General features: G+C 53.9%; 2 protein-coding genes and 1 pseudogene across 4 annotated transcripts in view; 2 read left to right on the plus strand and 1 right to left on the minus strand.

The window, feature by feature from the left end:
- Positions 1-8,799: 8,799 nt before the first annotated feature.
- On the plus strand, positions 8,800-9,281 carry LOC308560553 (large ribosomal subunit protein uL23 pseudogene; annotated as a pseudogene). Its single transcript has one exon. The product of its transcript is annotated as a large ribosomal subunit protein uL23 pseudogene (transcript).
- Positions 9,282-44,635: 35,354 nt separating this feature from the next.
- On the plus strand, positions 44,636-47,480 carry FOXC1 (forkhead box C1). The gene has a single exon (XM_081144036.1). The coding sequence runs from the start codon at positions 44,651-44,653 to the stop codon at positions 46,259-46,261; it is 1,611 nt and encodes a 536-aa protein (XP_081000162.1). The 5' UTR covers positions 44,636-44,650; the 3' UTR covers positions 46,262-47,480.
- A 9,708-nt stretch (positions 47,481-57,188) lies between these two features.
- Positions 57,189-70,243, minus strand: part of GMDS (GDP-mannose 4,6-dehydratase) — a 572,762-nt gene continuing 559,707 nt past the window's right edge. For both annotated transcript variants that reach the window (XM_081144604.1, XM_081144605.1), the window contains 2 exons: positions 57,783-57,851; positions 57,189-57,576 (listed from right to left, as the gene is read on the minus strand). In XM_081144604.1, coding sequence (XP_081000730.1) covers positions 57,514-57,576; positions 57,783-57,851 — 132 coding nt within the window. In that variant the 3' untranslated portion in view covers positions 57,189-57,513. The remainder of the gene's footprint in view (positions 57,577-57,782; positions 57,852-70,243) is intronic.

Consider the following 70,243-nt stretch of genomic DNA (forward strand, 5'->3'; position numbering starts at 1 on the left):
AACAATTCAAAGGGAAGAATATTCAAGAATTATGTATAAAAAGGTAAAGGAAATGAATGATTAAATTACTTTCATTCAATACTAATCTGTAATGGAATATGTTATTTTTCTTTTTAAATAAATAACAACAATAAAAAATTTCAAAGCTAGGTCATAGGACTATGCAGATTCTGCTTTTGTTCACTAATGACTTACTTTATGAGTCCTAAGTCATTTTGTAAGGAATTTGATCATCCCAAGGCTGCCATGCTGTGAGGAAGCCCAAGCTACAAGGAGAGACACTGAGACCAGCCATCAAGTCATCTCAGTCCAGATGCCAGCCCCAAACACTCAAGTCATCCCCAGATCTTCAAGTCTTCCCAGCTGAGACACTAGACATTGTGCAATAAATACAAGCTGTCTCTGGTATGCTCTGTCCAAAGTTGAACCCACAGAATTGGTCAGCATAATAAAACAGCTGTTTTACACCACTAATTTTGGAGTGGTGTAAAACACAGCAATAAACAGAAGAAGAAAACATTCAAGACGTGCTCCAATAACAGTTCTCTACTCAGATTTGTTTCCTTTTCTTCTGCATTGTGGTCAGTGGGTAAAGATTAACATGAGCACCGTGAGGTGTAAGGAAGGTCCAGGACCACTTGCCATCATGCTGGGGAATCTCCCAGCCTGGTGGGCTCGCACATGTTAGAACAGTTCTTTCAAGTGGCCTTGGGCTGGGCCTCTCAGATCCCTGAACAGTTGTAGACACTGAGAAGAAGGGTAACAATGGGGTGGGGTGGAGGGGCAAGACAGCTGCAGCATAACAGGCGGTTGTGTGCCCTTGCTCCCAGCCATGGACTGGGTTTACAGCTAAAATGCTGTGCAGTCAGCTTGAAAAAAACAATATTTTGTCTAGATAGCACCAAAGAAGCAACATAGAGAATGTTAAGAGAGGGGGAGTCGTGGAAAGGAGGAGCCCGCCTTGGAGCTGGTGTGTGGCTGAGAGGCTGAGTGATATGGCTTGCAAAGTTCCCTCCCCTTGGGAGTATGGGCTCACATCCCACGCACGGATCCCAAACCCAGAGCAGCAGAGACTGGAAGGAGAGCCCATGTAACATTAGGCAGAGGGATCCAGGGGAACTCTGCCTGTACCTTCCCAGTGAAAGAGTGGGTCTACTGACCACAGCCCCTACAGGAGAGGTTCACCCTGGGGTTGACTGCCGGAAAGGCTGTGCTATAGTGTTTGGCTCCAAAAAAGGAGGGGGGACTGAGGGCTGCACTCAGCAGTGACTTTGGGGGACCCTCTGTTTTCCTGAAAGGCATTGTGTGGCATGGGGAGGGGAGAGGATTCTCCCACTTGGAGTGTAGGGTTGGAACCTCTCCCCCTACCGGTGGAGCTGCATGGACTGTTCCATCCTATGGAGTTGGCAGCAGGGAAGATCAAAGATTTTTGATCCATACCAAGGAGAGTTGAGAGAGTGAGCAGAGCTGGGATTCTTGGCCCCAGCCTTACTGAGACCAGCCATGCAGAGATACCGGAGTCTTGCACAAGGCTGATTTTGTAACCACTTCTGCTTGGACATGTGGCACAAGGGCACCGGGTCCTCATATACCAGGATTTTATTTTTTTTTACGGCATCCCCCAGGAATGCCGTCTTGGAAGACAGACCAGCAAGAGCTGGGCTTCATGACTGCATTGTGGGGAGGCTGATCCGAGCCCCCTGTAAGTTCAGCCAACCAGTCCTAGGAAGGAAAGGTAGAAGATGCCTCCCGCCCCTGCAGGCTGGGAACACCACCCCCAACATGAAAGGGTTTGGATCAGCTCCCTGAAGCCCCACATACCCCCAGTTCTGTGGAGGTTGGGAGAACAGCTCAGAGCAGAACGTTCCAAGAGTAAGACCCTTAGAAGCTATTGTCTGGAACACAGAGGAAATGCTTACCTCCCTCTTGTGGGCTGGGCAGGCAACGTTCTCAATCAGAGTCCCTTTTGATCAATCACACTGAGCCCAGGGCACCTAAAAGTTCTCCTGCAGAAAAGGGGGTAGGCTGTATCCAACCTGAACCTGCACCAAGCCTCCTTACGGGGAATTAGAGTTGGAGGATATTATAGAGACTAAGGAGTTTGGCTTTGAAACAGAGAATAATTTCCCCTCACTGACTGCCTGATGGCTTAATCTCTAAGCAAGGAGCCCACTAGCCCTAGCTACGCTAGCTTAGCTCCACCCTAAAGACTCTCTTCAGAAGACACTAGAAGTTGACAACCTCGGGGGGAGGAGGCAAAATAGCTGACATGTGGAGGCAGTCTGCAGAGAGCCTCAGACCCACCACAGCAACAACAGGATACCGAGAGTCAAACTTGGACAGCTCCTGACAGTGGCTGACAAAAGTGCCTCCCAGAAGGCCTGAAATGAGCATTAAAAACAGTGAGCCTCAGACATCATAATCTACCTGGGCAAACTTCACCTGGCTGGCTTTATTTTTTTCAATATCTTTGTTATTTTTCTTCTTTATTGCTTTGGTATTATTATTATTATTATTATTATTATTATTATTATTATTGCTCTTTTCTCTCTTGTTCCTTTCATATCTTTTATTGGTCTCCTTCTTTTTCTTATTCTATCCTTTTTTTTCTTTTCTATTTTTCTTTCACTTTATATTTCCCTCTCCTCTTTTTACCTTTGCATAACTTTTTTTCTTTCTTTTTTTTTTTTACCACTTTCCTCTTCTTATTCTCTACTCATATTTTGTTCTCACTTTTTTTCCTTTCAAAATCCTTTTTCTGCCTTTTTTCTCTTCCTGTATTCTTTTTACTTTTTATTTTACTGTTTGTAATATTATCTTTTTCTCTTTGTGGTTTATATTTCTTGTTCTCTTTTCTTTTTTTCAAATTCACTTTTATTTTGTGGTTGTTTTTGCCATTGTTGTTGGGATCTTTTGTAAGTTCCTGTTTGCTTCCTGCTTGTTGGTTTTGTTTTGTTTTGCCCTGTCAGCATCTGTACAACAGCTCACACAACATGTTTGTGGCTGAGCCCTACAGTAAGCCAGCCTGAGCTCAAAGCCCACCCACAAATAGGACAACAAAAATAAAGCTGCGAATAAAACATAAGAGCCCAAATAACCCACAAAAAGGTCACTACTAGATCATACAGCTCAGGAGTTCAAGCAGACTACCATATTGGGTCCCACAGGATATTTACTACAAAAGCCCATCCCATGAAGACTGGGAGTCATAGCAAGTATATCTACTTCATAGATACAAACACAAAGAGACAACTAAAATGGGGAGACAAATAAACAACCCCCAAATTAAAGAAAATGAGGAATCACCAGAAAAAAAGACTTAAGCGAGATGGAGGTAAGCAAGTTATCAGACATAGAGTTAGAGTAATGGTTATAAAGGATGCTCAAGGAACTTAGTAGGAACTACAAGAAATTCAAGAGACTACAAGCAACTTAGTGGGAACTATGAGGAACTTAGTGGTAACTACATCAGCATGAAAAAAGGCATAGAAATTATGAATAAGAACTAGGCAGAAATGAAGAAAACTATATCTGATATCAAGAATATTCTGGAAGGAATTAAAAGCAGGTTCAATGAAGCAGAGGATAGAATAAGTGAATTAGAAGACAAGATAGAAAAAAACAACAACAATCAGAGCAGCAAAAAGAAAAAATACTTAAAAAATATGAAGACAGTTTAATGGAACTTTGGGACAACATGAAACAGAATAATGTCTGCATTATAGGGGTACCAGCAGGATAAGAAAGTGAGCAAGGGTTAGAGAACCTGTTTGAAGAAATAATGACAGAAAATTTTCCTAACCTGGTGAAGGAACAAGCCACACGAGTTCAGGAAGCACAGAGGGTACCAATCCAGATGAACCCAAAGGGATTCACTCCAAGACACATCATAATTAAATGGCAAACGCTAAAGACAAAGATAGAATCTTAAGGATGCAAAGAGAGAGAGTCAGTGACCTACAAGGGAGCTCCCATAAGGCTGTCAGCTGATTTCTCAACAAAACACTACAGGCCAGAAAGGAATGACATGAAGTATTTAAAGTAATGAAAGGGATCTAAAACCAAGACTACTCTGTCCAGCAAGGCTATCACTGAAAATTGAGGATGAAATAAAGAGCTTCCCAGACAAAAAAAAAAAAAAAGGATAAAGGAGTTAATTGCCACCAAACCTGCAATGCAAAAAATGTTAAAGGGACTGCTGTAAGAAAACAAAGAATAGAGAGGAACAGAGGCATAAAGATTAAAAATGGCAATAAATAAGTACCTACCAATAATAACCTTAAATATAAATGGATTAGATGCTTCAAACAAAAGATGAAGGGTAGCTGAATGGATAAGAAAACATGACCCACATAGATGCTGTCTGCAAGAGACCCACTTCAGAAGAAAAGACACCCACAGGATGAAAGTGAAGGGATGGAAATTTTTTTCCATGCAAATGGGGGAAAAAAAAAAAAAGCTTGGGGAGAAATACTATATCAGACAGAATAGACTTCAAAGGCCATAAAACAGACAAAAGAGGCCACTACATAATACTAAAGGGACTGATCCACAAAAGGATATAACCCTGGTAAACATATATGCACCCAATATAGGAGCACCTAAATATATGAAAAAGCTCTTGAAGACTTTACGGGAGAGATCAACAGCAACACAGTCATAGTAGGGGACTTTAACACCTGACTGACTTCACTGGGTAGATCTTACAGACAAAAAAATCAACAAGGAAACAGTGGCCTTAAATGACACACTAAGTCAGATGGATTTAAATGACATCTACAGAATATTTCACCCCAAAGCTGCAGAATATACATTCTTATCAAGTACACATGGAGCATTCTCAAAAATTGACCACATGTCAGGACACAAACTAAATCTTTACAAGTTTCAGAAGATTGAAATCATATCAAGAATTTTCTTGAATTACAATAGCATGAAACTAGAAATCAACTACAATAAAAAAAACTCAAAAACATTCAAACACATGGAGGCTAAATAACATGTTATTAAACAATGAATCTGTTAGCAAAGCAATCAAAAACTCCCCATAAACAAACAAAAATGAACATACAGTAACCCAAAATCTATAGGACATAGTGAAGGCAGTCCTGAGACAGAAGTTCATAGCATTACAGGTCTTCTTCAAGGAACAAAAAAATGTCTAATAAACTAACTAACCATACAACTAAAAGAATTAGAAAGAGAACAGCAAGAAAAGCCCAGAGTAAGTAGAAGGAAGGAAATAATAAAGATTAGAATGAAAATACATGATCTAGAAGAAAAAAATAATACAAAAGATCAATAAAACCAAGAGCTGATTCAGTGAAAAGATACACAAGATCGATAAACCTTTAGCCAGACTCATCAAGAAACAAAGAGGAAGGATCCAAATAAATACAGTCAAAATGAAAGATATGAAGTAATAACTGGAACCACAGAAATACAAAGGATTGTAAGAAAATACTATGAACAACTATATGCCAACTAACCGGACAACCTGGACAAAATGGACACATTCCTAGAAGTATACAATTTTCCAAAACTCAGTCAGGAAGAACCAGGAAGCCTGAATAGACTAATAACAACTAATAAAATTGAAGCAGTAACGAAAACAACAAAAACAAACTCCCAGCAAGCAAAAGTCCTGGACCAGATGGCTTCACAGAAGAGCTTTCCCATACATTCAAAGATGAACTAACATCTATCCTCCTCAACCTATTCCAAAAAATTCAAGAGGAAGGAATGCTTCCAAATCTCTTTATGAGGCCAGCATTAGCCTAATTCCAAAACCAGATAAAGACACTACAAAGAAAGAGAATTACAGGCCAATGTCCCTGATGAACACAGATGCTAAAATCCTCAACAAAACATTAGCAAATTGGATCCAGCAATATATTAAAAAGATCATACACTATGACCAAGTGAGATTTATTCTGGGGACGCAAGGCTGGTACAATATTCCCAAATCAATAAATCTGATACATCACATAAAAAAATTGAAGGATAAAAATCACATGATCATATCAATAGACGCAGAAAAAACATTCCATAAAATACAGCAAAGTGGGAATAATGGGATCATACATCATAATAATAAAAGCCATAGATGACAAACCTACAGCCAACATCATACTCAGTGGGCAAAAACTAAAACCATTTCCCTTAAAAACAGGAACAAGACAGGGATGCCCGCTTTCATCACTCTTATTCAACATAGTACTGGAAGTGTTTGCAACAGCCATCAGACAGGAAGAAAATATAAAAGGCACCCAAATTGGAAAGGAGGAAGTAAAACTGTCATTATTGGCAAATGACTTGATATTGGGTATAGAAAACCCTAAACTCCACTAAATAACTACAAGATTTAATAAATGAATTTGGCAAGGTAGCAGGATACAAAATTAACACCCAGAAATAGATGGCATTTTTATATACCAATAATGAACTCTCAGAAAGAGAAGCTAAAAAAATCCCATTTACCATTGCAACAAAAGAATTAAGATACTTAGGAATACACTTAACCAAGGAGGTAAAAGACCTGTACTCAGAAAACTACAGGACGTTGAAAAAGAGATAGAGGAAGATACAAACAAGTGGAAGAATATACTGTGCTCATGGATTGGAAGAATCAACATCATTAAAATGTCCATACTCCCCAAAGCAATCTATAGACTCAGTGCAATCCCTATTAAAATACCAACAGCATATTTCACAGATCTGGAACAAATACTCCAAAAATTTATATGGAACCAATAAGGACCCCAAATAGCCACGGCAATCTTGAGAAAGAAAAACAAAGTTGGAGGGATCACAATACCAGATATAAAGTTATACTACAAAGCCAGCGTCATCAAAATAGCCTGATACTGGCACAATAACAGGCATATAGATCAATGGAACTTAACAGAAAACACCCAAATTGTCCCATGCCATTATGGTCAATTAAAATTTGAAAAAGGCAAGAGCGTACAATGGAGAAAGACACTCTGAGAGTCTTCAATAAATGGGGTTGGGAAAATTGAACAAGTACATGCAAAAAAATGAAACTAGATCACCAATTTACACCATACACAAGAATAAGCTCAAAATGGATAAAAAACTTAAATGTAAGTGGTAAAACCATAAAAATCTTAGAAGAAATCATAGGCAGCAAAATATCAGACATCTCATGTAGCAGAATTTCCACCAACACATCTCTTAAGGAAAGAGAAACAAAGGAAAAAATAAAGAAATGGAATTGCATCAAAATAAAAAGCTTCTGCACAGCATAAGAAACCATCCTCAAAATGAAAAGGGAGCCCACTGTATGGGAGAACATATTTGACAAAGACACATCAAATAAGGGGTTAATTTCCAAAATATATAAAGAACTCGTACAACTCAACAAAAGGAAGACAAACAACCCAATTAAAAAATGGGCAAAGGACCTAAAAAGACACTTCTCCAAAGAGGACACACAAAAGGCCAAGAGACATGAAAAAATGCTCAGTGTCACTAATCACCAGAGAGATGCAAATTAAAACCACAATGAGGTATCACCTCACACCTGTCAGATTGGTCAACAAATCAACAAACAAGTGCTGGCGAGGGTGTTGAGAAAGGGGAACCTAGTACACTGCTGGTGGGAATGCAGACTGGTGCAGCCACTGTGGAAAACTGTAGAGTTTCCTCAAAAAATTAAAAATAGAGCTGCCATTTGACCCAGTGACCTCACTTCTAAGAATATTTCCAAAGAATCCTGAAACACCAATCAGGAAGAATATATGCATCCCTATGTTCATAGCAGTATTATTTACAATAGCTAAGATCTGGAAACAGCCCAAGTGCCCATCAGTAGGTGAGTGGATAAAAAGCTGTGGAACATTCACACCATGGAATACTATGCAGCTGTAAAAAAGAAAGAGCTCTTACCCTTTGAGACAGCATGGAGGAACCTGGAGAGGATTATGCTAAGAGAAATAAGCCAGGCAGAGACAGACAAGTATCACATGATCTCACTTATATGAGGAATCTAATGAACAAAGTAAATGGTCTGACAAAATAGGACCACAAGTGTGGAAGCATGGAACAGACTGACAGATCTCAGAAGGAAGGGTAAAGGGGAGGCAGGCAGAGAATAACCTAAGAGCTTATAGGTGTATGTGCATAACCCATGGACACAGACAAGTGTGGTGAAGGCCTGGGGTGGGGTGGGAACTGGGTGGAGGGGGACGATGGGGGAAAATGGGGGGCATCTGTAATACTCTCAATAATAAATATAAATTTTTTTTAGAACGAGGTAGGGGGGCTGAGGAATTCAGCAAAGTAACACTGAGCTGGCTGAGTTCACCATAGTGTACAGATCTGGTGCTCATCTCTGTGGATTCACAGGCCTGACTGGTCAGCACTCACCAAGCCCACAACAGATAAACGACCAAAAGGCAATTCATTGATTTACAATGAGAAACAGCACCATATGCCTTCTCTCACTCTAGGTGCTGTGGTATTGGAGCTGAATCAGAAGTTTGTTTGGTGACCAAAGGATCAAAGCAAGGGGTTTTATATAATAATGCAGTAGTTGACAGGCTCCAGCTCCACACAGAGGTCAAGGGGGCAGAGCAGGGACAGGTATGCTACATGCGGCCCCCTCTCTGGCTGACACACAATCTTGAGATGTGGTAGTGCCTTCCTTAGGTAGCAGGGCCTCTCACCACCCCTTGCTGTGAGGGATGCAGGCACCACATCACCAGATGGTCTGCCCTTTGGAAGAGATCCTAGAAATCCAGGTTATTATTTTTAAATTCCTGATTTTTAAAAATAATGACTCTTTTTACGAAGATGGCACTGAAAGCAAAGAAGGAAGCCCCTGCCCCTCCCAAGGCCGAAGCCAAAGCAAAGGCTTTGAAGGCAAAGAAAGCAGTGCTGAAAGGTGTCCACAGCCACAAAAAAAAGAAGATCCGCACGTCACCCACCTTCCGACGGCCAAAGACACCGAGGCTCCGAAGGCAGCCTAAATATCCTCGGAAGAGCGGCCCCAGGAGAAACAAGCTTGACCACTGTGCCATCAAATCCCCCCGGCTACCGAGTCAGCCATGAAGAAGACAGAAGACAATACACTCGTGTTCACTGTGGATGTCGAGGCCAGCAAGCACCAGATCAAACAGGCTGTGGAGAAGCTCCACGACACCGACGTGGCCAAGGTCAACACCCTGAGCAGGCCTGATGGAGAGAAGAAGGCGTATGTTCGACTGGCTCCTGACTATGATGCTTTGGATGTTGCCAACAAAATTGGGATCACCTAAACTGAGTCCAGCTGGCTAATTCTAAATACAAAAATCTTACACTGAAAATAAATAAATAAAAATAATGACTTAGAATGTTTGGTAGCATCATGTGGGTCCAGCAAGACGTCCTCAGCATGGACTCCAGGCTGCTGGCTGCCAGGTTGCAACCCTGGGTGAGAAGTCAGGTCTCCTGGTGGCTGTGGTCAGGGCCAGGCCTGCTCCCAGCCCCTGCAGATTTCAGAGGCAAGCTCCCCGCCCAGCACTGGCACACAGAGACCCAGTGCCCTCGTGCCAGCCTCAGGGGACGTGGCTCAAGGGAGCTTAAGTTTTGCCTTCTAGGGCAGTATCTGCTGTTTCTGGTGCAGACCATGCTGGAGATACGCCAGGCAGTAGGCACGCAGTTCCGCGGTCCTCCCGATGGCCAGAGGACCCGAGCCACGGAGCCTGCCAGGGCTGAACGCGGGCTGCGAGGTGCTCGGGCCGGGAGAGCCCTCATTTATATTCTTTTCACTGCTTTTTCCCACTTCGAGAGCAAACCAGAGTAAAGCAACCTTACATTAACTAAGTCCTGTGGCCAGTTCCTGCCCATCCCCAAACCTGAGCACGATTTTACAACCTGGACCCCAGAAGATGACCCTGAATAACCCTCACACAGTGTCTCTCCTGTCAAAGGTCTATCCGGGCCTGTGGCCCTCAGGGACGCACCCCAAGCTGCGCTTACTGGGGGCCCGGCACATGTGTGGGCTGCACCGCGACAAGCGGCCTTGACAAGGCCCAGGGCCCTGTCCTCCCCGGCAGGGAGCCGACACTGAGCCTCGGTTTTCGGATGGGTCTCTGCCATGACGGTGCGCCCCTCCATGAGACCTTTCGGATGGGTCTGCCATGACGGTGCGCCCCTCCATGAGACCTTTCGGATGGGTCTGCCATGACGGTGCGCCCCTCCATGAGACCCTGATGATCTCTCTTCAGCGAATTTCCTCGGCGGAGGTAGAACATTTCTCCCCTAAGGTGGAAGAGGCAGAGTCTCAGGAGTTAACAAACCAGGGCAAAGTCCGGCCTTTCCCAGCTCGTGTCCCTGAGGACTGCTCTTCTCCTGCTGGGGTCCCAGGTTTCTCATCTGTGGGACAAATACAGCAACCCCTTCCCGGGGCTTTAAGTTCCTGGAAAATGCCCGGAGGGGTGACTGAGCATTGAGCTCAGTAGGTCCCTCCTCCCGGCACCCTCAAGTATTAACCACCTTCAATAAACGTGAGTTGCCCTCCTCCTAATCCATCACTAGATTTTACCTCAGCGCGAATCCCCAGCGGGCACTCGGGGCAGAGCTGTGAAGGCCCTGGGTTTGCCCTGTGATGCAGGATGACGGCCCCCAGCAGCGCACAGACGCCCATCCCTGGGCCCCTGGTCTGCAGCTCCCCTGCTCCGAGCCCCTCCCGTGTCCGTCCCCTCCTGTAGGTGTGGGAGCCGAGGTTCTTAACAGACCCCAGGGGTTCACTGGGGGAGTGGGGCTGGGACTATAAAACTCACAGCGTCTGAGTTCCCAGGCTCTTTGCCGACCCACCAAGCCGCGTCACCTCACAGCTAAGCAGGCTCTGGCCCAGCGCTCCCCCAGGAAATGTGAAAAGTGGGGGTGTGGGTCTCAGAAAACACAAGGAGCTGACAGTTGCCCCCACTGTGACTCTGAGAGCAGCACAATGAAAGGAAAGAGGGAAAGAAGTTCCTGATGACATTCTCGCAGGAGATGCCGCTTCCACCTGGGAAGCCAGAAGCTTCGGCAATGGCCTTGCCTGTCCGGAAGGAAGCCAGAATCCCCGCAGTTACGAGCCAGCTCGCTCGGGCCTCCGCCCGTCATAACACTGACCCCCACAACTGAGAGTGCCAGCCCCAGGGTTTCAGCCTCCATCCGCTTGCTTTCAAAACGGGAAAGGTTCCAGGGGCACCCAAAGTTCTCCTTTCAGAAGCGGCGGCCGGTGCCCTGCTTGAGCCCTGTCCTCACGCCCAAGCCCCAGCCTGTGGGAAAGAGCGCTGGCCCGTCCCCATCCCGCTGCAGCCCGAGGGGAGCGGCTCCCTTGCTCTGTGGACCACTGAAGCGCATTTCAACAGGCTTATGGAAGGCGTTCCGGGCGAGGTCCGAGAAAGCAGGTGCCAGCGTGCTGTCTGCCAGCCCTGTTTTCTCTGAACTCCTGGCCCCCGTGGGAAAGGAAATTCAAACTCCGTTTTTAATGTTCAGTCATGATCCACAATGCTAAAGGGTCTCGGCCTGCGTTTTAGAAGCCCCATCCGTGAAAAAGACCTGAAATGCTATATTCAAGGATTCCTTCCACAACAAAGCACCAAAGCACACTCAGGGGTGGCAAAATCTCTCTCCATGGCAGCAGCACTGCACAAGAGGAAAATCCTGTCCCACAGCCTTAAAGTCGTGAGTTACATCAGCGCCTGAACCTGCAAACGGCCTGATGATGTCCGCGGTGCTTTCGCACTTGCACGTGAGCCAAGGCCTGATGGGCCTGCAACCTCCCCTGCACCATGTCATCATTCCAACAGCAAGCCTGGTGCTCTCACTGTGTTCGTCTTTGATATGCAAAATAATCACTCTTGGCAATAAGTGAAAGAGGAGAAGCCGGAGAAAGAAATGGCCAAGCTCAAAATCAAGCATCGCTCAGCAGATAACTTAATTAGCCGTGACTTGGGAAACAAGCTATTCAGGAATTAACAGCTAGTGCTTCCAACAGGCAGCAGGGAAAGATTCTAGAGAAAATCGGTGACTACAGGCAAACACTCAGATCCCATACAGTCCTGTTTGACTCTCGGGGCTTTCTTTCCTCTCTTTTCTTTTTTTTTTAACTTGAATTACCACTTATATGAGGTACAGTCTCAAATTCATAGAGACAGGAAACAGAACGGTGGTTGCCAGGGGCTGACGGAGGGGGGTGGGGAGCTGTTTAATGGGCCCAGCGTTGCAGTTTTGCAAGAAGAGGTCTGGAGGTCTGTTGTACAACATCGTGAATATATGTAACACCACTGAGCTGTACACTTACAAATAATTAAGACAGTAAACTTTATATTATGTATATTTCACCACAGTAGAAAAAAAGAGTTGAATTAGTTGCTAACATTAAGAAATCAAGACATCACACGTATAGATCTCGGTGTCCCTCTCCTCTCCTGTAACTGGAAAATACCGTCCGGCATGGCACTAGCCTACTGGGGCCGAGAGCACCGCCCCAAGGTCGGCTCCACTCGTCCCAGCCGCTCACCAGCCACCAGAGGCTTGTGGGCTTTGACCCAGGCTGGAGCAAGGGAGCTGCTCTACGCATGTGACCCAGAGCAGTTAAGTTGCAAACATTTCAAACTGACTTCAGAGTCCTGGAGGAAATTATTTAAAACGCATCCTCAGTCATGCTGGACAGTAAGCCAGGCGAACAGCAATGGAGAAGACCACGCGTTCAGTGGGAGGGCGGCACCTGGGGCCAGCGCCCGCGCTCAGCCGCCTCTCGCTCGGCCCCAGCTCCCCTGATGCTGCGCTGGGCCACTGCCCTCCCAGCTGCTTCAGCAGACCGGTGCTAGCAGTCACCTCCTGCGAGGATGGAGGGCCACTCTCCTCCCGGACACTCGCCACCTGGGCCTCCCAGATTGTGACTGGGGCCCTAAAAGGGACAGTGTACGATGTCAGGTGCCCGCTTGTCCACCTCGGGCTGCAGGAGCCTGTGCTACCAAAGGTTGCTTTGGGAAAGATTTGTGATGTGGAAATCCCTGCCTTGGAGACAGAGCTGAGCTCTATGCCAGCAGTCAGGGGCTACTGAGCAGTCTAGAGGTGAGAGCCGTCCGAGGCAGCCAGACCCCACTCCCACCCCACCCCCACCGGGGCAGCCACACAAGCTCCCCTTCCCCCTCTGGCCCCCCGAGCACTTACACCAGGTGAGGTGTCTGCGTGGACCCAGGGGCAGGTCCAGAGTTCCAGAGATAGAAGAATATCTGAAAATGGGCACCAACAGGAGAGGAATAAATGCTTATAAAGTTGAGTTCAACTGTCCAAGCATGGAAATGCCTCAAAGCCTGACATTGGTTTTCAAATTGTGGTCTTTCCATGTAAGGAGAGACTGTACTCGTGAGGATGAGGAGAGCCTTGGATACCACTTGTTTCGAGCTGTCCCTGGGAAGAAGGAACAGTGAGTCCTGAGGCCAAGGCTGGACTGAGCTCCGAGCCCAGATGCCCAGCACTCAACAACGACACCCCACCTCAGAAGCGAAGCCAGCGCCTAGGCAAGAGCCACTTCACCTTAAAAACCATCTGCAGAAGTTTTTTAACATTTATATTTCATTATTTTATGTAGAAAAATCCTGGGTTTAAAAACTCAAGGAAGGAATCTCAGAGAGACACGAGTAAGATGTGAGGAGGGGGAAGGATTGAAGCAGCAGCCGTGTCTTCGAGAGGAAAGCCTACCATTCTGTTTTCTGCATTTCTTTGCTGGAATTTATTACTAATCCAAGCACAACAGATAATTGAGTGGGGTATTCCACCATCTTTCCAAAAACAATAATGCCACATGTCCAAAACTCCGCCGTTTAAAAACCTCATATCCAGCAAATTGTAAAGAGCTCCTCTATGGTAACCATCTCATACCAAATAAATCCTGCTGTTGTCATAGAATGGCCCAGTTCTTTCCATTTCTTATGTGGGCTTCGAACAGACCATAAATCCACAGATGAATTACTCACATTCTGACCACAGTTCTTTCCACAAAGGTTAGGCGAGGTATGATGAATTTAGGCCCAGTAACAACGCACGGGGAAAATCATACCAATTCTCTCTTTATAATTGAGGATGAGACATTTGGGGGAAATGCCCAGCGATTTCTGTTACATCCAGATTCATTGATCGTTGATCCCTGTTTGGACAAACAGCCTGGAAAGTTCATCCTTGCAGGGCCTGGTCCCGTCCACCAGTGACCAGCCAGGACTGGCTGACTCGCAGCTCCTCTGGGATTCGGGTGCGGGCCCTCTGAGATTAGGTCCTTTAGGCTTCCCGCTGTCAGACTCCGGGTGACCTGCGAGAGGCAGGGAAAGAAGCTCAGACAGTATCTTGGAAGAAGTGGGAGCAGAGACTGAAGGGAAACGGCGAAGAGGGGAGCAGACAGCTCGGTCTCCCGCGGCCTGAGGAGGAGCCAGCCCTGCTGATTTCTAGAGGGGTGTCGCTGCCTGAGCTTAACACCCCAGTTAGGCGAGGAGAGCTTGGCCTGAGCCACTCCCGAGACGGACGGAGGCCGCATTAGGATGACTTCCCTGCGGGGAGCGCACCTCGTGGCCACACTCAGGGCTCTGGGAAGGAGAGAGGCCACGTGACACGTCACTATCCCTGCTCCTGTGACAGACACCGAGGAACAGCCGGAGGGTGAGGGGGACAGCGAGGTTCCGGGAGAGGCCTAGGTGCATCAGTGACGGTGAGGTTCTCCAAGACCGATGATGCAATACAGTCACCAGAAACTCTAACCTGACCGCGCTGGGCGTCGCGAAGAGACGGGCATGCACCGGCGCCCGAGGGGACAAGGCTTTCTTTATTCTGGAGGTCCCAGCCCTTGCTCATCCTACAAGGAGACCGCAGACAGTCTGGAGCACCCCAAGTTCACAGGAACATTGAGACGTTGGAAGCCTTCCAGAAAAGAGCCACAAAGTTGAGTTACAGGCTGCGAAGGGTTGAGCAATGAAGGGAGGGTCAGCAGCGTGACACACTGAGCGCAGCAGCTAGGAGTCAGCCAGGGCAAGACAACCTAAAAATAGTCACACGGCCTCCCCCACGAAGGTTTCCATTCTCCCGAGGACCAGGACCTGGGCAGCTGCAGGCCACACCCGGGCTCTTGGCCAAAGAGCCAACAGTTTATTTATAACCCATGGTCTGGGGCCCACGGCGGCTGCCCCGCCTGTAGTGGGATTAGCAAAGCCAGCTGTCGGAGACATGGCCCCATGGGGAGGTGACAGGCTCCAGCAGAAGCAGGCGCAGGAGCAGCGAGAGGGACCCGCTGGTGTCGGTGTGCACTCGCCTCTCCCCTCAAGCTCTCTGCCTCTCGGCTCCTCTCTGCCTTCTTCGTGGGCCTTCCTCCGCCTCCCACTGCAGCCGGCCTTGCTGACCGCTGGTGTGTCGGCGTCCCCAGCCCAGGAGGAAAGTGAGATTATAAAACTAACCACCTTGAGTGTGAGTGACTGCAGACTAACCTCCAAGGCCAGAGGGTCTACGCAGCTGGAGAGCCTGGCAGGCGGATGGTGGCTCTGGGAGGCACCGTGGCGGTCACTCCCCGTCTCCCCACCTCGGTCCTGGCCCGGGACTTTTCACCCAGCCTGGAGCGCCAGGAGCCCACATCAGGTTAGGTCAGGGTCGGGCACTGTATGCCTCTCCTTTTCTTCCACTCAACCAGCCTGAACCTATCCTTCCCTGAAACACACAGCTTCTTACTCTAAACAAAACAAACCAAAAAGTCCAGAGGCAAGAAGACGTGGGAGAGTTACTTGCCATTTTCTGTCTTTGAAATCAATAATCGGAGACAAGGCTGTTTGGTGCACTGATGCGCCATCACTCGGAGCGGTCAGGGGCGCATTACTCATGTTTCAGCTAGGAAAAGCTCTCCCGAGTCTTTTTTTTTTTTTAATAATACAGTGTCAACTGAGAACAAGGTACAATTTTATATTGCGTGATGAAAGCAGCGTAGAGAAGACTTCCTTAGCCAGCACACCTGGAGGGAGAAGGGCAGGGACGGGGGTCCCGCCTGGCTGGAAGGCGGCCTGGTAAGTACCATTGTGCTGCTGCTCAGGCCAGGGACCGCCCTAGGGACCCACACCCTGGGAAGCTAAGATTCTCCCAGAATCTTCCTAAGTCCTAACCCGTATTCACTTTTCTGCCTTAGAAAGAAATTTTCGTAAACACGATAATCGCTCTATAATTCAGATCTGGTCAAGGCCACAGGTCCATCTGTTGTGATCTGTGGTCATCTCTGATGTAAGAACACAGGACAGAATATCCGCTGACCCCAGACACGGAATGCGGACACGTGGAAGAGCAAGCCTGCAGCCCAAACCCGCGATTTGGTTGGGGTGTGTATGAGTGTGGATACCTCAGCAAAGTCTGAGCTACTTTGTTTCCTTCCGTCTGTCCTGCAGCCACACACACCCAAAAAACCCAGGGTCCTTTGTTTCCTTCCGTCTGTCCTGCAGCCACACACACCCAAAAAACCCAGGGTCCTTTTTCTCCTTCCATCACCTGAGCGCCAGTCCCATAGAGCCTGGGGCTCTAATGTGAGTGTACACCCGGGTCTCCCACTCATCAAGGAGCAGTTGGGCAGACAAAGTTGAAGAGGCCATCAGAGAAATTCAGGCACATGGTGGATAAGGGCTGATGTCCCATGAGACAGTGGGGAGGAGATAGATGACCTCAAGGACCTAGAGACGGCACTGTCTGCCTGGGGGTGCCAGGACATCCGAGGAGGCTGTTCAGGAACAGTTCAGGAAGCTGAGTCCCAAAGGCCCCGGGTGGACCCCATGGGCAAATGCTCCCAGTGATCCTTCAGTCAGGAAGGAGCCAATTGACCCTGTGATGCAGCCAAATGGGGGAGAGGTGCCCAAGCCTGACATAGAAAATACTTTAAACCAAAAAAGAAAAAGAATTGCCTGGCGCCTGGGCGGTCGGCCAGCTCAGTCTCCAAGGCGGCCACAGCTCTCCACAGCACCCTTCCTCCTTCGGTCTGCTGGGGGCATCCCATCCCACTGACTCTCACCCTTAAATGACATGCATGCCTAGCTCAGTGCCTCCCTGAGAGGGCAGCTTTCAGGCTGGTGGAAAGCGTGAGGGTGCTCAGCACCTCCAGCCAGAGCAGGAACCTTCCAGAGAGGAGAAAAACTCAGGAGCTGGGAGCTGGGGACACCTTTTGAGTGGAGGTGAACAGAACTGTCACTTGGGTGACATGTAAGCTGTGAGGAGCTCTCCTACATTGCCAGGGGCCATAGGTGACTAGGACCCAGTAATTCCACACTGAGGGGATTTGTAAACAGACATAAAATACATGACCATGTTCATGAAGAGTCATGTGCAAGAATTTCATAGAAAACTGGTCCTAACATCCCCAAACTGGAAACAACTCAGGCAGTCCCAAGAGTAAAATTAATAAGTAGTAAGTGTACAGGAATGTTATTAGCAGTGAAAACGGTGAACTACAGCTACAGGCAATGAGAAGCATCAATCCCACAAGCATGATGTTGAAGAGAATCGAGACTAAAAGAAATAGACAACATGACTCCATTTACATAAAAAATTCATACACAGGCCAAGAACCATAAAGAAAGTATATTGTTTAAGGATTAGATCCTGGTGGTAAAACTATGAAAAGGAAAGCAAGAATCTCCAGAGAAGGGAGATAAAGATTCAGTTGGGAGAGCCCACAGCTACTCTCCCAGGGGTGGGGTGAGGTCATGGGTATCGGCATGTTCCATTTCTGGTCCGGGGGTGGCTTCACTGACCGATACACAGACAGGGAAGCGCTTTCAGCATGTCTGTTCTATTTCACAGGAAAAGAAGGGGGAAGGAAGAAAGATCATTGGATTTGGAGACAAATGCATGCGCTTTATTCTGACTTCTGTCAGTTACTTAATCCTTAAGCTAGTCATATAACCTTCCTAAACCTCAAACTTTCCCACCTATACAATACATAAACGGTAAAATGGGAGTAATAACTCTTAGTTACCTCAAAGGGTTGTTGTGTAGCTAAAATGAGTATATATTTTTAAATGTTTTAAATCCCCAAAAGCAGCATACATATGGAAGATGTAACTTTATAAACTCCTATCTCATAGTTTTGCCTATAGCTGGATATTGATTTGTTACCTGTGCACTCAGTAAACATCTGTTTTGTGCTTGTTGGGTGCCTGGCACTGTGCAAACTGCAGTGAGCAAGAGTCAACATTTCATTGAGGGTATTTGCATCAATGTGCAAAAGTAAAACTGGTATCTGTCAACAGATGAATGGATAAACAAAACATGATGCCTCCATACAATGAAATATTGTCCAGCCTTTAAAAGAAAGGGAATTCGGGCACCTGCTAGATGTTGGGGACCTTGAGGACATTGGCTCAATGAGATAAGCCAGTCCCTGAAGGGCAAATGCTATATGATTTCACTCTTATGAGGTACCTAGAAAAGGCAAATTTGTAGAGACAAAGTAGAATGGTGGCTGCCAGGGGCTGGGGGAAGGGGTTGGGGATTTAGAGTTTCATGGGGAATTTGTTCTGAGGATGGATGGTGGTGATGGTTGCACAGCAATGTGAATGTAGTTAATGTTACTCAGCTGTACATTTAAAAATGGTTAAAATGATAACTTTTTGGGGGGTAATTTAAAAAATGGTTAAGATAGTTTTTAAAAAATGAACATGGGCAAACACTGGAGTTATTCTTGCTTATATCAGTAACAAAAACAAGGACATCCACCATAACGTCGTCCTGGGATGCTAGCCAAAGCAATTAGAGGTGAGAAAGAAATGTATAAAAAATGAGAGGGAGCTGAGATTCTCACTGTTAATGGATACAACCAGGAAGCCTTAAGAAAATCTACCCAAACTACTACAAGCAATACTTCAGGAGGCAGGATCAACAGTAGCCTCTACCATACCTTTGCACTTTCTGGTGGTCACAGCCCCATGACCACTCTGCCTGACCGGGGAAGGGCAAGCTGAGTTCTAGCCCAACACTCTCTCAGGTTGGCACAGGTACACACATGCTTGCTCTCAGTAGTAAGGCAGAAAATTAACACACAGAAATCAACAGCTTCACGTATACCACGTATACCAACAACTCCCCTTTAAAAGATAGTGGGAAAGGCAATGCCATTTACAAAAGCAATCACAAGGACAAAACATCTAGGGAAAACTTAACAAGAAATGTGAAACCTTTAGAATAAAACTTCAAGATGCTCCTGAGGATACAAAGGTTGCACTTTTTAATGGGAGGGCTACCATGCTCCTGATATGGAGACTGAATCTGAAATGATGTCCACTCTCTCTAAGTTCATCTGCTTAAATAGGAAATATCAGCTCAATTTAGAAAGAGGAGTTTCTGGATCTAGACAAGTAATCTAAAGCCTATATGGGGATAAAGGAGGAGAAGTGAGAACATGTAAAATAATGAAAACTGAAACGGGGCCAGCTTTAAAGCGTCACACACACTCGAAAGATCTAATAATTAAAGCCGAAAGAAAGAAAGACTAGTAGATAAGAGTTAGAAAGCCCAGAAGCAGAAACAAGTGCGTATGTGAAATGAGTATGTGACAGAGGCTCCGTTTTCAATCAGTGGCTGTGAGGATGGACTTTTTAATAAAGTGCAGCCAGGTAGCCAGTCAGAAAAAGATTAACTGATCCATCCCTCACTAATATACCAAGCTAAACTCCAAATGTATCATAGACTTAAATGTAAGAACATGAAACCACAAAAAGTCCTGGAAAATTCCAGGACAGAAGCAATTCAAGGCCTTTATAGCCTTGGATGGGAAGGTCTTTTTAACTAAGATTCAAAAAGTCAGCAGTTAAAAAAAGAAGATTGAGAGATTGGTAGGTGTAAACATATAAAAATTTTTAAAATTGTTTATATGGCTAAGACATGATGGGCAGTGTGAATATTAGATAATCTTAGGGAATTATTGTTGATTGTTTGGGGGTGATGATGATATGACTGTGTGAGAAAATGCCCCCCTTTTAGGAGGTGCATGCTAAGGTGCTGGGGTCTCATCTCATGTGTGTAGTGCACATATTTGCACACACGTGTGCTCACGCATCCACAAGCTCACACAGGCACAGCCAAGGCAAAGGTGGCAACTGCTATCGATTGTTAAATTTAAGGAGTGGATATATGGGTGACTGGCGCACTGTTATTTTGGTGATTTATTTATTCATAATAGAAAGTTAGAAAAAATACCATAAACAAAGTCAAAAGACCAATGACAAACAGAGAAAACTATCTGAAACTCACATCATAGACCAGGTTAAACTTCCCAATCCATAAAGTATGTCTGTCGGTTAAGAAGAAAGTTTCCAGTAACCCAGAGTAGACGTGGACAATGGCGGAACTGGTTCACGGGAAAGACGTATGAAATGACCTTGCTGGAAGGAAGGGGAAATGGTAGCGCGGGGTGGACAGGTGTCTTACATCCATCAAGACAACAAATGCATTACTCTTGGCCTAGCCGTCCTGACTCTGGGAGCTCACCCACGGGCACTCCTGTGTACATGTCCAGGGACAGGCCTCCAAGCTGAGTCAGTTCTAGCAAGACTGACAACCACCCAGCGTCGGCTGTGGGCTCTTACATGGACCAGGACACATCCACCCCACGTAACATCAGGTGGCTCTAAAGGGAAGCTCCCTGTGGACTCAGGAGACCTCAGCAGGACACAATGTTAAGTGAAAAAATAAGGTGCTTTTGTTTATAAACAGAAGAAAACTAAGGACAAATATTTTTTATTTCTTTTTCTACAATGAAACACTAGAAGGACCCCCCCCACACACACACATACAAACTAATGAGCGTGGTTACCCCCGGGCTGGGCTGGGGGAACGGGAGGACAGCGGCCTGGCTGGGAGGAAGACTCCTCAGTGTCTACCTCTTCACACCTTTTTTCCATTTAGGCCATGTTCATGTACGCCTATTCAAACAAATAAAAGTTAATCATTTAAAAAGTCCTCAATAACTTCACAGCTTCAAATAAAGATTTCTTAAATGTTGATGACACTTGTTTTAAAGATTATTCTATGACTTGTCTGGTCAACACCTTGATTCCCAACATTCTCTATGACCTCGGTCATCTCTTTTAAATTGTGCCAGTTAAGCCAACCACTTACCTGGGGAGCATGGTCCCCGTGCAGAGCTAAGCTTGATAATTCGGAACGACAGCAACAACGCCTTTCTTCAGGAACCAGCGACGGGGTCTTGCTCTAAACGAGCCATCAGCTCTCCCACGTGGTGCTGCTTGTGCAGACACAGCCTGGCCTCCCCCAGGCGCCCCTGGGTGCTACCCATCCCGGCAAGCTCATAAATTCCCCTCCAGATAAGTCATAAACAAACACAAAGGTGAGAAGACGCACCGTGGAGAGCTCTGGCTGCTGTTCAAGACGGTGGAAATCAGCATTGCTCCACAGGCGCCTCATGCAAACCCAACACAAAACACACCCGCCCCCCGAGCCACCCACCTGCCAGAGGCCACACGTACTGACTGTTCGTCCTGGGCTCGTCAGAGGGAAGCAGCCAGCGTGCTTGGCATGGCTGTGCCATGTGCGGGACCCTCGGAGCCGTGTGGAGCCCACCGCCCTCTCCAGAAGCTATTGCTCGGCACGAAGAGAGCATTCTGGGGCCGGGAGAACACTCCGGGGCACTGTTCTGCCTGGGGGGGGGGGAGGCGCTCACACAGTGAGGCTCAGTGTCTCCCAGTCTCCCCACATCCGGGCATCCTACTGTGTGCTTCCGTGCAGGTGACATCAGCTCAGAAGAGAAACCGGCACTAAAGCGCCAGCAGTGCGCAGGGCTTAGAGAGGAGGGGGCGCGTTGCCTCAGGAGCAATGGGCCCTGGCCTGCCTGGACGACAGTGGCCTCTGGGCTCTGTAGCTGCCTCATCACGACCCCCTGGGGCCCTGGGCCGGCTGCTCAGTGCCAGCACACGGGGCTCTGAGCGTGGGGCTCCGGGACATGGCCCCAGTTCGCCACCAGCTCAGGGTGACCCATTCCCTGCACTGTTCCCGCCCAGGGACCAGAGCAGGCACAGGCCGCCTGCCCCCGCAACGGCATGCTCGACAAGGTTTCTTCCTCAATGTACCTTCCTAAAGCCTTTGGCCTGTCCCTCCAGTGACTTGGCTTTTTCTGGTTCCTTTTACAAAATAAAAGTATACAGGGCAATAAAATATTTAAATACAGAAAGTGAGACTTCAGTTTTTCCCAGATCAGGCCATGTTAGTGTCAAGTTACTGCTCAGAGCCTTTCTGAGGAAGGTCTGGGTTGTGGGGGGCCTGTAAGAAGCAGCCGCGAGGGCAGGACCAGCACCCCCGCTGACCGGGTCACAGATCAACGGACTGCTGGAGGTGGGGGACACTGAGAACTGCGCCCAGGCAGGCTGTCACTGACCCCTGTGACTCTGCTCTGGCCACGGCATCTGCCTCCACCCCTGGTTTCCAAGAACGGTCGCTTTCCCCAGGGCACTAATGTTGTTCTCTGTGACCAGAGAAGGCAGGACAGAGGTCAGCGTGGGGAGAAGCCTGAGTAACATCGTTCCTGACGAGAGACCAAACTGTCGAATGAACGCGACTGAGGGGTCAGCCTTCACTCCCGCCGGTGCCCTAGCGAGGCCTGCACAGGCCCCTCTGCTTTGGTTCGTACTCCGGATTAAAGCAGCGGGTATGTGAGTGCGTGTGTTCATGCTTACAAATCCCCAAGGCCTGAGGAGCTTGTCTCTCCCCATCCCCCTTTCCTGTTACATACATGCAGCCTCGCACAGTCTTTCTTTCCCCCAAGCGAAAAATGACCCCTCGATTCAGGGTTTGTACCAGCCAGGCTGAGCGTGTAGGCCCCGTGTGTGACTGTGTGTGTGTGTGAGTGTGTGTGTGTTGGGTGTGAGTGTGTACATGTGTTGGGGTGTGTGAGTGTGCAGGTGTGAGAGAAGGAGACAGAGAGAGAGCACCCCTTGTGTGGCTGGGTTAAATTTTGAATAACTGGTGAAAGGGAGCCAACCAATTCAAAAGAAGGATTTCTTTTTTCATTGACTCAGGAAAGGCTTATAGCCCTGGCAGACACTCCCCAAAAATGTACCTTTGGGCATGCATGGCCTGGCACCAGGCAAGAGGTTTCAGCCCCAAAGAATTTGGCGGAAAGCTATGAGCAAGTGAAGACGGCGACTGTAAAACGCAGCCCCTGCTCCCCTGACTAGCAGTTGGCTCCTGCTGGCCCAGGGGCCACTCTGCAGCCTCTGTCCCGGCGCCGCGGGCAGGCGTGGCCACGGCTCAGAGTCAGGCCCCGGGGGGGAGCTCAAGCTAAGCAGCCTTTGTGGAAACAGCACAGACTGTAGACCTGCTAGAAGGGTCCATCCACACATCCTAAAGCTGTCTCCTTCCTACGGGGCCTCGCATGCCCCAAATACCATGAAAATTCCTCCAGCGAAACACACGCACAGCAGAGCATTTTTGTCATTAAACCTATCGTAAGAATTTGTAATGGTCCAGGACAGTTGCCAATACACAACATGAAATAAATGGACAGTGAGGCCGTTTTCCAGGCAGCATGTCACCCCAAGATGCTGGCGGCCGAACGAGGGGGATAAAGCCAGTGCCTGCCTCTGGCCCGCAGCCTGACCGGTCCTTCATGTCGGTGCGCATGTGGCATTCGTTCGCAAGACAGCCAAGAAGAGAAATGATTCTAAAAACCAGGAGTACAAAAGTGACCACCATAGCTACTCCGCTTTGCGGTGTGGTCAGCGGTCATCTCCTCACCACCACTTAACGTTTATCGCGCACACGTCTGAGGAGACAAAGGTGAGTAAGGAGCCGGCGCCGCCCGCGTGACGGTCAGAATGGGCGAGACAGGTAGTTTCCCTGTGTCTCAGCGCAGCCGGGCATGCCCGGGAGCTTCACTGCCGCTTTCATTTCAACCCCAACAATCACAGCTCCATTCAGAGCGCCTGCCCAAGCAGGCCAGCAACGCCAGTCTCCGCTCGGAGCCAGCCCGGAAAGCCAGCGCTGGGACAGAGGGGGAGTTCGAGAGCTGGTGGCTGTCACTGTTCCTGTTTAATTATAAATGCAAGAACTTCAAGAGAGACAGGCACCAAATCTCGTTGACACTATTCCTATACCCCACACGCGGGACACACACTTGATGCTTAGTAAGAAGGTTTCTGTACTTTCTTCGTGCACGGAGATCCCAACACTGAGCTTCAATTGCACAAAACAAGAGGGATGTTGAGAGTTTCTAAAAGTTTTAGCATCACCCAGTTGTGCACGTGCCGCTGTCTACGTAAGAGACGCGAAAGGAGAGGAAAGGTCCAGTGCTCCAGCAATAACACGGCGGGGACCAGCGCCCCGTGGTCGCCGGGAGCACGAGCAGGCCTGCGGGCCGCCGGAAATGCTTGTTTGGGGACTAAGGCTGAGGTGACTATTGGTGCAGCGTGAAAACCAAGATTCAAGGGGAGTCACTACAGTTCCTCTTTTCTCTTGGCAACTCCAGGCCCCTCACCTTTGCATTACCCACCCTTGTGCAGCCTCTCACAGTTGTTCAATAAGTGCTCCTCGCACAAGGTGTCCACGTCAGTATCCCGAAGCCAGGACACAGCTCCCCAGCAGCACTGAGAGGGAAGGAGGGGGCACCACTTCATTTACCCAAGACAAGAGAGGCTGCTTCAGTCTGTGGTGGTCTGTCCCCCACCACTGCCATCTGCCCACAGGGGGAGCCGTGGGAGCCCACACGCCAGCACAGCTCCCGGGCTGCAGATACACCCCATGTTCTATCCACCTCCAGTCTCCACAGCAGTGTTTCCCAAGAGGGCGGCCAGACAACACTGGTCTGAGATAATTCCATGGACCACCATGTGGAATTTTAAAATGTATTTTAGCAGCTAAAGACTCTGAGAAGGCCTGCAGTAGAGGAACACGTTTGACTTTGCTCAGAATTTCCGAAATGTATCCAATTGCATAACCACTTTAGGAAATGTGCCCTAGAGGGACAGCTTCAGCATCTCTCTTTGGAGAAAACTGGGAAGGCTTCTTTATCATGAAAATATGAAAGGACACTTGAAAGTGATCCTTTACTTAAAATGTTTTCCTACTAGAGCTCTAAAGGTCAAAAACACCAGCTCCAAGTGAAATAACCCATCCTTCTAGTATATTGAATACACTCATATTCAATAGTTCAACAATGATGGGGTTCTACTCCTTAGAACATCCCCAAACTCTATCACTGGTGCCTGGCAGAGGTGGCCAACACCAGGGCCAGTCAGATCCAGATTGCAGAGGGTGTTTGATGAGTGATCTTTTTTGATGGGTGTAGAAAGACAAGACAGAAAGGAATCATTAACTTCTAGACGAAAGAAGGGTAAAGAGCTATTTTTAAAATAATGAGTCTTTATTAACAAAACTGTTATAAATGTAGTTAATTTTTTTAAATGTGAATTAATTTTGTTTTGACATTAGATACGAACAAAACTTAAATTCCTAGATAATATAACAATCATTATCCAGAATCAACAGATTTTCTTAATATGTTTTTATTGATTTCAGAGAGAGGAAGAGAAAGGGAGCGAGAGACAGAAACTTCAATGATGAGAGAGAATTATCGATCAGCTGCCTCCTGCACGCCCCCTACTAGGGGTCAAACCCGAACCTGGGCATGTGTCCTGACCGGGAATCAAACCAGTGACCTCCTGGTTCACAGGTCAACGTTCAACCACTGAGCCATGCCAGCTGAGCTGGAATCAACAGATCTTAACAATGTACGTTGAATTTATCAATAAATAGTTGATAATCGTTATTCGCAGATTCCATATTTGCAAATTCTTTTACTGGCTAGAAGTTAGTTGTAACCCATAGTCAATGCTCTCGTTGTTCCTACGGTCATTCGTGGACATGTGCAGAGCAGTGAAAAGTTTAAGTCGCCCTACACGTTCCGCCTCCTCGCTCAGCTCTCACACTGCAAATGAGTGTCCTGTTCGTGGTCTAGTTGGCTCCCAGTCTTTGCAGTTTTGTGCTTTTTGGTGGTGATTTTGCTGTTTAATGGCCCCACAGAGAGCACTGCAGTGCTGGCTAGTGTCCCTAAGGGCAGGAAGGTTGTGATGTGCCTCAAGGAGCCAACACCTGTGTTAAATGAGCACCACTCAGGCCTGAGCTGCAGTGCTGTCAGCCATGAGGTCCGTGGCACTGAATCAGCTGCATAGTAAGTGAGGTGTCCGCACAGAAACACACATAAAGTGAAGGCAGGTATTGATCGACTAATGAAAACGTAACCAGAGGCCCACAGAACCCAAGCTCGTGCCTCCCCCAGGAGCAGTGGTCCCTCATTCGCGAATGCAGTTTGTGGTGACGTTACAGGGCACCCGTGATAGTGAGAATCAGCTGTATTGTCCTGGGGCAGTGATGAGCCAAGTTTCCTTGGAGAGAGTCCTCTTGGAGTAGAACAGGGAGGTGACAGGCCGCCCTGCGCCTGAGCACCGGCTGGGGCCTGGAAGCAGCGCGGGCCCTTGCTGAGAGCGCAGGGAGACCTGGGCCGCAGCAGTGAGCCTGCCGGCTCAGCCCTGTGCGTGCCCTGCCGGCTCAGCCCCGTGCGTGCCCTGCCGGCTCAGCCCCGTGCGTGCCCTGCCGGCTCAGCCCCGTGCGTGCCCTGCCCGCTCAGCCCCGTGCGTGCCCTGCCCGCTCAGCCCCGTGCGTGCCCTGCCCGCTCAGCCCCGTGCGTGCCCTGCCCGCTCAGCCCCGTGCGTGCCCTGCCGGCTCAGCCCCGTGCGTGCCCTGCCCGCTCAGCCCCGTGCGTGCCCTGCCGGCTCAGCCCCGTGCGTGCCCTGCCCGCTCAGCCCCGTGCGTGCCCTGCCGGCTCAGCCCCGTGCGTGCCCTGCCCGCTCAGCCCCGTGCGTGCCCTGCCCGCTCAGCCCCGTGCGTCTGTGCGTGCCCTGCCCGCTCAGCCCCGTGCGTGCCCTGCCGGCTCAGCCCCGTGCGTGCCCTGCCGGCTCAGCCCTGTGCGTGCCCTGCCCGCTCAGCCCCGTGCGTGCCCTGCCCGCTCAGCCCCGTGCGTGCCCTGCCGGCTCAGCCCCGTGCGTGCCCTGCCCGCTCAGCCCCGTGCGTGCCCTGCCGGCTCAGCCCTGTGCGTGCCCTGCCGGCTCAGCCCCGTGCGTGCCCTGCCCGCTCAGCCCCGTGCGTGCCCTGCCGGCTCAGCCCCGTGCGTGCCCTGCCCGCTCAGCCCCGTGCGTGCCCTGCCGGCTCAGCCCCGTGCGTGCCCTGCCCGCTCAGCCCCGTGCGTGCCCTGCCCGCTCAGCCCCGTGCGTGCCCTGCCGGCTCAGCCCCGTGCGTGCCCTGCCCGCTCAGCCCCGTGCGTGCCCTGCCCGCTCAGCCCTGTGCGTGCCCTGCCGGCTCAGCACTACCTGTGAGCCCTTTCACTCCTGCCTTCAGCAAAGCTTTCTCCCAATTCCTGGCTGAAACAACCAATTGATGGCCTAGAAGGGAGAAACGATTCACGTCTTGGCTCTTGCTCTGAATGCCGTTCCTGTCGGAGCCCGTTTACAGTGGAGACCTGCTGGGTATGAAGCAGCCTGACAATCAAGGGCAACTGCCATTGCCCCGTAAAACCTGCTGCTGGCCTCAGACATTCTTTCAGACATTGCAGCGTCACCCTTTTCTCTAAAGAATCTAGATCTTTTCTTGATGGGGCCTGGGTTGGCTTTGTCCCAGCTGTGTCACCACAGCCTGGTGGCCTGGCCGGGCATTACCGCTCCTGCTGACGTCACTGGCATGGAGGAGCTGCTCGGTCCCCAGGACCAAGCTCCCAGACACGTCAGCTGCTGCAGTTCGACCGTCGGGCAGTCTCAGAGCGGCCAGGGCGGCCAGGCTCACTCAGAGGGAAGGCGTTCTCTCCAGCGCGCGCCCGGTGCCCTCCACACCAGCACGCGCACAGCCTTCAGCAAGACTGGTTTCGTTCGGTCTTTGAAAAAGTGCACGCTTCTAGAGTCAGCCCATGAGTAGGTTACAGCCAAATAACTCTGACTTTACAGTCTATTCAGTGGAAAATACATGCCTAAAAAAGCCTTTACGATCAGGCTCCCGCCCCAGGTGCAGCACGCTCGTTCCGTGACGCGCCCGCTCCAACAGCTACAAAGAGATGCATTTACAGCTGGAAGAGCACAGTTTCCTTTGAACTGATGACAAGATCCTTGGGCGGTTTTGAGGGTTGTGCGGAATATATGCAAGGAGCGAAGCGATACGCAGGGACTTCAGTTGGCTCGTGCAAGCACACAATGGGCACAAGAGAAACAGGTACAAACACCGCCTTCTCGGCTGCATGTTCCGGGGGGAGCTCTGTCTCCCGTCTCCTTGAGTGAGTTTCCTGGAAGCCCGGCGAGGCTGCTCTCACCCCACGAACTTCTCCGATGAACTGGGCGCCGTGGCAACCTGCTGTGTTTGTACACATCTTGTGGCCAAACCAAAGGACGCCAGCCCCTGCCGTCTGTGTCCAGAGGAGCTGGCCTCGGAAGGCACGCCAGACCCGAGTCCTGCTTCGCAGGGAGGAAGTCCAGGTAGGCGCCTTACCCAGTCCTCGTTGTCCCTTCCTCACCTGCCCCGCGACTGGCCAAGGAGACCGTCCTGGCCATTCCCCAGAGGGCAAAAGGGGACAAGACAAAGAAAATGAAGCGGCTTTCCTTTGGGGAAGAAGCAACCATGGGGGTGCTGGAGGGTTTTCTTTCTTCCTTTGGAGTTTTAACAAGAGCGGGTTCCCGGGGCACTGGCTGTCACTGCAGGAAAAGCACGCGTTCCCTCGCCAGGTGGCACTCACTTTGCTGCCACTCGGACCTGCCTGGTCGCCAAGGGCGATGCAGACCTGTGTGTGTGTTCACGTGTGCGCGTGTGTGTATGTGTGTGATCTGATTTCTTTTTAATGTTTTTGTTTTGCTGTTTTCAAAAAAAAGAAAAAAGCCAGACAAAGGCAAAAAAATGACTGGCCAAGTAAGAAATTGCTGACTAGTGTAGGGTAACTGAGATACCGGCTTTCCCGCGGCGGCTTAGCCTGCCTGCCGAGCGCCTCGTAGGCCACCAGAGACCTTGTGGTCCTGCTGGGACTCCCTGGTAAGACCTCTGCCGAGTCAGGCCCATCCTTCCCGAAAGTCGTAAGTCTACCAAGGTGAAAACAGGATGAAGCTGGGGAAGCGCCTGCATTTGAGGTGCCCCTTTGAATGCGCCTGAGGGCTTCTGGCTTAAAAGTAAGCTTGCAGGCTGTGCTATGAATTCTACATAATTCTAAATGTATAGGAAACAAGGGAACTGGTCAAGGCCTAGCCCTTAATAAAAGCCCTTTTTAAAAGTTGGGGAAAGAGAGCCCAATGTTCTCCTCCTTCACGAAAGCGCTGGAATCCTGTTGTCTAAAAGCTGCCTCCCTGGAGACCGTGGAACATTTGCTGTGGAAATGAGACAAAGTGGTGAGAGTTCTTAATAGACAACCTGAGCCGAGAGTAACCCACAGCCAAAGGAAAACAACGGACTTTATGTTCTTCCAGAACAAGTTACACGCTTTCCCTGGCTCACGAAGACTTTTTATGTAATTCACGCAGGCAACGCTTGGGCAGGGAGGGTCTGCGGGGAGATAGCCACATCCCTGGGTGCAGATGCCCGGGTTCACCCCACCACGCAATACCCAGGAGTGTCTCTACCTGGCACCTGGCGCCTTCCACCAGGCTCTCCTGTGTCCCAGGCTCCCGCCTCATAATGCAAACAGGGTCCACCAGGGTTGGGAGGGGGCAGTCAGCATGGAAGTCGGTCTCTCACTACTGAATCAAGCACTGGGACTTAGAAGTGAAAATTCAGAATGTACCTGGAAACCTGGCAACAGAAGCCCAGCCTTCTCCCAGGGGAGACTCAGTCACACACACCATCACCAGCACCTGCAAGCACCTGCTGCCCCAGGGCTGAAAGCTCTGTGCGCCCCCGCAAGCGCTTCTGCCTGGGCCAAGCAGAGGAGAAAGGGAGGAGCCGCAGGAGAGCTGACAGAAACACTGCTGAGGACACCACTGCTGGGGACACCACTGCTGAGGACACGCACTGCTGGGGACACCACTGCTGAGGACAAACACTGCTGAGGACGCTGTGTCCCATGAACCGAAGGCCAGGACTAAGTTCATGCATTTATAGGTGGGGGGGCGCCTCCCACAATTCCAGGGGATTATTCAAGACAGTTATGATGTTTTGTTTTATTTAAATTATTTCATTAATATATCGATATTATTCTCAAATATTAATCACTCTATTAATTATTTAAATAAACTCATCTGGCCACCCATGGCCTCTCATTTGAACCATAGTTGAGGTTTTTCCAAGGGCTGGATCTTTAGGTAACACATCTGCCAGGACAGATAGAAATATCAGCTGGTTGAAGGGGGGGCTCCCCAAGGAGTGGCTGCCCAGCAGCTGCTTCATTCCCTGGGATGCCTTGGGGCCGCCCCTGTGGGGCACAGCCTGGCCAGGGTGACTGGCTCTACCTGGGTCTCAGTGCCCACGTCCTGCACAGCAGCCTTGTCAGGTGTGCTCTGAGCTCAGGCTGCGGCCCTGCTCAGCTCGGTGAGGGCTGTCACTCCGCTGAGACTCTCCAGCAGGTGCCTGGGGTGGGGCGCTTTAGGGAACATGCAGAACCCACCGCGTGTCCTGAATGTTTGCTTAGTTGCCTCTCATGCGTACACTTGGATTTGGAGATGGATGGGCCAGAGTAGAAAGCAATGCAATTCAAGTTCATTTATGGTTTTCTGCCCACCATAGGGAAACAGGCCCTAATTTGACACTGAGATGCAGCTGCTCCTTTAATGAGCTGGAGTCAGTCTAAGAGCCCAGCAGTAAAGCCCATGTGGTTACACTGCCATTGAAAACCACTGGGAAGGCTCTTGTCTGGCGAATATTTAGTCATAAAGTTCAAGGACTCATACTTGGCAAACAGGCCTTCTCACCTTGCTGGTGTGACCCGGCCTTGGCTTCTGAGGCCCCTGCGTGCACGTCTCATTTTTGCCACTAGATGGCAGTAGCGATCCACCACAGTCCTGGCCGAGGCGGCATTGAAGGACCCACAGCCTGGACTCCCGGAGGAAAAATAAAAATAAAAATAAAAAGCCAGATGAGGGAAGGGGACTACGGGAAATTAGGAAATAACTTCTGTTAATATATTCTTATGGAGTCCAGAAATAACTTCCATCTTCAAAACTGAGGTCCCATTCTAGTTTATTGGGACTCATGAGAGAACACTTAGCATCAGTACATAAAAACCCATGACATAAAGTTGCAACAGATAAGTGTAAAATGTGGAACCCACCTTTAATTTTTAACTCCATATAAAACATCTTTGGGCACATTAAGTACGTCTAAAACAAGCTGGTTGTGGATATTTTAATAATCTCTTTCCCATAAATGCTAAAGGGCAACAGGAACTGCCAGCCCTTGCTGAACACAGCAAACTTCTTGCTCCTTCTGGCCCTTTTCTAGTCTCAGAACCTCTACTCGTCTCAGGCTGAGTTCACCTAAGAGCAGGGCTCTTCCTCCCCAGGTAACAGCACAGAGTGAAGTTTGCCAAGACACTGAGTCCTCATGAAAATCCTTCCCTCACTGGGAGGCAGAGCCATTTGCCCCGGAGCTTCCCAGGCACCCAAACACACACACACACACACACACACACACACACACACACACACACACACATTCCAGCCAAGAACAGCCCATAAGCGATCAGCTCAGCTCTCTCCTTCACCTACCCCCTTTCACAGCACCCAGCCTTCCCCCCTTCCCACACCTCCCCCCACACAAGCCCAACAGATAAGATTCATGCAAAATGAGCGGGAAATCAATCCTTTCCCAAGATTGCTCCCCTGAGCTACTCCTCCCAGTCTTCACGTCAATTCGCAGTGCCTTCATTTGGTGAATCAGCAAATGTTATATAAACGATTTACCATTTTAAAGGTGTGATAACATCAGAGCCGAGAGAGATAAAGGGCTTTATGTGAAACTCAATGCCTAGGGTACTGGGAGTAGCTGAGGCTTTCCTCTTTGCCTTCCCAGGGGCTTCAGGCCCCTTGTTTATCTCTTCCTCTCGCCAAATCACTTCAGGCCACTTCCACCTCTTCTCCCGCCCACACCCGCCTCTTTCCCTTCCCGCACTCCGCAGGAGCCCCCCTGCCTGTCCCACACCTGCTCACCGGGAAATTCCAGGCCCAGCTGCCAGCTGGACTTTCCAGAGAGGCTGCCAGTGATGTCCCAAATAAAAAATGATGCTTTTCCAAATTCTGTTTTCCCACTTTATAATTTAAAAACCTGTATAATCACCTGGCCGGGCTTGGCTCAGCGGTTGAGCATTGACCTAGGATCCAGGAGGTCACAGTTCGATTCCCAGTCAGGGCACATGCCCGGGTTGCAGGCTCGTCCCCAGTCGAGGGCGTGCAGGGCGCAGCTGGTCAATGACTCTCATCACTGATGTTTCTCTCTCTCTCTCTCCCTCTCCCTTCCTCTCTCTGAAATCAATAAAGACATATTTTTTTAAGTAAATAAATAGAAACCTGTATAATCATACATTAAAGAAATGGTTAGATTAAAAAAAAATCTTCCCACCTCCCTCACCATCATTCACACTCTCTATTCTCTTTGACATTCTTTGTCTGAAAAGGCCCATCAGTAGGTGGGTCATGTCATTCTCTGGAAGGGCCTCATGGTTATGATTGTTTGTGATCTCATTTATTGATCTTCTCATTAATGGACATCAACTTTGTTTCAAAAAGTTTCTTCAAAAAGCTTTTCCTATGGAGTCTGCACTATTGAAATCCTCACTTGTGTTTAAAACCCAATTCACACTAGGGTAGACTACGTGATGTATGTATGTTTATTTACAAGTCAGAATCTCAACTGCAATGTAACACGTACGGATGTTTTCCCCAGACTGCATAGCTCCCTTAGTTTCCCACGGTAACAACTTCTGAAGCTCAGCTAGCGGGTTCACACACAAACCGCTGCCAACAAGTGTTTCCTTGGGCCACTCCAGCCAGACCCATTTCTCCAAGATGCTCTAAGTCTCTTTATTTGCAGCTCCCTCTCTCAGCAGAATCAGACTTTAACACCCAACTGCTTCCAGCGTGTGCTGGTCAGGGTGGAAACCGGAACTCCAGTGAGGGCGCTAACTGGAACCAGTATGCTCTTTCCCTTACTATCTATAGCCGTGATTCCTTAATTCCCTGGATATACCCAGATTCCTTTTTCAAAAGCATTCCCAAGGTTCGCCACAAAGATTATCTCATAAAAATCCCTCCTCTAACTTTTAAGTTAAGTAAGAGACAGATAATATTCTTTCCTTTGAAAACAAGGTAAACTGAGGCACAGCTGAGCACCTCAAGCTAGACATCCTGGGGATGCTCGGAGCTCCTGCGCCTGGCAGTGTGCGGCCTAGTGCTAGGGGCCCTGAGCCAGCCAGGGCCCCACTGTGCGCCTGGTGCCTCCCCGACTGGAGGGAGGTTTAGTTTCTGTCGGGCTCTGCTAGCAGGGCCCGGCCATGTCGTTCCATTGAGGTAACTGGGAGAAGGCTGTTTACCTCACAGGCATCCTGCCACACTTCATCCGGACTATTATTTAGGTTCCACTTCAGAAAGAGCTATGGCCTTTGGTGTGTATGCCATACGTGGGCAGAAGGGGCCACGCAGACGTGTGCTCCGCAGAGAGGTGGAAATGTTCTCAGAGAGCAGACGCACTGGGCTCCGAGAGGTCGGCCCAGCGGCTGGAGGTGGTGGCGCGGCCCCTCCTCCCAGGCGGACCGGCCCAGGGACAGGGACACGGACAGGGAAGGCCAGGCAGGTGGGCTCCTGCCCCCCAGCAGTTGTGACAGCTTCTCCTCCCAGGACCACCTTTCCCACATGCTTTACTCCCCCTCTGGTGGGAGGGCCCCCAGAAGGTTCCTGAACATTAGTACCAATACTGCCCCTGTGCCTGGGTTGGGCGGGGCAGCTGGACAGCGGGGCCTCCTTCTCTGACTTTCCTCTGTCCCCAACAGGAGGCCTGGCTTCACGCTGCAGCAGCTGCTCCAAACACTCAGTTTCAGTGGCATCCATGCCATGCCCTGCGCTTGCGGGATCCCAAACTGGCCTGCTGCAGAAAAGGGGTGAAGGGGTGTGGCCTCCTCAGCATTCTCCTGCATCTGTGGCCTTCTCTTTGCACCCCTCTTCCTTCCCCTCCCCAGGGGCACAGTGTCTCTAATGAAGGAAAATGCATGCTGTAGAAGCAATTTGCACTGAAGTGTTAGGAAGCTCCTGTATCTTTTAAAAAAGAACAAAAACAGAGAGGACACGTCTGAACAAAAACAACCCTACCCCTCTGCACGCACAAACACACAAATCCAGCCAGCAGACAGACTCCATCTCTGTCTCCCAGGCACAGCCCCGGGCTCCCAGCAGGGCTTCCGACTGCACCCAGCCAGTGGACGAGGGGAGCCTCCCTGCAGTACCCCGGTGACTCTTTGCCACATATAATCATTAAAAAGCCCTTCAAAATATGAAAGAATTCATACCCACAACGATTATGCTTTCTAAGAGAAAGTGGTATCAGTAAAAGAGCCATCAAACTTTTTCTTCAAAATTTTGGTCCTGGGTGTGATCTCCTTCCTGACGCCGGCTCCACGCTCTCTCCCACGCCCCCGCACCCAGCTAACTTCAAATTTCAGCTACAATATCAAGCAGGCAGAAGCGGGCACCGTGGGGGAGGGTGAATGGAATCTATCAAGACTTACATTACAGTGAATTATTCAGCATTCAACCTTTTCCTAAGAGAAAGGCAAATTATGCATCCGTCATTTTTTTCCCACTGAACAGAGACACTTTACAGTATTTGTTTGGTAGATAAAACTGAAAGTTATGCTAATATTGGAAAAGCAGATGTGGGCACATCAGAGACATTTGTTTTTAAAGGGACATTGCCAAAAACTTTGAATCCAGTGCTCGACCTGTATTGAATATTTCTTTGATCCACTAAGGGACACTTTCTGGGTTCTAAATACCTACTTGGAAAATGTTTGGCAGTCAGAAAACAAAGTCCAACTCTCTTTGTGTGAGATTTACGATAGACTGTCAACACTATCTGATGATTGAATCTCCCTGAAATCAGCAAAGCTGTATAGATCTCACAGGAAAGCCGGCATGCAAGCCTGCGGGGGGGGGGGGGGGGGGGCAAGAGCAAGCAAAACAAGTTTGTTTTCCTCCAGTTAATGCGTAATCAAGGGAAAGTCAAACTACGGGGAAATATAAAACACACGTTTTCCTAAATGCACTTAAAAGTAAAGGGAAATGTTATTGCAGTGCATTCGCCCTGTTTTAAACTATCCAAAGACAAACTAGCGTGGGCAAAGCGTCGGGATCTACATCTGAAACAAGTCCAGGAAAACAGTTGACATTGATGGCAGTGGTGTTTACTAGAAATCTAACCTCCTTCCAGCAGACAGTAGACAATGTGGCTGGTATGAAACAAAATGTGGGACTGTCTGCCTCGATGCGGAGAGGGTGGAGCCCCGTCTGTTTTCCTATTATGTAAACCCTGCCCGACTCCTCCCAAAACATTTTCCCAGGGTACGTTCCGCCTTTGGACGGGCACCTTCCTAAAGCAAACACACCTAACAATGATCTCTGATAGCAAGCGCCCATAAAGGCAGACAATGAAGACCACGCCGGGTGTTCCTCAGGACGGCTCGGCTCGGAGGAATTACCACGCGGTCGGCCGCCGGGGCTGGGCCAGCGCCCAGGAGTCAGCAACCTTTAGCAACTTGCTCTTTCTTGGCAAGTGACTAATTTCGCCCCCTTTGGGCAATGAGTGGTCCTCCTCCTGCTGAGCCACAGTGTGTCCATATGTTGTCTACGTTAGAAGAGAGAGAAGTAGAAAAACAAACTGTTATTACAACCACACTCACAAATAGAGAGAATGCCTCCTAAGCCGATACCAACACCTTATAAAAGTGTCACTTACCCTTATCTAATCTGGGGCCTGTTTCGTCATGGGCACGTCCCACAATGTAAACCTTTGTGTCAGAGGAGAAGGAGTCGCGAGGGCGGGCGGGCGGTGGCCTCTCCCGCTCGCTGCCCCGGGGACTCGCCGCCGCTGGGCAGCCAGCAGACCCGGCTGTCCCAGGGACAGTGGGTGAGAAAATGATGGATGGGCTGGGGCACAGTGAAGGCAAAAATGGCTAAGAGAATCGTTTCCTTTTCCCATCTGTTCAGGAAGGACGTCAGCGAGATAGACTAAACAAGGCCCTGGGTCGGGATTACGTGTGTGAACACAGCAGCCCAGCCTTTAAAAGAACCTTCCTCCACTCGCTGTGGGGACAAACAAAGCAGACCAGACGCCCACAATGGCTGGTCTTGAAGAGAAGCAGGACAGTCCCAGACTGTCGCCACGGCTGGCAGGGCTCGGGCAGTCCTGGGGGAGTCTGGCTCATGGAGCCTACTGCCTGCTGTGGCCACCAGCTGAGGAGACCCACTGGCTGCGACTGGGCACGCCAGGCTCTTCCTGGGAGGACGCTAGAAATCCTGGCACAGAGGGCTCCCCCGGGCACCTCTGAGGGGCCCAAGACATGATGTTGTCCTGTCCCCTGAGGGAGCAGAGCCCCTTGGGTGGGAGAGGCAGCCCCCCTGCCCGCCCCCCTAGGCCTGGCTGAGGTCTCAGGTCTGCCTCTGGCCTGTGCCTCAGGCCGCCTTCCTATCTTACTGCTGGACTTCGGATCTATCTTCTAGGCTCAGACCAAGTCCAGATGGGCAGGGATGGGATTCCTAGAAAGAGAAAAGTCCCCACCCCTCTCCTTGCCTCCACCCCCCCCCACAGGACACATGGCAAAGGCCCCCGCTGCACTGGACACCAGGGCCTTGGAGGGACTCAGGCTGAGGGGCTAGGGCGACGTGCGGAGGGAAGGCTGGACGAGACACGGCCAGTCCTGGGGGCAGCCTCCACTTAAGAAGTGGGAGACCTCAGATCAGCTGTCTTCAAGGGATCCTCAGTTTCCCTCTCTGTGACATGAAAAACATGAGTCCCATGACTGCCAAACAGTCCCTCACAGGGTCCTGCAAGTTATCCAAGCCTGAAACCCACCTTCTGCTGCCCAGTTCCCCTCAGCCTCCTTCCTCCCGAATCGCGCGAGAAGACAGTGGAAATGCTCATGTTCTCTTGCAGCGTCCAAGCTTTCCTAGCCCGCAGGGTCCTCTGTCCAGTTCCTCTGAAAACAGGGGCAGAGGCTGCAAACAGGGGCAGGTCCAGCATGGGGGCAGGGGCAGGGAAGATCATCTCTTCTCCCACTGGCTGTATTTCCTGGAGAACCTCCTTGGGACAGCTCAGTAGAAAGGAAGCCCAGGAGAGGAGCCCTCAGATGTCATTCAAAATGAGAGCACCTGCGTCAGCCCCGCCGTGGGACCTCTACTCCTTTACATAGAAATGTCCCTGCCCACATGCATAGCATTTTCCTGTCCATGTACTTATATTGCTTCCCCTCCTATCACTACTGCCAGCATCTCTGGAACATGTGTGCTAATATACCAGCCCAGTGCAGGTCAAGTATATTTACACACACACAGTAGATCCAAGCATTGATGTAGGTGGCTATCAGTATTTACAAAGATGTCCAGCAACGGGTATGCTGCTCTATACCTGGCTGTTAGAATAATGTTGAACTTAAAGACAGCTTCCATGCATTTGTGGGTTAATTGGGTTAGTCAATGTATCGTTGGTCTGAAATGCATATTTTAACATCGAAATGGAGATGAGACCTCTGCTGGTGCTTAACAGTTTAACTTTTCCTGCTCTTAATGGCACATCAACGATCCCATGTGATACCGTGAAGTAAACTGAGGGCTGTGTGACCCTGGGCAAGCTCTTACTCTCTAAGCTACAGTTTCCTCCGTATAAGATGCAGATAACAGTACCCATATCAGGGACCTCGTGAGGATTAAATGAAATGACTATTAAAGCATTCGGCAGAATGATAACATGGGCGTTCCACCTGCCTTGTTATTATTGTTTAAGGGTCTGAGGTTGAGACCAGAGAAATGCAACATCAAACAAGTTCGCCCCCGGTGAGTGTTCGCACCCTGCCCCTACCCAGGTGTCTGCAGGAGGGTCCAGCTTTGGGGAGAACAGGGAGCTGCCCCGCTGGTGAGGGCAGAGATTTCCTAATCCCAACTGGGGTCTCTGTGACCCCAAGCAAAAGGGGGCCTCCATCAAAGTCAATTCTTGGTTGGTTTGCCTGTTGGCCTATTTATAGTTTAACTCTAGTCAACTACTGGCCTTAAAAAATATGAGGGCAGCCAAAACTACATTCTACAGAGCAAGGGCCCCTTTTCCTCTCATAGATTTTTTCTATTTAATATTCTGTGGAAATTTGCCTCTCTATTTGCCATAGTTTATCTTTTCTTATATCTTTGCTTCCAAACTAAATAGCGCTAATCCGAATGCATACCTCTGCCGGCCAGCGTCTAGCCCGTGTCTGTGTCTACAGTGTATGTAAATATTGGCAAGTTCCTCCGTGGGCGCAGCCGCAGTCGTCCTGCGGCGTCTCTGGGGCGTGTAAACGCGCGTGGGGGGTGAGACCGCACCGGCAGCCGCCCCCTGCCGCTCAATGGTCCTCTTCTCTAGCCGGTTCTTTGGGGGTTCAGGTTTTCATAATTAAGACTAAGGAGTGGTTAAAAAACAGAAGTACATTTTCCTGGAAACCAGCAGTCTTCATTTGCAACTTTTATTGGCAAATCTGGCTGCCAGTAAATACATTCCTTGGCTTCTCCCCGGTGTAATTCACTGGACGAAGCGGCCCTGCTTCTTCTGTAATGTGCACATCAATTAAAGGGTCGCCTGGAAGGAATGCAGTCAGTGGCTGGCTCTCGGACCCGTCACCCCTGGCTCCAGGCACCAAAACGTCCAGGTCTGTGCCCCGGGTCTGAGGCGGTCTCTCCACCGGACCTCACGACCAGACTATTCCTGCCTGGCCCCTGGGGAGGTTGCCGGGCGTGAAGACAGGAGGCGGGCCCCGCGGGGACCCACTGCAGCGGCGCGGCCCCCCGGGACCTCTCCCTCGGAGCCCCCTTCCCAGGGAAGGCCCGGGAAGGCCCGGGCGAGGCGGGCCCAGGCCTCCCGCAGTCGGAGGCGCGGCGAGAGGCGGCTGCGGGCGGCAGGGGGCGCTCGGAGCCCGAGCAGGGCCAGTGCGGGCGCCCAGACCCGCGCGCGGGCCTGGGACCGCAGGTCGAGGACTGGCCGGGACCTGCGCCCCGCTGTGGCGCGGCCTCGGGCTTCCCTCGCCCTCCCTGCCCCGCGCTCCCGGGGAAGAGGCGGGAAGCCTGTGCGGGGTGGAAGGGGCCTCGACCTCCGGGCTATCGCCTCCAGCCGCCGGCGCCGCGGGAGACCTGCTGCGTGGAGTCCGCTTGCCCGCCTTGTCCCTGCCCAGAGCGGTGCAAACCGCCGGCTCCCGCGAGGGGCCCCCGGCTGCTCCACACCAGGCCCGGGGTGCGTGGGTGCCCGCACCTTACCCACACCAAGCCCAGCAGTGCGTCGCGTCGGGTGGCGCCCCGGGGTGGGATGAGGGGCTTTTGGAGGAACACCCCACAGCTCAGGTCCCCCGGCGCGCGCAGGGGCCGGGTCGTCGAGGACCCGGCTCGGCCGAGGTCGCTCTGGGGCTGGAGAAGGCCTGCGGCGGCGCGGGCGTGCGGGTCGGCCGCGAGGCGGGGCTGAAACCCGGGGGACGCAGGCCCAGCAGCTGGCAAGGTGCCGCGGGCCTCACCCCGCCCGCGGGCCCCAACTGCCTGCGGGTCTGTCCGCGGGCCGGAGCCTCTCCTCTAACACCCGCTAGGCCGGCGGGCCGTGCGCAGCCTGCGCTTTCCGCCCCAGCGCGGGGAAGGCGCGCGGGCCCTGCGCTCCGACAGCCCGCGCCCGCCCGCCCCGCAGCTCTGGCCGCGCCCGCAGCCCCTGCGGCTTGAGGACCGCTCGGCCCCGCACGGCGCGTGCCCCAAAGGAGCCAAGTCCCGAGGCGGGGAGGCGGGGTGCCTCTGCGGGTCACGGCCCGGGCTTCGGCCGCGGCCCCATCAGCGGGGCACCCGGCGGGGACGAGCCGCACGCGCCCCGCTCGTCCCCTCCGATCATCCGCCCCTTTACAAACTGGACTCTTGTCCGCGATCGTCAAGGAAAAGTAACAGTGCGGTCGCCTTCTACTTCCGCCCGGACAGAGCGAGCCCCGGGTCTTCCCGGCCGAGCACCCGGGTTAAAGCGCAGCTTCCCGCAAGCCCCGCGCCCTCTCTCGCTACGCAGCTTGGCTCTGCGCCCCCCAAACGCTCTGGGAGACAGGGGCTTTCCCGCAGGGGGGCGACAGGTGGGCCGGCCGAGGCGACAGCCACGAGCAGATGTTGGCACTTTCTCTCCCGTGTAAGTAATTAGTGGGGCGGCCCGTGTCGGGGACTTGGGGGATGACATTCACTTATCCCAGCTTATAAACTTCCCAGGGAGGGTTTCCCCTACGGGGGCAACTACCCAATTAGTTAAACCATGGAGACAGGCAACGTGGATCACTTTGTCTTTAAAACATAATCGAAAAACAGTGCTCTTTGTACTTTCTGTAGGAATTGCTTTTCTGCGAAGGAGAGGCTGAGTCAGGGGGACCCTCTGCAGACCCTCTGCTCAGAAGCCCCCGCCTAGGAGAGACCATGGAAACCGACCCCGTGGGGCGCCCAGACGTCTGTCCCCCGCCTCCTCCCTTCGCTGAAAAGTCACACTGAGGACAGAGCGACCTGCGGGGCTGCAGTTCGAAAACGAATGACGGCCACGGGCAGTGGGGGGCTCGCCGGGCCCCGGCTTTTGGTTCGCGCAGAGGAGGCCGGATGGGGAGCTAGCACACTTCCCTGCACGGCTCAAACACAACCCCAGACGGACTTGCCCCGGTGGTTTGTGATTTCCGTCTAGTGAGGAGTTTTCCGGGCGCACTGTCCGGGCCATTGCCTTCATCTTCCCCGAAGCGCGCGGGCCGAGGAGACGCAGAAGGCTGGCTGTGGGCTCGCAGCCTCCCTCCAGGGTCTGCAGAACCCCCGGGGCTCGCTGCACCGTCTAGAGTAGGAGAAGCCCCTTCCCTCTTCTCTTCTGCCTGAGGTCCCTTTTCCCTGAGCGCCCCCCAGCCCCGAGGCAGCACCAGGGCGTCCTAGAGGCGAGGCGGGGAGCGCGCGGGCCGGAGCCGCGGGCCGGAGGCGTCGGGCGGGCGGCGGGGCCGGCCTGGCTGAGGGGCGCGCTGGGGACGCTCCGAGGGGTCTGTGACCGGGGGAAGGTCTGCGCCAGGGCTGAGCTGAGGCCCCAGGGCGGTCACTTCCTGGACCCCCCCTTCTGCGCTCCACTCGACTGGAACAGGAGCTCGCGCCCCCGAGTGCCCGCGTTAGAGCACCGCCCCCCCCCTCGGGCCTGCAGGGCCACCAGGTCCCGGGACCCCGGCATTTCCTGGTGTGCTCGCCACATCGCCCCTCCCGCTGATTTTCTCCGCGAGGGGCCCCGAGGGCCTCGTCTTAAATGTCGCTGTGACGTCACGCCCCTCCTCGGCGCTGAGAAGCCGCGGCGGGCGCGCGGGGCTGTAACCCCGCCTGGCAGGTCAGGGAGGGGAAGGGGGTCGGGGGCCGGGCGGGCCCAGCTTCCTCCGAACAGCCATTACCGCTGTCGCCCGGGGCGTTTCCGCCGGCGGAGCCGCGGGTTGTGGGCAGACGGGCGAGGGGCCGACGGGTGCAGGAAAGAGGCATCGAAAACTTCAACCGGGAAATGCGAACTTTAGCCCGTGCCCCCCGAGGCTCCCCATCTGCGCCTGCACGTTCCCATCACGCCGCTCGCAACAGAAATAAGCACTCGAAACACAGTCAGGCCGTTTACTGGAGGTTTGCTTCCGAGTGAGCTTATAAACACAAACGCAAATATCTTTCCTGGAGACTGTCCAGAGCTAAGCCCGTGGAAAGTCGATCTTCATAAAACTGCACCCCTCTATTTTTTCGCATGCCAGAGACTAATTTCACAACTGCAACTTTATACCCGAAGCTGGGAGCCCAGAACCCCACTGCTATTCGGGGTGCAGTGGGCACAACAGGCTGTTTACTGTTTACACTTCCCGGGGCTCGCGGGGGACCGAGGGGGGCGCCGCGGACCGTCGGTCGCAGGCATCTCCCACCTTCGCAAAATAAAGAGCCGCTGTCGCCGCTGGTCCCCGCGCACCGCGAGCACTGGAAACGTAACTTCAAGGCCCAGTTCACCGAAAGCGGAGGGCCTTGGCAGAGCACTGACGCAACTGGCCCGATGCGGACGCTGGCGCGCCCCGAAGGCCTCCGCCGAAGGAGCCCATGAGGTCAGGGCGCAGGGCTGGGGTCGGACACGAGTTCACAAGTCTGGGGGTTTCTCATTCTCCCCGCAAGTTTAGGGGCCACCAAGCACTGAGCCTCCTGCTGACAAAGCAAGTGTTTCTTCCACCCGTCAGTGGCGCGGCCTAGCGCACGCCCTGGGAAAGGAGTCCCAGGGACCCCGGAAAGGCGCGCAGGCCCCAGGCCCGGCTCGGGAATCGAAACTTCCGGGCACCCCCCCCCCCAGGCTTCTCTGGAAGCAGCAGGCAGGTCCTCTTCTCTCCACAGAACGTCCATCGTGAGAGACAATATATAGTGTTCAAGGTTCAGGAGACACGGCGCTGTGCCTGCTGCTCAAGCCAGTGCCCTTGGCATCAAACAGATGAAGCTGCCGTGAGAAGTTTCGCGCAGAGGAAGCTGAGATTCCAGCCGGGGAGCCAAAAGGGGCTCCCCACGTGTCCTCGCGTTAAAGACTGTCAGAAATTGGGGGAGCAGAACAGTCACCCGGGCCTTGCTACTCGTCTTCACATCTCCTAAACGCGCCAGTTCCCCCAGCTCCAGAAAGGGTCCAGTTGGTGCTCAGTCCCCAGGACGGTCTTTTCTGGAGACGCAAAGTCGCGCCGCAGGCCCCGGGAGGCCCACTTCTTTCCTGGCCCTTCGTCTCTTCCCCTCATCTCTCTTCTCCCCTTTGCACCCCGCTCACCCAGAAACTTCACATCTCAGGCGTGGGCACAAGGGCGCGCCTTCTGTGCGTAGACCCCAGACCCTCGAGCCGCCCTGCAGGGGCGATTCTGAGCATCCCCCCGAGCGCCCACTCTCTCTGCCAGCCCGCAGCCCCACGCGTGTGCAGAGGGAGACCGGGTAAGCTCTCGGGTGCGTTCGTTTGCTTCTGGTTACTACACCTGCTCGTGTCACTGAGCCCGCAGCCTGACGACCCCGCCGCTGAGCCCGACCGGGCAGGAGAGGACCCTGCCCGCTCCCCGAAGGGCAGCGCTGGGGAGCCTCCTGGCTTCCGTAGCCCGCGTCGCCAGCACCCTCGGGCCGCCAAGGGTGCCAGGGGCCGAGGAGCAGGCCCCGTGATGGGGCGGCCGCGGCCCAACAGGGCGAGCCGCCGCCGGAAGCTCCGGGCAGGGCCCCTTTCCCCCTGCTGACTCCTACGGGGGAGGGGTCACGGGACGCCGCGGTGGGGTCGGAACCCCTTCCCTCCAGGAGCCCCAGCTCGGGCAGGAGGGCCTCCGGGTGGGGAGATCTGGAGGCATCTGTGAGCCCGGCGAGTTCACCCGACGGTCGGGAGCGGAGGCAAGAAGTGGGGAGAGAGGAAAGGTCAGCGGGAAGGTCGGACGGGGGAGCCGGGCCGGAGCGGGCCCGGTCGGCCACGGAGTGAGGAGAGGCGGCGCGAGTCGGGGCTCGGGTACTCGGCGACAGCGGGGAGGCGGCGGGCGGAGGGAGGGTCTGCACGGGCCCGGAGGCGCGGGGAGCCTGCGGAGACAATGGACGTCGGCGCCCAGGGCCCGGGGTGCGCGCCAGTGCCGGGCGCGGGCGGCGGAGGGGTGCGCGGGGCGCCGGGGGCTGCCAGCCGGCTGCGAGCGCGGGCGGGACGCGGCAGGGCCTCGGCTCGGGCTCCGGCCCCCGCGGGCCGGCGCGCGTGTGGTCAGCCCCGCGGTCCTCCGGCCGCACCGCGCGGCCCGGCGGGGCTCGGCCCTCGGCTCATTCAGAGGCGGTTCTCGCCTCCCATTGGCTGCTGCGCTGCAGGGGGCGGGGCTCCGCTGCCCGGAAAAAATGTAACTGCGTAAAAAAGTCCTCGCCTGGGTGACGGATGCTCAAAAGTTCAGAAGTTTTCCAATGCTTCCTTAAGCGGCCGGCGCGAGAGAGACTGAAAAAAAGGTGACGCGGGGCCCGGGAAGGCGGCCGGCGCGCGGCCCCCGCCCTGGTGACCGGGCCGCCTTCGCCCGCGGCGCGGGGCAGCCTCCAGGAAGGCGCGGGCGGCGCGGCGGGAAGGGCGCCTTCTCGGTCCCTTACTTTCGGCTCCTTTTTTCCGTTCCCGCCTGGAAGTGGCTCCGCGAGTTCCGTCAGGGCCGTTGGCGGCGTCCCGGTGCGGCCCTCGGCCCCGGCACGGACCCCCCTCCGCGGCCGGCGCGGGCCCTGAAGCGGCCGGAGGCGCCCCGGGAGCCAGGGCGAGCGCAGGGAGAGGCCGCGCCGCAGCGTCGGCTCCGGGCGGCGGCCCGACCCGGCTCCGCGAGGCCCGGTCGGACTGGGCGGCCGGCGCGCGGGGCCGAGCGGAGCGCGCGCGGGCGGGCGGGGCGGCGGCGAGCGGGGCCATGCAGGCGCGCTACTCCGTGTCCAGCCCCAGCTCCCTGGGAGTGGTGCCCTACCTCGGCGGCGAGCAGAGCTACTACCGCGCGGCGGCGGCCGGGGGCGGCTACAGCGCCATGCCGGCCCCCATGAGCGTCTACTCGCACCCGGCGCACGCGGAGCAGTACCCGGGCGGCATGGCCCGCGCCTACGGGCCCTACGCGCCGCAGCCGCAGCCCAAGGACATGGTGAAGCCGCCCTACAGCTACATCGCGCTCATCACCATGGCCATCCAGAACGCCCCGGACAAGAAGATCACCCTGAACGGCATCTACCAGTTCATCATGGACCGCTTCCCCTTCTACCGCGACAACAAGCAGGGCTGGCAGAACAGCATCCGCCACAACCTCTCGCTCAACGAGTGCTTCGTCAAGGTGCCGCGCGACGACAAGAAGCCCGGCAAGGGCAGCTACTGGACGCTCGACCCGGACTCGTACAACATGTTCGAGAACGGCAGCTTCCTGCGGCGGCGGCGGCGCTTCAAGAAGAAGGACGCGCTTCGCGACAAGGAGGAGAAGGACCGGCCGCACCTCAAGGAGCCGCCGCCGGGCCGCCAGCCGCCGCCCGCGCCCGAGCAGACTGACGGCGCGGCGCCGGGGCCGGGGCCGCAGCCGCCCCCCGTGCGCATCCAGGACATCAAGACCGAGAACGGTACGTGCCCCTCGCCGCCCCAGCCCGGGTCCCCCGCCGCCGCCCTGGGCAGCGGCAGCGCCGCCGCGGTGCCCAAAATCGAGAGCCCCGACAGCAGCAGCAGCAGCCTGTCCAGCGGGAGCAGCCCGCCCGGCAGCCTGCCGTCCGCGCGGCCGCTGAGCCTGGACGGCGCGGAGCCCCCGCCGCCCGCGCCGCCCGCGCCGCCGCACCACAGCCAGGGCTTCAGCGTGGACAACATCATGACGTCGCTGCGGGGATCGCCGCCGGGCGCGGCCGCGGAGCTCGGCTCGGGCCTCCTGGCCGCGGCCGCGGGGTCCTCGCGCGCGGGCATCGCTCCCCCGCTGGCGCTGGGCGCCTACTCGCCGGGCCAGAGCTCCCTCTACAGCTCCCCCTGCAGCCAGGGCTCGGGCGCCGGCGGCGCGGGCGCGGGCGGGGGCGGCGGCGCGGGGGGCGCGGGGACCTACCACTGCAACCTGCAGGCCATGAGCCTGTACGCGGCGGGCGAGCGCGGCGGCCACTTGCAGGGCGCGCCGGGGGGCGCGGGCGCCGCGGCGGTGGACGACCCCCTGCCCGACTACTCTCTGCCCCCGGTCACCAGCAGCAGCTCCTCCTCCCTGAGCCACGGCAGCGGCCAGGAGGCCGGCCACCACCCTGCGGCCCACCAGGGCCGCCTCACCTCCTGGTACCTGAACCAGGCGAGCGGGGACCTGGGCCACCTGGCCAGCGCGGCGGCGGCGGCGGCGGCGGCGGGCTACCCGGGCCAGCAGCAGAACTTCCACTCGGTGCGGGAGATGTTCGAGTCCCAGAGGCTCGGCTTGAACAACTCTCCGGTGAACGGGAGTAGCAGCTGTCAGATGGCCTTCCCCTCCAGCCAGTCTCTGTACCGCACGTCCGGGGCCTTCGTCTACGACTGCAGCAAGTTTTGACACCCCCGCCCCCCTCAAAGCCGAACTGCATCGAACCCCAGCGCAGGAACAGCCCAAAGAACCACCCGTGCAAAATCGAAACCAGCCAAATAAATCCGGTTCTAAAAATCTCGAAAAACATTCGCCAAACCAGGGAACGGAATCCCTCCAGAAGGTCAACGCTCCAGCACACAGAAAACTGTTTTCTTAAAAGATTAATTCAGAGCCACCTCCACGTTGCCTTATCTAAATAAACAAAACCATAAACTGTTTCACACAGAGACAGCACAGTCATGGTTCATTAAAGGGCAGTGTTACTGCAGATAACACGTAAGTTTCTTCTTGCTTTTCGGAGAGCGCGCGCCCTCCCCGCCTCTCCCTCTCCCTCAGCCTTTCTTTCCCCCCTCACCTCTCACCTGTAAGATACTATTTTATCCTATGTTGAAAGGAGGGGAAAAGTCCCCATATATGAAAATCGCTTTCTTTTTATTCATGGACTTGTTTTTAAATGTAAATTTCAACATAGTAATTTATTTTTAATTTGTAGTTGGATGTCGTGGACCAAACGCCAGAAAGTGTTTCCAAAACCTGACGTTAAATTGCCTGAAACTTACATTGTGCCTTTTTTTCATTATAAAAAGGGAAACTGTATTAATCTTACTCTATCATCTTTTCTTTCTTTTTGTTGAACATACGCATTGTTTGTTTATTAATAAATTACCATTCAATTTGAATGACACCTATATGCCTGGATGCTTTAATACAGCCTTAATTACTATAAGAAAAAAAGATTTCAGAGATTAAAACAGTAGAAATGACCTATTCTCCTCTTAAATCTCTGAAAAATGGAGAAACCCTCTATTTCCTGTCAAATTTCACATAAAAGTCTCTTTTGGTTTAGATTTTTCCCTGCAGCATCTCCTGCAAAATATAGTCAGCTTGCTTTGTGGCTAGTAAAAAAACGTATTTTCCTAAATGGATCTGAGTTGGCTTATACAGATACATTTTCTCAGTAATGACAGAAACTGATTTGGAAATCGCATGCCCATGAATCAGCAGCAGTCTTTACCACAGTGATACCTGTGTGTCCGGGGAGGTGAATGTGCCTCCAGAGAGACACAGATGGGTATCTGGCTTGTGTAGCACGTAAAACATCGGGATGTGTATTATGCATCCCTGTGAACCAAGTGTGGGATAGATTTTTTTTTCCCTATTTTTTCACTCCTTTGTAAGAGGAAAAGTAAACCAGTTTAAAATGTATGTATATAACTCATCCACCTTTACAATCCTCCATGTGTTATGTAGGATTGATTTAAAAAAAAAAAATGTACTGTGGGTTGGAAAGGGAAATTTAATCTTTGGGAAGCTATTTTAGAAGATGTTTGTAGAACAATTATTTTTTGAAAACTGTTTAAAGCAGTAAGGAAGGAGAGGAGCAGAACGCTTCAGCCCAGGGTGGCTCTTTTCAATCCAATTTTTCTTGCCAATTTACAGTTAAGCCTAGGGGGCAATCGGATTGGCCCTCCCCCTTTGTAAATAACCCAGGAAATGTAATAAATTCATTATCTCAGGGTGATCAGCCCTGTCAATCAGACTTTAGGGAGATGGCGATTTGATTACAGACTTTGGGGCCTTTCAGTGTGTTTCCGAGATAATACAGTTTCCTGCTATCTGCCGCTCCTATCTAGAGGCAACACTTAGCAGTAATTGCTGTTGCTTGTTGTCAAAATGTGATCATTGTTAAAGGATTGCTGCAAATAAATACACTCTAATTTCAGTCAAAAAACTGCTTTACGTGGCCTCTGATTTACTCGGGTCCTCTGCTCGGAGCCGTAGCTAGGAGCCAGCGGCCGGGCCGGGCCGGGCCTGGCCTCGCCGCCGCCGGGAGCCTGTGCGCGGCTGCCGCCAGCTCCCCGGGCGCCCCGCTTGGGGTGGGGGGCGAAGGGAAACAACCCGCGGGCCGAGCTCCTCGAGTTGGTGCGTTGGTCCACTTCTGCGGACCGAGCGTGGAGCCGGGGCTTGAGGACAAAGGGTCCGGTGGCCAAGGCTGGGCAGTCTAGGCCCGGAAGGAAAGCGCCAGCAGGTGACCAAACGGCCCGGTCCCTTAGGACCCGGTGGCCGGCCCCAGGCCGCAGCGCGGGCAGCCGGAGACGGTTCCTTCTCCCACTCGCCGGGCTCAGCTCTTTGGGACAAGGGCCTGCGGCCCTCCGCGGGCTTCCCGGGGGCGTTTCTCGCGGCCGGACGCCGGCCTCCGGACGCCGCTCCCGTCCGCCGGCTCTCCAGCTAATTAGCTGTAATTACCCGCCGCGGCCCCGGCTTGTTTGTGTTTGGAGCTCCTTCCCCCCCCCCCGCCGCCCCCGCCCCGCCCCTTCCCTGGCCCCTCGCTGCCACCTCCCGATATCCGCTGTTTGGGGAGCAAACAGCCCACGGAGACCTGGGTCGGGTGTCCGGGCGGGAGCGCGGGTGCCGGGGACCGCGCCGGGGAAGGCGCGGGGCGGGGTGTGGGGCCCTCGCCGCCGGCTCCGCCGCGCTTCCCGTCCGCCCTCCTCGCAGCCTTTGTTTTGAAGACACGTGCGTTTAGGAGCTCGCCGGGGTGGAAAGGTCGCAGGCGCTCCACCGCTCCCCGGCGACAGCGCGCCCGCTCGGGCCGCGCCTGGGCGGCCGGGTGCAGGCGGAGCCCGGCCCGCGCCCTCCGCCTGGCCGCGCCGACTTGCCCGTCCCGCGCTGGGGCCTCCGGGCAGGGCTGCGTCCGGGCGGAGGTTGGTTGACGGAGGCCCCACATCACTTGGCAGTGGCCCCGTGGGGCAGTAGCTGGGCCCAGAGGACGCGAGAGGCGTGCAGGCGGGCCCGGGTTCGGAGCGCCCGGGGTCCCCGTGCCCCCACCCTTTGCGTCGCCCTGACCTCGGATTTGTGCCCCAGGGCGTCGCGGCTGCAGTCAGCCCCGGGCCTAGGCCTAGTCTGGCCCTGAGAGCTCGGCCCGGCTGCCCGGAGCGGCGGGCCCGGGGACCGAGAGGCAGGCGCGCCGGGAGGGGTCGGCCCGGCGGCCCGAGGGAGCGCTGGCGGCTGAGCGGCGGTGGGCGCGCCCGGCGCCCCAGCTCCTCCTCCCCGGGTCTCCTGTCCCAGTGGCTGCAGAAGGGGCCCGAGGGAGCGCCGTGGCTTCGGGGGCCTTGGGAAGGCTGCTTAGCAGTCGTTTTGCCCTCCTGGATCCCGGGGCTTGAAACTGGGCACGGCGGACATGTGTCTAGGCCGGTGCCTGCGTTACGCGTCCGTGGAACACGTAGTTATTTCCAGTGAGTGGAAGGTCAGAAGTTGTGACGATTCCCATTCTGAAGCCCTGGTCCGTCGCGGTCGGTACCATCGCCGCGTTTGCACTCGAGAAGCCCGGCGCCCGCCGCGTTTGATCTGGAGGAACGACTCCCTCCTCAGTGGTTGGCATGCTCGATACGCGCTTTTTCAGCTATAAGGATAATTTTTTTTTATTTCTGTAAAATATTCTAAGAAAACACCTTGGTATTTTAACTAAAAGAGTACATTTTGAAATTAGCCAGTGACACTGGGCAGGGCCCAGCGATGGGCACTTGGCTGACTTTGAAATGAGCGTCGGCAGAAGGCTCTCGAGCAGCATTTCGTGTCCAGCGCAGCGGAGAGCGCGCGCCCGCCGGCTGTGCCGTCTGAAAGCTTGCATTTGGCTTGTTGCACGTCTGGTAGGAACGCCTGCTGTTTCCAAAGCTGTGTAGTGAGCCGGCTTTCTTCACCCGACTGCCTGCAAGCAAGCGTGCGTTTTGCTGTGTATCATTCCACAGCTTGTGTCATTAATAATCGATGTTTGCAGAGGACCAAGGCTCGATTGTGCTGGTGGCCCATAAGCTCTTGGCTGTTTCCTGTGGGGTCAGAAACAGGGGTCAGGAAACAAGAGTGTCTTATAGCCCTGCTGGGCTCCCCTGAACTTTGATAGGTGCAGAAGGGACATGAGACCCTTTCTCCCCCCCCCCCCCAGATCCCTAGAGAGGGGCGTCAGTTTTTAGGGTAGACGGCCTTTTGTTTTGTTCTTAATGGTGCAAAACTCCACAGAGGTCCTGAACTCTCTGTTGGTCCAGGCTGCCTGGACAGACTGCCCAAGAGGGCCTGGAGGCATCCATGGTGGAGCCAGGCTTTGAATACCAGCGGGGTCCCTCGCTGGTCACAGCACCCGAAGCAAGGCTGGTTGGTGCGACAGTTGTTTCTTCCCTCCACACCACAGCTTGGTGTCCCTGGGGAGGGGTCCCATTTGCTTCCGAGCCCAGTTCCCACCGCTGGATCCTGCCTGCTGTCTCGGGGTGTTCTCTTTAGACTCCTCTAGACTCATTTCAGAGCTGGTTCATGAGGCCATTAGCCCTTCCCACCCAGTCATAAACAAATGTCACTTTGGGGGCAAGATTGATGGTGGCCGTGTAATAAAGCTGGCCAGGCAGAGAACATTCTGGCGGAGTCAGCCTTCAGCAAGCAGAGCGCTCTGGGGGCAGCAGGGGGGAAAGGGGCTGAGAGATTGTGGGGAGTAGGGAGCGGAGAGCAGGAGAGCCCTAAGCTCAGGAGAGCTCCCAACAAGCAAAGCCCAATTATTCAGGCAGGGGCCACAGGTATGAGAGAACACCACTGAGATTTACCTTGGGACCCTAAATGCTAGCTTCAGAAACCCCACTTTTCAGAAAGCTCCTGTTTCAATTTACAGTGAAGCCAAGAGGTTCCTTGCAAGCAGCCTTTATTAATGGCTTTCCTTTAGTATTTGGGCTCTATATTGACAGCCAGAACATCCGTGGCCTGATACCTTACACCATCTCCTCTTTCTGAGTGTGAACCCAATATAATCGTTAAGTTCTGTGTCTCTCTGTGCCTCTGTCCCTCTGACCTTCTCTTTGTCCCAGTCACTTTCGCTTGCTCTTTCTCCCAGGCCCCCCGCAGAAGGCCTTGAGGCCCTGAAGTTTCTCTGGGTGCCCCGATGTCCCTACTCCAGTCAAGCCCTGGCCTGAGGCCCAGGCTCTGAGCCCTGTGGGTGATGGGCCGGACGCAGAGGACAAGAGCTTGTCCCAGTCCTCAGGAAGACCCGGTGCCCGGCGGGAGCAGGACCGGCAGGTTGCAGTCCCAGTCAGGGGGGAAAGGAGCAGTCCTCAACCAAACGAATTCCAGCTCCAGATCCATTCAGGACAATGAAAGCCCCTTCTCCACCATGTTCTAAACGTGATTAGGGTGGAAAATTGAGCAAAAACGTGCCATGTCCACATTATTGGAAACCAAAATATGGTGTAAAGAGGGCTGGACGTAGGGCCTTTGCTGTGCCCCTTTCCTGTCGAACCCTGGCTCCAAAGAAACCCTCTGTTTTGTATTATTTTTTTGTTGTTCACTTGATTTTTTCCCCTCACTGATTTTTAATTTGCAGCATATTGAGCGTATTATAGGAGATGCAGCAGGACCTGGAATTTCCTTGCACGTAGGCGCTGGTCCTCCACACAGGAGAGAAGGGTGGAGCTTCTACCCGAACCAGCTCAAGAGGAGAGGCCGGGTCTGCCCTGTCCTGAGAAGGCCGGGCACTGCTCCCTGCTCCCAATCCCCCCCACTCACCCCGGGGTTCTGGAGGGTGACCCCGGAAGCCACAGGGTTTCTTCCCCAGGCCTCTTGCTCTTCCAGACGGCACCTCCCTCTGTTCCCCCAAAGAGCATGTCCTTTGCCTGGCCCCGCGCGGGCCGGACGGGCCGGGACTGCGGGTCCTCTCCTGGCTGCGGCTGCCACTGCCTCCTAGGGAGACTCGGTGTCTGCCCAGTTGCCCATCAGTTTGGGGGTACTTGGGGGGGTGTGGGAGTGCAACCTGCGAGCCCAGGGACTGAGCAGTGGGTGGGGAGCCGGAGCCTCTCCACCGACCTGGGTGGTGGGACCCCAGGCAGGGCCTAGGAACAAGGAGGGGCCCTTCTGGGACTCAGAATTGGAGACTGAGGAATGGAGGGGTTTACTCCAGGGCTTTGAGGAAGATTTAGATTGAGAGATGAGGGCGCGGGGAGAAAGAACTTCCTTCCACCATTACCTACTCCAGGGGAAAAGCAGGAAAACCGCCACATTTAGGGCCATTAACTCTTAGGGCCTCCTCGTTCCCTTCAGTAGAAAGGCTGGTCACTGGTACCCGACGCTGGGCCCAGGTCTGGACCCGGGCATCCCCGACGGAGCACGGACAGCCCCGAATGCTGGGGAAGCCTGTCCCAGGGGCCTGTCGCGCAGGGCCCGCGTCGTGGGGCGCGCTGGTTCCCCCCAGATAGTCCCCAGGGCCTCGGGGGCCTTCCTGGAGCCTGAGCCAGGGGCCAGGGCTTCCTTGCGCTTCCAAAGAGCATTTTTATTATAATTACTCGTGGAGGTCACCAGCCGACGACGGCCTGGCGGCCGGCCTTCGGGGTTGCAGGAGAGGAGTGCGGGCGAGGCCGGGCGGGAGGCGCGCCGAGCCCTGTGCTAAGTGCCCAGGGAGAGCGGGGACCTGCGCGCTCCCGGCGCCCTCGAGGAGCTGGGAGTGCCCAGCGGGAGCTCGGTGGGCTGGCGCCCGGGTCGCCAGGCCCGGGTCCCTGCGGGCCCGCCCCGCCCGGTCCCACGGATCATCGCGGAGGCGCCGGGCGGCGATTTACAGTGAGTGTGGTGGCGGGAAAACGCGACGTCGCTCCCTCCCGGCTCGGCCCCCGCGGGCCTGCAGCGGGGCCTCGGGCGCCGCGGTCACACCTCCCTCTCCCCCGGCGCTGCGGGGAGAAGGGGCGCGACAGGAAGCCTCGCCAGGGCTCTTCAGGCGGCTTCCTCACCGTAAGGTCGGGCTCCCGCCGAGGTCCCGGCCCCTTCCAAATACACATTCCCTCGCCCGCGCGCCCCTGCAGCCCGGGCCGCGCGCTGTGCGGCCTCCTCGCAGGCGGCCGGCCCAGGCCTCCCGTCGGAGCGGCGGGAGTTGGGGAGCCCCGCTTCAGTCCCCCCGTCACCAGGGCTCTCGCGCCCAGGACCGCCGGCCTCTCTGAGCTGAGCGTCCAGCCCACGTGCGCGCGGAGCGCACGGGGCGTTGGCGAGGCCGCGACCACGCCGCGGAGGCCGAGCTTCACTTCTGGCCTAAGCACGGCGCCCATGGCCCTCGGCTCCCGCGGGTGCGCCCGGGCGGGCAGAGCGCGGCGATCGCGCCCCGAGACCCGCGGGGCCCGGGTCCGACCTGGGCGGAGGGACGGGCCGGCGCATGCGCACCAGGCCCCGCGCCCCGGCCCCCGCGCCCCCCGGGGGTTGCGGGCCGAGACCTGGGGGCTCGCCCGGCGGCTCAGAGACTAGGCGCCGCAGCAGCGCGACCCCAGCGCCCGCGGCCCCCCGCGGGGGGCGTGCACCCGGGCGGGCACCTCGGCCCGGGTTTCAAGATCGGTCGGGGCAGAGAACAGGGCGTCCGGGGCGTCCCTGGTGCGTGACCCCTGACCCTGGAGGAAGGGCGGGGGACAGGGAGCGGGGTGGGGGCTCTGGGCTGGGGTCAGCCCGCGGTCGGCGGCGTCCAGGCGGAGGCAGCGGGTGGGGGCGGAGCGCGCGGGGCAGGGGCCCGGGCGTGTGCGGGAGGGAGCGCGCGGGGCCGGGGCAGCCCGGGGGCCGGAGGCCCGGCTGGGCAGTAGCCCTGACGGCACCCCCAGAACGCCCTGTGGGGCACCCGGGGACGGCGGGGCTGGGAGGCGCCTGCCTGGGCCGGGCGGCAGCACCCCGACGGCTCCTGGGAGGAAAGCGGCCCGGACCCCGTGCTGGAAAAGGAGGCGCCGGACGGCGGGAGCCCCGCTGCGGAGGGGGGGCCACACCCCGGAAGCTTTGCGTCTCAGATGTCGCTGCTGTTGGTGAAAATTCTCGGCATCCCGAGTGATTAAAACTCACAATTTTTGGAGGTGTCGGGGGCATGTTGGCACATGTTTGTAAGACGCGCGCACACGGAAACAGGCTCTTTGCCTGGCCGGCTTGGCGCAGTGGCTGGAGCGTGGGCCTGCGGACCCAAGGTCCCGGGCTCCGTTTCGGCCAAGGGCACGTGCCTTCGTCACCGGCTCCACGCCCGGCCTGGTCCGGAGGCAGCCAGTCCGTGTGTCTCTCCCATCTGCGTTTCTCTCCCTCCCTCTCTGCCTCTCTCTCTCTTTCCCCCTCTCTTCCTCTCTGAAAAGCAATGGAAAAATTATCCTCAGGTGAAGATTGAAAAAAAGCAACAACGGATATTTTTGTAAAACCCGGAGGGGGCGGTCCGCACCCCCCCCCCCCCCCCATGCCGCGTACTGAAGGCTGCAGCGCAGGTCAGGTCCTGAAAAATAGATGACGTCTAAACTTGTCCTTTTGAGATACATCTTAAAACTGAGAATACCTGGTTGGAATTCCCGTATATAAACATGATGCCTTGGGTGCTTTGAAGCTTTTTCTTGGGGCTTAGAAAGTTATTTGTAAACAGTAAGTTTAAGGTTATTTTGAAATGAAATTTCAAAGGGCTGTCTCCTGCTATGACTTTTAATAACACCGGGAAGGTCTCAGTCGCCAGCGTCAGCAGCCAAGGGTTCTAGGGAATCTTGGTGGTTGGTGTTGGTAAAGGTGAGTAAAGGAGCCGAGAGGGGCCGGAAGTGATGCCACAGACCTGAAATCAGTTTCCTAAGGAGCCCTCCTCCAGGGAGCACTGTCTTCCCAGTTACTCCCCCGAGGCCCTGCAGCCTGCCTGGGCTTTGCTTCTAAAAGGCTGTAGAGGTGCGTCAGGCCTGTTACGCCTGATCCAGCTTCCTTCTGATTCCTTATGCCCAGGGCAGCAAAGCCCATGACAGTCTGGCTGGCAGGTCTGATGGAAAGGGAGGCTGCCGGGTGGCCCAGGGCGCCAAGCACTTGTTGCTCATCTGGGGCACAAACACTGGGTTGCACTGCTTTGCTATTATATTTAAAGTTAAAAATTTAACTTTCTTAGTTTTAACCTAAAAACGTCGAGGTAGAACATATTCTATCACACTTAAGTGAATAACGAAAGCTGGCAGAGCAAAATCAGGGGCGATAAGTTCCCTGAAACTGAGTTGAGATTTAAGATAGAATTGTCCTGACGGATGTCCAAGCGAAATTCACAGCACGAAAAGTCCCAAACAGATCGACTCTTTTTCTCCTTTTAAACACACACAGTGAGGCCTAGAAGCCAAATGATACCCCCTCCCCGCAATTGAAGGTGCAGCAATAGAGAGAAGCTTGCAACCAACAATACTTTGTGTCTTTCAAAAACTGGTTCTCCAGGCCCTTTTAATAATAACTGAATGTTCTGGCTCCACTGGAGTCCCACCAAACCCCTGCCTAGGATCTCTCCCGGTCTTCACTGAAGGCTCATTGTGCCTTCAGGCTAACAAGCCACAGGACACTGAACTGAAAGGGTCCCTGCAAGCCAGAAGGTCCTGGACTGTCTCTGTGCCTGGGTGTGGATGAGGTGGAGGGTTCAGGGGTCAGAGGGGGAGAGGAGGTGCCTATCAGGTCAAGGCTAAGGGGAACGCGTGTGAATGTGTTTATTTGTGAGATTTGTGAGCATGTGTGTGACTGTGTGATAGTGGCTTTGTGAGTTATGTTTGCAAGTGAGTGGATGTGTGTGAGATGGCATGTTTGTAGGTGTGTATTTGTGTTTGTGAGTGTTTGGATGTGTGTATTGAAGTCTGTGAGTGACAGTGTGTGAGTGTGTGTGTGTGTGTGTGTGTGTGTGTGTGCGCGCGCGCCCACCAGCCTGCCTAGTCCTGGAGGCCCAGCCTGCCAGGGACCATCTGTTTCCAATTAGCAGCATCCCGATTGGGAGAAGGCCGTCCTGGGGCAGCTTCTGAGAAGGGGGGGGCTAGCTAGCTCAGGCCACCCTAGTTCTGCTCCATCAAAGCTGAGGCTGGCCCTGGCCAGCATGCTGTCGCAGCAACTTGGGCAGCTACACAAAGAGCCCTCTTTCCCGCCGCCAGCCGTTGGAGCCCGGTCCTCCCCAGACCATAAACCTGCTGAAGACATTCAGAACAGTCCTCCGCACTCACGGAGCATGGGCAAGGCTGGAAGTCCATTTGCTATAAAGTTTTATTTTATTTTCCTTGGAGGGGAAGTGAGGGGAAGAAGAGTCCTGACCTAATTTGTTCTGTGGCAAATATGGTATTTTGTGCAGAGGTATCCACCTGTAGACAGATCCTTGCTGCTTGTGGACTCCGTGTTTGTGCGTCCACCTGCCGTGGCTGTGCGGACTTGCTGTGCACCGCTCCGGAGCGCATGCCTGTGGTCAAGGCCAGGCCTCTTAAGTGATGCACTCAGCAAAACTAGGTTCAGGGCTCTGAGGCCCAGACTTAAAGCCTCTTTATCATACTTCCTAATGAACGCCGATGTGGTTGAAGGGCATGGTATCTGGCATATTTTGGGCACTTAATGTAAACTGGTTGAATGACTAATTCAGAATTAGATTTAAAAAGTGATCTAGTGCTGAGAAGAGGGAGGAAGTAAGTATTGTGTAAGATTCTAGACCACAGGAACGCAGGGGCCCCAAGACCTCCAGGCGACCCAGGGGCTTTGGCGTGGAATGTTCCAGCAGTGTTTACTTACCTTCGGGTTTTCTCTCCTACCCACCCCCCTCTATTTCTGAAGACTTCCTTTGAGATGCCTGGAGCCCAGTGGGTTCTAATCATAGTCAGCAGAGACCAGGGGTGTGTGAATGCCTCCTTTCTACAGGCGCTGGAGAGAGGGGCTCATTGTCCCTGGGAGGGAGACAGAAGTGTCCCAGGCAGGACATAGGAGGACACTGGCAAAGTCAGCCTGGGGCCTGGCGGGGGTCTGCCCGCAGGGCTCCCGCAAAAGGGAGCAGGCCTGAAGGAAGCTATTTCACTCCAAGGCATGGATCTGGGTTTTCTGTTTCGTTTGGGGCCCTTATAGCTGCTTTTATAACTTGGAGAAAACATGGGCACCAACTCCTACTGCTGGTTCATAGAAAGGCCATTTTTAATAAGAAAAAAGAAAAACCATTTGAAAGCCTTACAGTTTCAGCTAATGACAAAATTTCAAGTAAAGTGAACATGTGATTAAAACACCTTGTTGATTCCATAAAACCGTTCAGAAGCGGCCTTGACAAAGGGAAAGTGGGCCGAGCCCGAGTGCCCGTCCCGGCTGCTGCAAACCAGGGCGGCCGCCCTCCTGCCGGCCCGCGGGGCAGTGGCTGGCCGGAGGGTCCGGGCGGCGTCCGAAGGCCGCGCCCCGCTCCTCCCGGCCCCTCCTGCGGCCCGAGGGCTGGGGGCCGCGGGTGGCGGCGCTCAGGCGTTGGGGTTGTTCCGCATGAGCTCCACGTCGGCGTCCACCATCTCCCGCACCAGCTCCTGGGACCCGAGAGAAAGGGCGGTTGGGGCGAGTGGGGCTTCTGTCCCTCTCTGCTGGGGACACCGCCGCCCCCGTGGCGGCCTGCACCCTGCCGCCCGCACCCCCATCCCGGGCACCCCGTGCGCCCAGCTGCCGGCCAGGCCGGCACCCTCCCGCGGGGACGGGCTCGGACTAGCCGGGGCCCCACCGTGCAAAGGACACTTACATCAAAAGCGACCCGGGGCTTCCAGTTCAGCTTCTGTTTTGCTTTGGTGCAGTCTCCTTGCAGAAAGTCCTACAGGGCGGAGGGAGAGACGGGCGTGGTGGGTGGCGGTCTGCGCGAGGACCCCCGCCCGGCCCCGGCCCCCGGCCCTCGGGGCTCCCGCCGCCCTCCTCGTGGTCTCCGCCCGGCGCGCCGCCTTGGCTCTGGGGGCCGTAAATCTGGCGAAGTTTGGGGGTGTGCCGCGCGGCGGCAGGAGGTGACGGCCGCCCGCGCGTCCGCGGACGCTCCGTGGCTCTAGCTTACATGCGTGAGGTTGACAGGCGCCCGGCACTGTTCGAATTACCACGTTTCCCGGGGAGAGGAGGGCGAGGCGAGCGAGCGAGCGCCCTCCCGGCTGCTCTGGGCGCAGGGCCGCCCGCGCCCTCGGCGCCACCAGCCCGGTGCGGACGGGACGCGGCGGGGTCGCTCGGGCGGGCGCGCCCCTCTGCCGGCCGCGGTCACGCCGGCCGGGGTCCTCGCGGGGCTCCCGGCCTCCCCCCACGGGAGGCTGCGCCTCGCCCCGCCGCCCAGGGCACCCAGCGCACCCAGGGCACTTAAAGTGAAACCGAAGCTTCGGAGCTGCCCCGCGCCTGCCCCGCGCCCTGCGGCAGCGCCCCCCCGCCGCCCGGCTGCGCTCCGCAGGGCCCCCTCCGCCGCCGACCGGGCGCAGCGTCGCCTCCCGCCGACCCAGTTAATGTTCAAGCCTCCAGCTCCGGCCGGAGGCTGGGCCGCCGTTTGCCGGCGCCCGAGCCCCTCGCCCTCGGACGGTCCGGTCCGCACACTGGACGGCGCGAGCCTCCGGGCGCCGGCGCTGCGCTCCCTCCGCCAGGGCCGGGCGGACCCCACACCCCGGGCCCGCAGTTTCCATGCGCGTGAAACCTCCCGTGGAGGGAAGCTCGCTGAAGGAACAGCTACTCCTGCACCTCGGCCACCCACCAATCTCTCATTGCAGCTCCCCGAGGAAAACAGACGAGAATGTCCAAGGGAGGGAGGGAGGACAGGATGGATGGGAAGGAAAGAAAAAGAAAAGTACTTGACCACCTTTTGGGTAAGAAACATTCAGCAAGTGGATTCGTCAGAAAGTACACAAGATACGAGTCCTCGAAACAGAAGACAGCGAAGGCCACGTGGAAACTGCTGAACTTGAAACACGTCGAGCATCTCATTAAGACACCATTGCCAACACACAGTATTAAAGGACCTAAATCCAGTTATATCAAGTGAAAGTAACAGCTAATCAAGCTGCAACTGAAAGCCTTCCCCGCAGGGTTTCCGGGGAGCCCAGAGGAGGCAGCCAGGGGTGGGTCCTGGACTCGCGGGGAGGCCAGCAGGAGCTGGGCAGGCCCCTCTGCAGGGCGGGCGCCCCGCCGCCCAGCTGCTTCTGAAGACCTGTACTGTTCGCTTGAAATTGTACCCTAACCGAGGAGATTCAACAACTCGTTCCCAACCATCCATCATTACTTTTTAGGGTTGAGTAAATCAAACTCCCAAGGCTTTCCATTTCACAATACACCGAAGTACTGATTTCCTCTCCAGAGTGTTCATAATAGTAAAACAAGTTATTTCTGCCGGCCCACAAGTCCATAGACAGATTCTTCAGGAAAAGTAGGATACAAAAATGAATAATTAGCAATTTAACACAGTGCTACACAGAACTGGAAATATAAGTGGAAAGGCAAATGAATTTATTTCTCTTTCCCTAAATAAACCTGTATATACTTCCACAATACTTCTATTTTACTGTAAGAGTCACACAAAGATATTCATTCCTGTTCCCCGGAGGGAGCTGTGAAATGTGGCGTCACAAGGCCACAGGGCCCTGGAACTCGACAGCAGCTACACAGGCCGGAGAACACGATGGTTGTTTAATCTCGCAGCACTTGCTGTAAATCAGCTCGCACTGCGTAGGACGCAGTCATGTCTGAACTCATAGTTAGCAAAACCCTAAACCGAGTGTGGCTTCAAGGGATCTCAGCAGGCTTGGGAAAGGGACCTTTGTATTGTAATTATGTTTCCTGTATTTTTCTACAAGTAGCTCATAATATAAAAACAACTAGGGAACTACAATTAAGGAAAAAAGAAAAATGGTTTTCAAAAGCTTAGGAACAGGCATTGCTACCACGCACTGTAAAGTATTCCATTGAAACCGGAGACGCACCCAGTTAAACTTCCCAATTTAGTTTTGAGCCCAACTCCTACATTCCAGGCTAGCAGCTTACTTTAACCTCCTGCCAAGGCTCTGTCTCCCTGAAATTTAATTAGACCAGAAGACCTTGTGGAGGGAAAGGACGAGGTTCCATCAAAACAAAGCAGCGGCGCTCTGAGCCAGATGCACCCGAGCGTCTGCAGCAGTCCCTGCGCTCGAGGCCCTCAGCTTAGGGGAAGACCGAGGACACATCCCAGCCTGGCTGCCGTCACTGCCCCAAGGACTCTCTCACTCCTTCCCATGGTGTCCTTCTGAGAACAGATACAGCAAATGCTTTCCTCTGCAAGGCTTGGGGCAGGGGGCAGGCCTGGCCCGGGAGTGCATGTGGCTCTGCGGTGACAGGGTGGGCGAGGAAATGCTTCTTTAGATACGTCTCCCACTGGCCCGAAGAGAAGTGAGATTTGGAAACTGTATTCTTACAAGGACACCTGGAACCACTCTCCTTTTAGGACTGTGTGGAGCAATGGGGAGGGGAGAGGAGAGCAAGACCGAAATGTAGTTTCCTCTTAAATTTCACAAATCCCCACTAGGTGTGATGAGCTCCGAGGGCAGGAGAGAGGCGTGAGTGCATCTGGCCTGCCTGTTTCTCCTTTTTTAAAAGTTCAGTTCCTTTTTGTTTACAGGCTTAAAGCTATAGCCGGACAACGGAGGCCGGAGCTAAACCAGCGCGATGATTTTATGTGCAGTTTCCAAAACGGCCTTTGTGCACTGGGTGGTCCGGAGCCTTTCTGTAAAGAAGACAATAAAGCTGTGAGAAAAATTTAAAGCATTTCTATGTGAATATGACATTTCCTGAACTCTGGCTTCTGGTGTCTTCACTGCTCCCATTGCTGTTCCTTAGGTGAGCGATACAGTTTCAACATGTGATTTGTTATCGTCAAATTCAATTAGGGTCAGCTGAGCATTTTACAGCCGCCAGCAGCATGAGCAAGAGAAAATGTATGTGTCCAGATGCCTAGAGCCCCCTTGTTTTTCTCGGGGTCTCTGACTGCTGTTGGCTTGTTTGACCTCTAGGAGTTGTCCTCTAACTCCGTCCAGGCATAAGCCCTAGAGGCCAAGGCCAGTGGGCAGAGCTGCGGACAGCAGCCCGGCAGGAGGGAACATTTTGCTGCAGCAATTTTTCAGGCTTTCCTGGCTTATATTCCTGTTCTAGGGAACCGATAAAGGGCCAGACCAAATCCTGGAAAAGTCATTAAGCCCGTTTCTGAGCCCGCAGTAGTTAACATGAAGTCCAGAAGAGCAGAGAGCGTGCCGGTCACTGTCCTCCTGACTGTGGCTCCCTCTCTCCCCTCTCCCGGCACCTTTCACCTCCATCGAGATAACACAGCTTTAAATGAGCTGCTCAGCTTTCTTTTCTCCCCTAACCTGATTTTATGTTGATTATTTCACACATTTAACCCCTTTGATACCCACCCACTTCTCCTAAAACCAGCGTGGGGAATGTTATTAAGTAGATTGTATCACATATCTTTTCAAAGTCTATAGTCTCATCCTTTTCCTTTGCTGAGGCTGCACTGGGAACATTTTAATGTTTATTTCAAATTATGTGTGGGAGACACGTCTCCTCAACAGGTCTGCCGGTAAGGTTTGCAAAGGCCATCTGTTTAGGTGGAGAAACACGTCAGAGTGTGAGCTCTTTTGGCAGGATGTTACATTTCTAATGTGCATATAGAGAGAAACTGACTCCCACCATGAAAAGGAGATGTATAGACAGGATGCTAATGAGGAAAATCGAGGCTGAGAAGAGCCTGGCAACCCTGCCAGGCATCTGAGCTATGAGCTGGAGCAGCACTCGGCAGTCACTTCCCTTCACTTTTCTTAAAAAAGCAAAACTGTGGAACAGCGCGGGCTCTGAGGGAATAAAAGACTGCAGTGAATGTGGCTCCTGACCTAACTTTATGCTAATGGAGAGCCAGCAGCAGAGATGTACTTCTCTTTAGGCAAAACTGCTACCCCACCAACGTCAACAAAGTGGAAAAGCTTCAGAGCACATCCCGCCCCACAGCCCCCACGCAGCTGAGAGCAAGAACCGGGCAATGAGTGTGGGGTTCCCCAAGAAAGCCTGCAACGCCGATGCTCATAAATATACCCTGTGACTGAAACCTTCCCAGAGGCAGCGAGTCCTGGAGCAGCGAGGGCGCGGTGGCCTTGGGAGGGCCGAGGAACATTTCCCTTCTCTGCCCTGTTCTGCTGCACACCAGCGGGCCTGGAGCCTAAGCCAGCACCTCCGTGAACACGAGGGGCGGGAAAGGCGAGGAGAAAGCAGCGGGCCTCCGGCTGCTCAGGAAGCGGACTCGTGGGGCTGACAGGTCGACGGGGCAGGAACAGCGCTGGGCCCAGCTTGGGGAAGTGGGGTCAGTCTGTGCGGCTCCCAGCACCCTGACTGCAGATCCAGTGGTGCTGGAGCCAAACCGGGTGCACAGGCCCTGCCTCGTCCTGTGACCTGGCAGAGGCCGCTGGGAGAGGTGGGCACTGGGTGACACAGGTGTGCCGTGGATGGAAACCCTGGCCCAGGCTTTGCGTTGACACTGTCACCTCCCTGGTGGCCTCACACTGAGCCCCGCCCGTTAGGACTCAGGATGTGCTGTCCAGACCTCCCAGGTAGTGCCTGAGGGGTCTCTAGGATCCCATGACCCCTCGCTTGATCCCATTTTTCTTTGCTGGGAACCGCATATTTTCAATTGGTAGAATTTGTCATTTGGAATCAGTAGCTATTAAGAGCTGCCAAGCGAAGGGAAAGAAATCCATGCACAAGCAGCCGGACCCTGAAGGCGAGGCATACCTGGCACCGTGGAGCACTCTTTGGAAAGCAAAGGAAAACACTGTCTTCCCCGTTGGGCCACCTGGAAATACAGCCTAATGTGGTTTAAAGACAGGTCTTCACTCCGGTGAGGCCCTTCCTGCGCAGCCACCACCTGCATTTTAAGGTGTGGTTAGCATGGAAAGGGGAACCAGTGAGGCAAGAAGGGCTCTGCAGGGCACACAGACAACGCAGCTGTTCGGGGGATTACAGGACGCACATTAACTTCCTCTTAAATAGTTTTAGAGCTCTGGCTGGTTTGCTCGGTGATTAGAGCGATGGCCGGAGGACCGAAGGGTCCTGGGTTCGATTCCGACCAGGGGCACATACCTCCGTGGCAGGCCTGATCCAGTGGGGTGCGTGCAGGAGGCAGCCAACCAATGTGTCATTGATGTTTCTCTCTCTCTCCCTCTCTCTTTCATTCTCTCTGAAAAGCAACAGAAAAAATATCCTCAGATGAGGATTTAAAAAGAAAGCTTTAGGATATTTGGGAGAAAGTCGGGCAGACATGCTTGAGACGAGCAGAGATGAGGGCAGTGGCCCATTCTCTGCTGTGGACACACATTCTGCACACGATTTCTGCCACCCTGAAGCCCAGCGTCTCCAGGTTAGGGTTAGGGTTAGGGTAGGGGCAGAGGGCAGGGCGCCCCACAGCGAGGTCCCAGGAACACTGCCGCCAGGGGTACCGTCCAGCCAAGGGCACCGTCTGGCCAGGGGCACTGTCAACCAGGCTCCGGTCTGATTGGGCCGAGCAGAGAGAAGCATCTCTCAGAAGCTGTACCTAGTAGCTCTTGGGCAGCTATCTACTCATAGGTGGGTGTTTAATAGGTTGCTTAATAAAATAAGCAAATGAGAATTGGGGGATGTAGCCTTGCGTCACACACATTTACGAGGTGCTCGATCTTTCTGTACCTGCTTTACCTCCATAATTACACCTGTAGAGTTGATTTTCTTGGTTAGCTTTATTTCTTGGTCCCTGGTGCTCGCAGGAGCAGCAGCCTGGGGAAGGCTGGATTAGGCCTGTACCGGGGCCCTCTTGCTCCTGTTTCCCCCTGACCATCACAGCGCTGACTCACAGTCGAGGTGCAGGGCCAGCTAATGAGGGGAGATAAGATTGCCAGTGACCTCAGCGTTCCGGGCTTCAAAGCCAGCACCCTCTCTGTCGGAAATTACTGGTTACGTTAATGACTAGATCGGGTAAAGCTCTGCCTGTGCTGGTAGGAGGTGGCACAAGCCCGAGGAAAGGAGATAACGCACCTTTAAGTGGACTGATTAAAAGCGTTGTGACCTAATTGGCAAGTGGCATCTGGAGCAAGAGACACAGGTTGCTCCTCTTTTGCCACTTGTTGCTTTTTATCCTCAAAGCACTTCACATGCATCAGCTAATTAACCTCTCATCACACTCATGATGCACCTCAGGGTGTCGTGTGTCCAGTTCAGGTGGCCCTCTGGGGTGAAAGCACTGTTCCAAGTACCTGTGGGGCGACAGCCCAGCTCTGCTGCTGGCTTGCCGTCAGCCTGCGCGCAGAGGGGAAGCCAGCTTGGCCACAGGCGACCCGAATCCTGCGAGGTGAAGGCGATTTGCTGAAGCTCATCCCGTCCAGTTGGTAGGAAGCCTACCTGCCTTTTACAAAAGGTCCCCACTCCCTTCGGACATCAGTTCTAAAGAATTCTGTAAACGATATGAATGCCTTCATGATAGAGGTGGGATATTTTTTCCTTTGGGATATTTCTCAACTTATATACATTAGGTCACTCAAATTCAAGAAACCTCATTCCAGAATCCTCCCTCCCATTCAGCCATCCACCCCTCTCCCCAAGCAGAACAGAAGTGACGCGACGGTCACTCCAGCGCTCCTCCCCTCAGTGCCTTCTTTCGCTCTAGGACTAACCGGGCAACGTTCCACATCCCAACTCCTGGTTTTCGGTTGTTTCTCTGGGGGCTTTCACATTTGAGGGAAGATTAAGACAACTACTATGATAGCTGTTAGGATGGTTTCTGAGAGGCAAGGAGAGAAGGTGACACTGAGGCGAACCTCCAGGTTTCTATGATCTCGTTTATGCCTTTACTTGGCTTCCCACTGTGAGGGTTCATAGAGAGCTTTCCCAGCTGTCTGTGCTGCACGTCTACCTGGTCTCCTTTCTCTTCTATCTCTGTGAGAGAAACATAGTCCTACACCTGAACGCATCTACAGAGATATTTAAACTAAAGAACTCAATTCATGTCACGAGGGAGGGTTTGGACTGAGCAGGACTCTGCTTCTTGGTGCAGCGCCCACAATGTGCAGCAGGACAAACCCTCCCAGAGGCACTGAAGCCATACCCTCTACGGTGCGTTAACCCCGGTGGCTCTCAGATCTCGGCGCAGTGACGACATCCACAGGCAGAAACACCCACATAGTCCAACGCTGAATGAAAGGGATGGGCAGGGACGAGCAGACATTGCAGAAGGCAATCCAACTGGTGGTGAAAGGAAGTAGGTCGGGAGTAGGACTGGCAGGGAAGGCACACGAAGGAGCGCTGGGCGATGTTTAATGCCGATCGGGTGCAGGGTTCATGAGTGTGTGTATCTGTCAAAGCAGATCAAACTACATACTTAAGATTTATGCATTTTACTCCATAAATTATATCTCTAACAAAAGATGAGTCCACACCAACAACACAGAGACATCACTGGAGAGACCTGGCTTCATGTCGTGGCTCCACCACGTTAGCTGTGTGACCTTGGGGGGCACGTTTCTTAAAGTTCCTGAGCCTCAGGGTTTAAATCTGTGAAATAGGGGAAAACACAGCCTATCTTGCAGGATGCTATGAGAATTCGAGGTTATACATAGAAAGTAGCTAGCAGCAGTTCAAATTTGTTGCATTCAGGTTTTCTGTTCAAGCTAGCTATTGTTGCTTTTATCACTACATTGTATGAAAAGCTATTATTTTAATTACTTGTAGTAACATTATGGATGAAAATGTAATATTTTAAAGTGGGTTGTCTTACAGTTTTTCTTTCCTACTTCTGTTACTTTTATTCTGCACTGCAAACCAATTTTATTTTTAGGATCATTGTAACCAGAGTATACAGGATCTTGTATTCTGCTTTCCCTCAATTATTGTAATCACTGTACATCCTCTTTATTGTTTGTTGCCAAACATTTATGTTGCAGTAGGGAGAGATAGCAATACCCAGGAAACAGGAATGAGACCATTTCAGCGATGGGGGCGCCAGGCAGAAGACTGAAGAGGAGGAGAGCTGATGAAGAGCGGAGGGCTGGTGGGGAAGGCCTTCTGGAAGATGTAATGTTTGATCAGAGATTTGAATGACAAGGAAGAGACAGTCCCATGAAGACCTGGGGTAGGAGGGTCGTTAGTGCAAAGGACTTAGGGAGCCATGCACTCATCTGAGGAGCAGAGAGACGGCCCCTGAGTCTGGACAGAGTGATCGAGGGGGATCAAAGCCCGAGACAGGGTTGGAGAGGCACAGTGGTCAGTCGGATTGCATGTGGCCTCCTGGGTAATCCCTGTCCCAGGGCCCAGGCCTTTGTCAGCAAAGCCATGTTGTCATAAGACTTTACTTCTAGTCACCGGTTGTCCCTTAGAGCACTTGGGGCTGGTGGGCATAGTTATAAATCTAGCTAACTCCACTTGATGAAGCTCAGAAGTTTGATTTTCTGACACTAATGTAGTTTTTGAAAGGACTGACTTCTAGCTGTGCTTTAAAAAGGTGGACAGGTTAGTTTTGCTCACCATGCCCTACCTCTAATGCACACCCCTCTCCCTCCTGAAAAGCCTGCCACTGTTTGGTGGCTTCAGGCCACCCAACCTAGGAACATGTTACTCTTAAAGGGCTTAGGCCTGGACACAGGGCCCAGGTCAGAGGCCAAAGTTGGGGCCTGTGCTGCTGCTCTGGCCCCTCTGGGTGGGAGGTGGACAGGCAGCTCCTTTTCTCAAATGGGGACACAGCCAGCCTCCTGAGGGCCCCTGAGACGGTGTCCCACCCTGCACCCCTCCTGCACAGCAGAGTCCTGGCTGGAGTAAAACTAACCACAAACTTGCCTTGCTGACTAAGGAGCCCTCTCCTCTCCATTTGCTTTCCAAAGAATGGGACGCAGCACTGATGCTTGCCTGGGTGTTTAAAAAGTTTTTACCAAATCCTCTGTGTGTGTGTGTGTGTGTGAGATCTACTCATCTACAGAGAAAGATCTCCTTTACCCCCGCATCTATAGGGCCTGGAGGCGACCTGGTGCTGAGCCACACCAGGGCTCTGAGGGCTGCAGGCGTGCTCGCTGGCCACTTCTGACCTTGCTCTTGTCCTGTGCTGGGTGTGGGACGGGTGTGCAGGAGAGGAGACCAGGTGAGACAATGGCCACAGAGCTGCTGGGGACAGTGGCAGCCAGGGCTGGAGGGCAGTGGTGAGAATGGGAAGAAGGAGAGAAATGGACAAACCCAGGACCTTGCTGGAGGCCCAGCAGAAAGAGGACTTGCTGGCAGCTTCGACGTGGGGTGAGGGAGAGAGAATTCCCAGAGAGCTCGTCAGAGCTGGGCTTGAATGAGAGCTTTCTTATTGTTTTCAAACACTCTGTATGAATTCACACGGCCACCAGCAAAGTATGAGTAGAACATTCTATCACAGCCCACCGGCGTGAGATACAATCTCCTTTCCAAGGAGACCTCTCATTTTCATGATTATGAAACAGGCTCTTTGAAAGGACTCCTTTACCACGCTACCTATGATCTCTCCTGCCATTCCACGGGGCACACTTTCTGGCTCTGAATCTTGACTTGGCCGAAGTTTCTTAGATGAGGAAGTCTGATAACTCAGAGAAAGCCACCCAGTGTCCAAGCCCCAGCTGTGTTCACATGAAAGGCAGGTGCGTGACGGGAATGTGTGGGAAAGGCAAGGGTGTGAGGGGCAGGTGTGTGAGAGGAGGGGGTGTGAGGGGCAGGTGTGTGAGAGGAGGGGGTGTGAGAGGAGGGTGTGTGAGGGGCAGGTGTGTGAGGGGCAGGTGTGTGAGAGGAGGGGGTGTGAGGGGCAGGTGTGTGAGAGGAGGGTGTGTGAGGGGCAGGTGTGTGAGGGGCAGGTGTGTGAGAGGAGGGGGTGTGAGGGGCAGGGGTGTGAGGGGCAGGTGTGTGAGAGGAGGGGGTGTGAGGGGCAGGGGTGTGAGGGGCAGGTGTGTGAGAGGAGGGGGTGTGAGGGGCAGGGGTGTGAGGGGCAGGTGTGTGAGGGGCAGGGGTGTGAGAGGAGGGGGTGTGAGGGGCAGGTGTGTGAGAGGAGGGGGTGTGAGGGGCAGGGGTGTGAGGGGCAGGTGTGTGAGGGGCAGGTGTGTGAGAGGAGGGGGTGTGAGGGGCAGGGGTGTGAGGGGCAGGTGTGTGAGGGGAGGGGGTGTGAGGGGCAGGTGCATGAAGGGAAGGTGCGGGAAGAGAAGGTTTGGGAAAGGCAGGTGTGGGAAAGGCAGTCACCTGTTCCCTGACCCTTGCCAGAGGGACAGCCTCAGCCGTGCCTTAGGACAAGGCAGGAAAGGGTTAAGTCACACTGTGTCCACTGTGCCCGGCAGACGTCCTGCTTTTAATCTGTGGCTGCTGCGGGAGGACGTCCGAGGGGCGGCCTTGCACATGACATCATAAAGGCCTGATTTATCACCGGCCACCAAACATCTAGAAAATCATAACATCCTTTCAGGAAAGCGCAGTGGAAAGCAATCAGGCTGGCTTTGATGAGAGCTCGGTGGGGACTCCAAGTGTGATCCTGTGCACATAACCCTGGCAGGTACCCAGCTTGCTCTCGGGGTGGCCGGCGCAGGCCCAGAACCCGAGCTCCACAATGAAGCGCGCCTCACGTCCACTGATAAAGCAGGAGCCCAGCTCACATGTTCTGGCCTGCCAAAAATGCCACTTGGTGCACATGAGGATGCTTCGGAAGTGACCATTCTGTCCAGATGTGAGAAATCACTGGTGGTGGAAACATACAAATCACGCTCTTGTTAGTGGTCCACTCGTCCCCCAGCAATGCCAGGTGGCCCCTCCTGCACAGCGCCCACTGTCCTGCCCTCCCCGGCCGCTCCTGGGACTATTTAGGACACTGCTCTGGGTTTAGGACTCTGCTCTGCAGTTAGAGCTCTTTCCCAGGTGTGTTTCCAGAGTAGTAGCTGCTGCGGAGTCACTCTTAATAATGAAGGGGCTGAGAGTGACAGCAAAGAGACGCTCCAAAGAGTCAGAGGAAACGGGTGAATCCCCCTCGCCCTGCCGCAGGGATCCGCCGGGGATGTCTGCTGCATCTGCATTGTTTCTCTTGCTCAGTAATGTGACAAAACCACCGGGCAGGAACCTCGTCTCCTTGGTGTGGCATGTGCTCTGTGAATAAACACAGGAAAGGGGGACAAAGGGAGACTGCAGCCTTGGATGGTCCTAGAATTCTGGCCGTATCAATCCTACAAAGGCCTGTTAGCATAGAAAGGAGGCCAATCTTTGCAAAGTGAAGGCAGCGGTGATGTGCTAAGATCCTCGAGTTTGGGAAGAGCGGTGGTGAAAGAGCCAGGAGACAGGGGTCTGGATGGGCAGGCGGCTCTGCTGCTGCACCTCAGGGCTCTGGACAGAGACTGCCCATAGGATCCGGACTCAAGTGAGGAGACACAGCTCCCGAAGGCTCCTGGAAGGCAGGGCTCCGTGAGGCCACCCAGGAGGGAAGAGCCTCCAGGCTGGAGGAGCTCGGAGCTGGGGCCCTGACACTATCAACCTCAGGGAGCGGCCACCCACTGCCACCTAAAGCAGCCCTGACCGCACCACTGTCACATCCCCCCAAGTCTGATTTCTTAACTGAAAAAGCTCCCACGTCTGATCTCCCCGTGTTCCCTCCAGGGGACGGGAGTGAGAGAAGAGAGCAGAGGCAGGCCTGGCCCCGCTGTGGCCCTGCCACAGGGGCTCTGCTGCTCCCCTCGTCTCTGTGTGCGGCAGGGAAAGGCTGGACTAGGAGGATTTCAGGCTGTTCTCCAGCCTGTTGCTGGGGCCGCGCCTGCACCGACGCCCGTGGATCCCATGCTGCATTTCCTGCCTGCTGGCCCCTCGCAGCATCACAGCAGCTGTGGCCGCGGAAGCAGTGACATCCCAGCTCTGCTCCAGCCGGGCCTCGGTCTGGCTTAGCTTCAGCACTGAACTTGGGGCTTTGCTTCTGAGACAGGCTTGTCCTGAGGTGAGCTGGGTGACTCACCCTGGGAGTATGGGAGCCCTCTCCTGGTCCTGATCCAGGGCACTCGTGCCACTGTGGCTCCATGCAGAGGGCATCAGTCAGGAGGTGGGTCCTGAGGACGGAGCCTGACTTAGTGATGGGCGGCATGCCCGGAGGGAAGCAGGGCCTCTAACTCCCCATGGACTGACCTGGACACTTGGCAGCTGTGACGTACCCCAGGCAGACCGTGTGTTTCAGGTACCTGT

This window comes from Miniopterus schreibersii (assembly GCF_964146895.1).
Source record: "Miniopterus schreibersii genome assembly, chromosome: 8".
Taxonomy (NCBI): Eukaryota; Metazoa; Chordata; class Mammalia; order Chiroptera; family Miniopteridae; genus Miniopterus; species Miniopterus schreibersii.

Coding starts and splice junctions, on each gene's coding strand:
- FOXC1 (XM_081144036.1), top strand. CDS start 44,651: ATGCAGGCGCGCTACTCCGTGTCCAGCCCCAGCTCCCTGGGAGTGGTG.